The sequence below is a fragment of the Oryx dammah genome, unplaced genomic scaffold (genome assembly GCF_014754425.2).
Source record: "Oryx dammah isolate SB20612 unplaced genomic scaffold, SCBI_Odam_1.1 HiC_scaffold_17, whole genome shotgun sequence".
In the NCBI taxonomy this organism is placed as follows: Eukaryota; Metazoa; Chordata; class Mammalia; order Artiodactyla; family Bovidae; genus Oryx; species Oryx dammah.
This window is the reverse complement of record NW_024070201.1, coordinates 28949504-29010451: the sequence shown is the minus strand read 5'-3', so window position 1 is coordinate 29010451 and position 60948 is coordinate 28949504. Positions and strand designations below refer to the sequence as shown.

General features: G+C 50.6%; 4 protein-coding genes across 27 annotated transcripts; 1 reads left to right on the top strand and 3 right to left on the bottom strand.

Moving 5' to 3' along the window:
* The first annotated feature begins 5772 nt into the window (after positions 1-5772).
* On the top strand, positions 5773-10092 carry CCDC153 (coiled-coil domain containing 153). Of its 19 annotated transcripts, none has more exons than XR_005724154.1 (7): positions 5773-5863; positions 6166-6247; positions 6650-6715; positions 7105-7224; positions 7750-7999; positions 9493-9623; positions 9874-10092. XR_005724154.1 is itself a non-coding variant. In XM_040258207.1 (7 exons), the coding sequence occupies exons 2-7, from the start codon at positions 6178-6180 to the stop codon at positions 10029-10031; spliced, it is 612 nt and encodes a 203-aa protein (XP_040114141.1). In that variant the 5' UTR covers positions 5773-5863; positions 6166-6177; the 3' UTR covers positions 10032-10092. The 19 variants fall into 19 exon arrangements, 18 of the variants coding, with proteins under 18 accessions (XP_040114141.1, XP_040114142.1, XP_040114140.1 ...); XM_040258207.1 differs by having other exon boundaries at positions 7907-7999; positions 9900-10092; XM_040258208.1 differs by having other exon boundaries at positions 7907-7999; positions 9895-10092.
* A 1377-nt stretch (positions 10093-11469) lies between these two features.
* Positions 11470-16431, bottom strand: PDZD3 (PDZ domain containing 3). Of its 3 annotated transcripts, XM_040258154.1 has the most exons (9): positions 15377-16431; positions 14835-15046; positions 14352-14541; positions 14124-14260; positions 13674-13878; positions 13246-13442; positions 12922-13149; positions 12576-12776; positions 11470-12323 (listed from the first exon to the last, which is right to left on the bottom strand). In XM_040258154.1, exons 1-9 carry the CDS (start codon positions 15489-15491, stop codon positions 12294-12296), a joined length of 1515 nt encoding a protein of 504 aa, XP_040114088.1. In that variant the 5' UTR covers positions 15492-16431; the 3' UTR covers positions 11470-12293. The 3 variants fall into 3 exon arrangements, with proteins under 3 accessions (XP_040114088.1, XP_040114087.1, XP_040114089.1); XM_040258153.1 differs by having other exon boundaries at positions 14835-16431; XM_040258155.1 differs by lacking the exons at positions 11470-12323; positions 12576-12776; positions 13246-13442 and having other exon boundaries at positions 12999-13149; positions 14835-16431.
* Positions 16432-16521: 90 nt separating this feature from the next.
* Positions 16522-32825, bottom strand: NLRX1 (NLR family member X1). Of its 2 annotated transcripts, XM_040258131.1 has the most exons (10): positions 32720-32825; positions 30771-30898; positions 30143-30212; positions 29579-29667; positions 28436-29055; positions 27241-28056; positions 19270-19865; positions 18943-19029; positions 17928-18179; positions 16522-17599 (listed from the first exon to the last, which is right to left on the bottom strand). In XM_040258131.1, exons 2-10 carry the CDS (start codon positions 30838-30840, stop codon positions 17278-17280), a joined length of 2922 nt encoding a protein of 973 aa, XP_040114065.1. In that variant the 5' UTR covers positions 30841-30898; positions 32720-32825; the 3' UTR covers positions 16522-17277. The 2 variants fall into 2 exon arrangements, with proteins under 2 accessions (XP_040114065.1, XP_040114066.1); XM_040258132.1 differs by lacking the exons at positions 29579-29667; positions 30143-30212.
* A 6352-nt stretch (positions 32826-39177) lies between these two features.
* On the bottom strand, positions 39178-52599 carry ABCG4 (ATP binding cassette subfamily G member 4). Of its 3 annotated transcripts, none has more exons than XM_040258145.1 (14): positions 52353-52599; positions 47187-47304; positions 46952-47084; positions 46770-46820; positions 46245-46390; positions 44974-45097; positions 44732-44846; positions 44394-44536; positions 43338-43436; positions 42948-43116; positions 42761-42861; positions 41349-41507; positions 41053-41171; positions 39178-40918 (listed from the first exon to the last, which is right to left on the bottom strand). In XM_040258145.1, exons 1-14 carry the CDS (start codon positions 52588-52590, stop codon positions 40693-40695), a joined length of 1941 nt encoding a protein of 646 aa, XP_040114079.1. In that variant the 5' UTR covers positions 52591-52599; the 3' UTR covers positions 39178-40692. The 3 variants fall into 3 exon arrangements, with proteins under 3 accessions (XP_040114079.1, XP_040114080.1, XP_040114082.1); XM_040258146.1 differs by having other exon boundaries at positions 39178-40833; positions 52353-52590; XM_040258148.1 differs by lacking the exon at positions 52353-52599 and adding an exon at positions 48075-48226.
* Between the last annotated feature and the right edge of the window lie 8349 nt (positions 52600-60948).

Genomic DNA, 60948 nt, shown 5'->3' with positions numbered 1-60948 from the left:
TTATCCTGAGTCTTCTTAAAAGGGAGTCTACTGCACTATTTTACCTATCATGATTCTTGGAAAGGATTTTAGAAGAAAGGAGATTTGGGAATTTGATGAGAGTCAAATTTAGAATGACATCTGAGCTTAAACTTCTTTTTCTAAACTTCTGGCTTTGTAAAAGCTCCTTTCTACATTATGAAAAGAGTGTGTGTTTTGGGGGGGAGTGTGCGTGCTCAGTCATTCAGTTGTGTCTGACTCTTTGTGGCCCCATGGACTGTAGCCCATCAGGCTCCTCTGCCCATGGATTTTCCAAGCAAGAATACTGGACTGGGTTGCCATGCCCTCCTCCAGGGGATCTTCCCCATCCAGGGATCAAACCCACATCTCCTGCATTGGCAGGCAGATTCTTTACCACTAGCACCACCTGAGAATCCTTCTGGGAACATCTGCATGCGTGCTAAGTCGCTTCAGTCCTGATGCCCTCCTCCAGGGGATCTTCCCAACCGAGGACTGAACCCACATCTCTCATGTCTCCTGCATTGGCAGATGGGTTCTTTACCACTCGCACCACCTGGGAATCCCCAACTGTTAAAAAAAGAAAAAATTAAGACAAGTGCCATGGAAAGAATCTCGATGTTGTCTTTGTCCCACACCTGACAAATTAGGAAATTGAACTTTATTTGCTTCTCCTAACATTGTGGAAGAAGAAGGGAAGTTTTTCCCCCACTCCCTAGTGTTTTAAACTCCTAGTTAAGTCAGGGCCAGGAATGGGAACGCTGCAGATCATTGCATCCTAATTAGACCTCAGAAAGGCTAGCGCCAGCAGGCCATGGGTTCTTCTTCCAGGCCCTTTGACCTGAAAAAAAAAAAACACTTCCCCCTTTTTTTGCCTTAAGATCCCCTTGCTTAGCACCTTGTTCTGCAGGTGGGTAGGCCAGTTATCAGGCCCTGACCACAGAAACCTTGAGCTTTGAGCCCTGGCCTGAGGAGGCCATGCCCCTCCCAGGAACAGCAATGCAGTTCCCAGTCACTTCCACTTTTCTAGTCTCAAAGTTCCGTTGGAAGAACTTTGAAAAAACAGAACTTCCCTCCTGAAGAAGGAAGTGCCCTGCCCTAATTTGCTAATTCTGAGCCTCAGCTTTGGGAGTTTGCAGGCCCTGGTGTGTCAATAAGTACTCAGTTCCGCCTTAGATTCCCCCACCTGGCTCTTCTACAAAGTTCTTGACTGATTAGGGAATTAAGCTTATCAAATGATCCTAGAAGAGAGGGGTGAAAAAAGATCTCTGAACTCAAAGACTCTTCAGCCAGACATTCTTGTTTGTAACTCAGTGGCCTGTATCTACAGTTGATTGTGGAGTCAGAATTATCATTTCCTATCAGTAGAATTTCCATTAATCAGTACTTACCTAGAAAGAGTTAGAATGGCTAAAGAAAAAATACAGGCAAAGCTCTTAGATAATTGTCAAAACTTCCCACCCCTGATGCGTCCACCCTTAGTTGTAGGCCCTCCTTTCCTCCCACTGTGTCTATAGAAACCTTTTCCTTACTGATTTCCCTGCCACTTTAAATCCATTCTGTCACCAGACCAGTGTTCCTAAAGTATACTTCTGACAACAAAAAAACAATAACTTTCGGCACTCCCCATTGCCTCCTTAATGAAGTTAATAGTCATGATCTAACTCCAAACTACCTTGCAGTTTTATACTATTCTAGTACAAATATTCTATGCTGGGTGACTCACCAAGTCACAAAATACCACAATTCTTTTTTCATCACCATTACTCAGAGCATTCCCTCTGCCTAAAGAGTGCAATGAAGTCCAATCCATTTTTTATACTTAAATGTTGTCCTCCTCATCAGACACTCCAGCTAGAATAATTCTCTCCTCTAAATTTCCATAACCATCTATTTCTCACCTATCACACATTAATTTGAGGACTTCTCCGGTAGCTTAGCAGTAAAGAATCCATTTTCAACACAGGAGACTCAGGTTTGATCCCTGGGTCCGGAAGATCCCCTGGAGGAGGAAATCGCAACCCCCTCCAGTATTCTTGCTGGGAAAATCCCATAGACAGAGGAGCTTGGCTGGCTATAGTCCAAGGGGTCGCAGAGTCAGACACGATTGGAGCAGCAGAGCACACATGCGGGCATTAACTTATGCTATACTGTCCTATCAACTTTGGTCTTCCACAGTACCTAGCACACTGTAGACATGCAAGGGGACATTTTCCCCCTCATAGTCAAATCCTAGATTTAATAGAGTATAGTTCAGTTTAGTTCAGTCACTCAGTCGTGTCTGACTCTTTGCGACCCGATGGACTGCTGCACACCAGGCTTCCCTGTCCATCACCAACTTGCGGAGCTTACTCAAACTCATGTCCATTGAGTCAGTGATGTCATCCAACCATCTCATGCTCTGTCGTCCCCTTTTCCTATGGCCTTCAATCTTTCCCAGCATCAGGGTCTTTTCCAGTGAGTCAGTTCTTCACATCAGGTGGCCAAAGTATTGGAATTTCAGCTGCAGCATCAGTCCTTCCAATGAATATCAGGACTGATTTCCTTTAGGATGGATTGGTTGGATCTCCTTGCAGTCCAAGGGACTCTCAAGAGTCTTCTCCAGCACCACAGTTCACAAGTATCAATTCTTTAGTGCTCAGCTTTCTTTGTAGTCCACCTCTCACATCCATTCATGACTACTGGAAAAACCATAGCTTGGACTAGATGGACCTTTGTTGGCAAAATAATGTCTCTGCTTTTTAAAATACTGTCTAGGTTGGTCATAGCTTTTCTTCCAAGGAGCAAGAGTCTTTTAATTTCATGGCTGCAGTCACCATCTGCATTGATTTTGGAGCCCCAAAAAATAAAGTCTGTCACTGTTTCCATTGTTTCCCCATCTATTTGCCATGAACTGATGGGATGCTATGATCTTCGTTTTCTGAATGTTGAGCTTTAAGTCAACTTTTTCACTCTCCTCTTTCACTTTCATCAAAAGGCTCTTTAGTTCTTTTTCACTTTCTGCCATAAGGGTGGTATCATCTGCATATCTGAGGTTATTGATATTTCTCCTGGCAATCTTGATTCCAGCTTATGCTTCATCCAGCCCGGCATTTCGCATGGTATACTCTGCATAGAAGTTAAATAAGCTGGGTGACAATATACAACCTTGACGTACTCCTTTCCCAGTTTGGAACCAGTCTGTTGTTCCATGTCCAGTTCTGTTGCTTCTTGACCTGCATACAGATTTCTCAGGGTGAGAAATTAACCCTTGGAGTTGCATATGAGCTTGTGGCTCACCTACACCATCTCTGGCTTGGTTTAAGGCTTCCAATTTGTATTACGTTCAGTATGGTCTGTATATTTTAGAATGGGATGGTGTAATTTGCACTTTGTTCCTGCTGCAGCAAGCCATATTTCTTTTAATGCATGATGACCTATGTCTCTCATCTGAATAAAGTAGAGAGGGTGACCTTCTCTCTGTGTCTCTTTAAAACCCCAAAATGGGATCCTATTTAAAGGAAGGCAGAATTCTGCTGAAATGATCTTTCCTCTTTTCACTTCTGAACTGAGGTTAATGAAAAAAAAAAAAAAAAGAACAAAAGATTGACCTTTCTTTCCCAATTTTCACTTGGCTTGTTTTCAAAATGTACTAGAGATTGAATCGTGGAGCACAATGTCATTCTCATTCCTGGATGATTCTAGAGCTGGCTCAGTTTGTATCGCATCATGTGATCCGTGGCACTCTTCTTATTCCATTTCACCTTCACCCCAAACCACATCCTCATTCTGCACCTGAAAGTCAGTTGACTGAACGTATTTGAAAAGTAAATGCTCTTCTGAGACACGATATGTTGTTTATTCTCTGTAATCCCTTCCTCAATATGTGACTCCCTGCCTCAGCCTAGCAGAGACACTAATCATTCTATGGAAAAGTCCCCAGCACAGAATTCTGGATGAGGGGAAAGACAGGACAGAGAGGGTACTGCTTTCCTACGCGGGGAGAGAGGGTTGTCGGTGGGGTGGGGTGGTGTGGGGAGGGCAGGAGTAAATGAAAACATGCGTCAAGGTTAGAAGAAAACTCTTCTTCTGATTTGGGGCATGTGGGCAAGATTTTCTGACACTGAAATAGAGGAACAGTAAGCATCGTGAAGAACAAGGCTGGCTCTTCCCTTTACTCTGTAAAATGTCCCTGGGGTCAGAGAGGTATCCTGCAGCTGTGAAGGTGACAAATAAATATCCTCAGACTCTGCCTGAATCTGCTACCACCTAGAAGAAGGATTTCCAACCCCCACCGCACCCCCGGCCCCCAAGATCTCATGGCTGTTTCTTCAGATCTGATGGCTGTTTCTTCAGATCTGTTCCTGATAACAGGCAATTGACCAAAACTGTTGAGGAAGACAGAGAAATATCTAAAGAAAGAGTCTGCAGTTCCCTAAACCCACAAGGGGGAAAGCCCTGAAGTTTCTGCTGTTTTCATTTTAGCCACTTTGGTGTTCACAAATCTGGGTGGCAGACAGACAACAAAGGCTCCCAATAGCAAAAGGCTGGAGAGAGGGGTTTCGGGGAGGGAACAGCTAACCAGGGCAAGCCACTCAGCATTCTCCCTTCCCCAGATTTATTTTTCCAACTATTCGTGACTCCAGCAAGATGCTAAGCAGCACCCCTAAATGAGGGGTGCCCCCAACATTGCTCCATAAATAATTTAAATAGAAAAATTCAGGAGACTCAGTAGAAGGTCAAGAAAATCCACTAGAGGGAGCCCAAATCAACTCAGTGCCACAGGGAACCACGCTGGTTATTTTCTCAGCACCTGTCTGAAAATCAACCACAGACAGGAATAGGGAGAAAGAGGAAATATATTAAGTCACCATAAAAGAAGATAGTCCTATAAATACCTGGTGAAAATCCAAGCCTCTCAAGATTTACAAAATCAAAGATTTAAAGATTTAGGAAACCGAGGCTGAGCAAGGAAAATGACTTACCCAAATTTACATATCTGGAGAAGGGTAAGGATGAGAACTCAAAAGCTCCTGTCTCTAACCAGTACCCTTTCTTCTTGATTTGCATCTATGTCAGGATAGAAGGGCATGGCAACCCACTCCAGTATTCTTGTCTGGAGAATCCAATGGACAGAGGAGCCTGGAGGGCTACAGTCCATGGGGTCACAAGAGGTTGCAAGAGTCGAACACGACTGAAGTGACTTAGCACAGCACCTTGAGGTCCTAGGTCGAACTCTCCTCTGTGTCTCATTTATCTGAAATAGGAAACTCTCTCAACCACCGTCTCCTGAATTTCTTTCCCTCATTCACCATAGAATACCTTCCTGAAAGGGATCTTCAATTTTAAGCCTATTTAATAATGTCATTTTGTTGATGAGACTTTGGGAAATGCAAATCACCCCAAATGGCTACCGTCAGTTCTTTTCCTCTGTATCAGTGCAATAGCATTATTTCCAAATTGCAGGCAGTGCTACATAGAAGTGAATCATATTTAATCAGTTCCAAAGCCCTTTCTCCTCAAACTACACTTAGGATCTGGGGACAAGAAGAGTATTGGCCCTCTGAGACCTTGGTATTTTAAGCATTGTATTTAGCCCCTTCTACCAGACGCAATTATAACGACTGAGCAAGCGTGCATGTACCTTCCTATCAACTCCATGTTTCCCAGTTGCCTGGACAACGTGCAGCCTCCAGAAACCCAACCTTCCCGTTCTCAGTCCCACCCCCAAATGAAATTTGCCACTCTGGATTGGGTCCCAGAACACAATCTCCTCCTCCGGCTCCTAGCTGGTTGGGCCTTTTCTCTGCCCCTCCTGGAAAGTGGGTCACGCCACAGGGAGATACAACAGAGACAAGTGAGGGTCTTGGAGGAAGGAAGAGGCAGGGTAAGGATGATGGGAAGAGAGAAGGGGCCAGGTACTGAGCTTTATTTTCTCTGAAAGAGGGTTGAGAGGAATGATTTCTGTACTTAGAGCCTGACTGGTAGAGAGAAATGGATTCATCCTTCCCCCTGGCCCCAGCCTTGCCTAAGTTTCCAAGGAAACCAAGAACTGAAGCTTCTGGAAAGTGTAAGAGACAGACTTGAAGATGAGAGCACTAATTCTCCTGGGACTCCTGGTTCAGTCTAGGGAGTCAGGAGAGTGTCTCCATGTCCAGACCTAAATATGAGCCCCCTCCCTCCCTCCAGGACAGGAAGGAGATGCCACCTAAGACCAAAGAAAAAGGGACAAAAGCTGGGGCCCAGAAGAAGAAAAGAAATGCAAGTGCTGGTGAGTCAGACTGGGTGGAGGTGGGTGCCTCCCAGCCTCTCCTTGTTCTGGCTCAGAGACCTCCAGAGAGAATTCATCCCTCTGCGTGACAAGATGGAGCTGTCTTGGCCTTCCCCCTTTACATCATATTTGGGTGCCATGGAGCTGGGAACATGGGAAAATCAGTACCCATGAATCCCTTCTGGCTGTGTGCCTTCCTTGTATATTCATTACAATCTTTCAAATACCTACTGTGAGCTGGGTAGTGAACTCATTAGGCTTTGCTGTCAAAGATCCCTCATTTAATGGTCCTCGTATCTCCCACAAAAAAAAGAGAAGTCCAGGGTACGGGAGGAGGATGGGAGGCGGGCAGAGAAGCCTGAGATCCTGACAAGCTGAGGGTCTGCCATCTTGCCAGGGCAGATGTGGAGGCTGAATCCATGCACAGGCTGGCACTGCTGGAAAAGGAGGTGCTCCAAGACCACTTGGGTAAGAAGGGTGGAAGTTTGGCAACAGAGACAGTGGGCATTTGTCTATCCCTGGGAGCTTAAAGTTTTGGAACAATGGTGGAGGGCTGAGCTGATCTCTAACCATCCCCTAATGGGAAAAGATTGTCAAGAGCTGGGGTCATGAGGACAGGGTGGGCCGTGAGGGTTGATAAAGAAAGCTAACTTTTATAGCTGGAACACAGAGGGAGTTTTTCCCTCTTAGTAACAGAGTCTGTAGGATTCTGAGGCGGGGAAGGGAAACAGAATGACGATGAGAGACTGGCAGGCTGCCGCCAGGTTTCTGAAGGTGGACAGAGTCCATCAGGGCCACGGGGGCTGATTGAGTGGAGCCCCCAGCCAGTGCAGAGGGCTGCTCTGGACTGTTCACAGCTCTGCAGAGGGATGAAGCCCGCCGAGCCAAGGCTTCGGAAGACCAGCTGAAGCAGAGGATCAAAGACCTGGAGGCTGAACTGGAGGGGGCCCGGAGCGAAGGGAAGGCCATATATGCAGGTGTGAGGTTGATCGAGCAGGTGGGCGGGAGACAGGGGCCCGGAAGAGGACAACTGGGAGGGCCCGAGGATGCTAGAAAGGGAGACAAGGAGGACTTCGAACTGCCCATACCTAGCCTCAGCCCTTCCAGCACGCACAGGAATCCTGAGAGGGCCTTCTGTGGTCTTGGGCAGGAACCTTCCATGACATGCAGTGCTTTGTGCTTGATGTCCCATGGGCTATGAAACGCAGTCCCAGCCTTCATCTCACTCCTCCCGTGGGAGTGGGTGGGAAGGAGGGCCTGAATTCACATACTGAGCTGGCATAGCAGATGGGTATCTTGTTTCCTAGCTCTGTCCCCACCTTCTCAGATCACCACAAGAATCCAGAAGACTTTTTTTTTTTTTAATGTGGACCATTTTTAAAGTCTTTATTGGATTTGTTACAATATTGCTTCTGTTCTATGTTTTGGTTTTTTTGGCCCTGAGGAATATGGGATCTTAGCTTCCAGATCAGGGATCAAATCCACATCCCCTGCATTGGTAGGTGAAGTCTTAACCACTGGACTGCCAGGGAAGGCCCCCAACAGACCTTTATGCACCTGTCCACTGGACCAAGCAGAGCCCTCCCCACCCACAACTTTCTGGCCTTTCTCCACTGCTCTCTCCCTACCTGGGTCCCTGGCCACCCACCTCTCTGCCAGAGATGAATCGTCGGTGCCGGAGCCTGCAGGAGGCGATGCAGAGTCGCACCAGGCAGCTGGAGGAAGAAGTGAAGGGCCTGCGGGAGCAGTTAGGTAGGCTTCCCAGGTGGCCCTAGTAGTAAAGAACCCACCCGCTGATGCAGGAGACTTAAAAGACGTGGGTTCTGTCCCTGGGTCGGGAAGATCCCCTGGAGGAGGGCATGGCAACTCACTCCATAGTCTTGCCTGGAGAATCCCATGGGCAGAGGAGCCTGGACAGCCCCATTCCATGAGGTCACAAAAAGTCGAACACTAACCAATTTAGCACGCACACACAGCGCACCCTCCCCTCACAGCACTTTCTCTCAGAGGATCACACTGTTGTGGTCCAGCCTGAAGGGGTGGAGTTAGAACGGTCTTTCTTTAGAAAACTGCAGTTTAAGCTCTCATACTGTCTTCCCCACTGACTCTTCTACCACTTGCAACAGAAGGTTCAGGATAGCAAAAAATACCCAATCTTAAACTTTAAGTTATAAGTGAAGAAGACCTAACTTTCTCACTGCACCTCCCTCTCTCAATGGTCTCTGTAAAGGCAGTTCTTACTCCCCACTGCCCCCGTGTCTCTCACGAGCAAAACACATTCTCTCTTAGTTTGGCTGATTTTTAGAATGAAAGCAAGCTTGAATATAACTGTTTGAATTACTTACCTCTGTATCTTCAAGACCTAATATGTGGTAGGTCCTGAATAACTATTTGCTAATAAATAAATGAGCTTCTAAATAAGCAACAAAGCAAAACAAACAAACAAAAAAAAAAAAACAGGAAGCTTTTGCTCTCTTCCATCTTGGTAACAGGACAGAGTTGAAAAATTTTAGCACGGCACGGATTTTCCACAATTTTGGCCTCAAAGTTTTCTTATCCTAAAGTAGCTTTAGTTTAGCTTTAGATATCCAAGAGTTGCTTATCTTCCCACGCAGACCCTGAGTTCCTTTCCTAATCTTTGCCTTATCTCAAGTGCAATCAGTATTTTTAAGCACCTCCTACATACTAGGTGCTTTCCCACACATTATCACATTTTTTTAAAATGTATTTTTATTTATTTGTTTGGCTGCCCCCAGTCTTAATTGGGAGCATGTGGGATCTTTAGTTGGGGCATGTGAACTCTTAGTTGCCGCGTGTGGGATCTAGTTCCCCGACTAGGGATCAAACCTGAGCCCCCTGCACTGGGAGCGCAGAGTCCTAGCCACTGGCACTGGGGATGTCCTAACATGATCACATTTAACTCTCAGAGCACACCTGTGAAGCATGTGTCATTTTCTCTATAAAGATGAAGAAACTGAGTCTTAGAGATGTGTCAGATGTTACACAAGTAGTGAATGGCAACCTGATTTGGGAGCCAAATCTCTTGTCCCAAGCACCCCCACCCCTCTCCTGTACCTTAACGGTATATGTCAGCTCTTTATAGGCACTAGGGGACATTGACGGCTCTGGGGAAGTCTGGAACAGTCCTGCTCATGTTGTGCTCTTTGGGTGGGAGACTCTGTTCAGAGGCAGAGTGTCACAATCCTGTCCTCTTTCATCCTCCTCCCTGGCACCATCTCCCCCAGAATTGTGCCAGAGGGAGGCTGAGGCTGCCCAGAGGGAGGCCAAGCAGGCCCTCGGAGAGCGGGACCAGACTCTGGCTCAGCTTCGGGCCCACGTGGCAGACATGGAGGCCAAGTATGAGGAAATCTTACATGTAAGCCCTATCCTCTGAAGACCAGCCATCCCAGGGCCCAGCCCTTCCCCATCCCCACAAATCCCAGCGAGTATGACAATGACAGGCCAGGGGGAAGGGAAAGAAGCATCTTCGCAGGGGATCCTGCTCTGTCTTAAGGGGATACAACCATGCCTACCCACTAAGAATAAGAGCTTGAAGAAAACACTGGCTGGGAAAGCTTAGAGACCAGGCTGGGGGCACCCCTTACCCTACCCTCTCCCTTCCTGAGATTGAAGCTCGGTGTCCGCAGGACAGCCTGGACCAGCTCCTGGCCAAGCTGAGAGCTGTGAAGCCTCAGTGGGACGGGGCTGTGCTGAGACTCCACGCCAGGCTCAAGGAGCAGCTCCGCCAGTTTGGACTCAACCCCCTGGATCTTTGAAGCTGTGAGTCTCTAGTCTCTGGGGCCCTCTGAGGCCCCAGCAATAAAGCTGTCTTGATGTAGACCTCAGCAGGACTGTGAGCTGTGTTTTTTTGGCAGAGAGGCGTGCCTCTCATGGGAATATCTCAGTTCTGGACTGACCGATTACCCTGAAGATGGAATAAGAAGAGAGAGAAATTTGACAAGATCTCAACTTCTCTCCTAGGGAGTCTGGGTCCCACCCGTTGAGCCGTGAGCCCTTTTGGTCACCCTATCCCCACCAGCACCAACAAAGGCAGCCAGATTTGTGGATAAAGGCCATTTCTATAAAGGACCAACAATGACTAGGCACCAGCCCCCACAATCCTCAGGTGCCCACAGAGGGAAGGTGCAGCTAGTCTCCAAATTCTTATAATATACCCAACATCCTGGAGTCATGCTTAGGGAAAGTTCCAGATGGCTTCAATTCTAGTCAGCCCCACAGCCCACCTGAAAAGGGAATACTCTCTGCTTCTCCTTTATTTTACTACAACGTTCTCAGTTCTACTTCATTTCTGGTTAAATATGGAAGGGGGAGATTTTGAAAAGAATTCCCAGCATTGCCTTGTATTGAATTTATAATGTCGTTTAAAAAGTTTACTTAGTTTAATTAATTTTGTATAAGGTAGGAATAACCAAATATATTCTAACTGTTTTGCCATCTCTTGGGAATAACAGAATATATTCTCCATAATAGAAAAGCAGAAACAGTTCATTTTCACCCTCTGTAGATTCTTCCTTTCAGTAAGTTGTGTTTCATCCTCACAGACTGATCTTTCAGGTAGAACGGGTGGAGGTTTAGGTAGAAATGAGCATCAGGATTCTACTCACTATGCACAATTGTTTCCACTATGCACAACTGTGCACCTTTTAGCTATGGAGCTTAAAAACCTTCCTGGGTAGCTTAGTAAAGAATTCACCTGTGATGCAGGAGACCTGAGTTCAATCCCTGGATTAAGAAGATCCCCTGGAGAAGGAAATAGCAACCCACTCCAGTACTGTTGCCTGGAAAATCCCATGGACAGAGAGGAGACTGGCAGGGTACAGTCCGTGGAGTCACAAGAGCTGGACGCGAAGGAGCAGCTAAACCACCACACCTCCATGGTGCTTAAACTTTCTCCAGGAGAAATGAATATAACACATTTCAAAGGGGGGAGGGGGAGGTTTCCCACAACAAGTAATTCTCTGTAGACATAGTTTAACTTTTGGGTCACAATCTAACTCAACTGTGGCACTATCTACCTGGCCATAGCATCAGACCCAGGGGTTAAGGGTTCAGTCCCACGAGACTGCCCTCAACCTCAAATACCAATCTTAAGTCCAGGTTGTCACTTGTGCTTTTGACTAACTGGCTATCAATCAGTGATAGCCACAACCCCTTCCCTAGGGTTCAATCATTTGCTAGAGTGATTGAATTCAGGGAAATGGTTTACTTACTAGATCACCATTTTATTACAAAGGACACAACTCAAGAACAGCCAGATGCAAGAAATACACGGCGTGGGGTATGAGCATGGAAGCTCCATACTCTCTCCAGGTGTGCCAACCCCCTGCCCCTCCACGTGTTCATCAACAAAGAAAGCTCTCTGAACCTGTGCTTCTGGGTTTCTATGGAGACTTCATTATGTAGGCATGATTAATCAATCCATTGATCACTGGTGATTAATTCAACCTCCAGCCCCTGCCCCCTCCCAGGAGACTGAGGGTGGGGGTGGCACTGAAATTTCCAGCTTGCTAATCACATGGTCGGTTCCCCTGGAAACCAGTGCCCCATGCTTAGGTGCTTTCCAAACGGTACCTCATTAACAAGGATAGCTGTAATTGAACGAGCCTTATTATGAATAACAGAAGACACCTTTATCACTCTTATTACTTAGGAAATCCCAAGGATTTTAGAAGCTCTCTGCCAGGAAAGGATAGGAAGACCTAATATATATATTTCTTGTTATAAATCACAAAATCACACTGCTCATCTCAAGCAGATCTTCATCTCTGGGGCACAGCTCCCAAAGACCCCACATGACTTCCTCCGGAATCAAATGGGAGCCCCCACCTGAGGGCTCTGGCCACACCCTCTTCCAGGAGGTGGAGCCATGGGAAGGGAGAGAGACCTTGAACAATCTTCTGTGACTGGGTATCGGGAGTCCTAAAGCTGCAGCTTCTGGTTTAAAGAGAGCATCTCAGCTCCCACCACCTCAGGCTGGAGGGTGAAGACAGGGAAGCTTGAGCAGATCATTGCCAAGCATGGGGTGCTACAGCAGATCTGAGGCCAGAACCCCATCCTAAGCAAAGAAAGAAGGGAAGAAGTCATTCAGGGAACAGAAGCGCTCCTTTTCCCTGTGCCCACCTGCACTGGCATGCCCAGGAATAGGGCTTCTTCTCTGGGGTCTTTCTGTTCCCACCTACCCTGGCCTAAAGTCCCAACCAGGGTCCCCCAGACTGCTTCACCTTGTAGCCTCCCGCTCTGCCCTCCTCTCTGACCACGCCCTCTCCCCTTCTGGCTGCTCACAGTTCATCCATCTCCTCTTCCTCACCTCTCTGGACCCTGGGGGAATCCAGGCTTCCAATCCTTGCTGAGATCTGGCCGCTAACTTCAGGCACAGGGGTGGCTTCGCCTCAGCCAGCTGCTGAAGTCTTTCCTGGTCATTCTCTCCACCCATGGGATACCCATTCACCTCCAGAATCACGTCTCCTGTTTGCAGCCCTGCCTGAGCAGCAGAGCCTCCTAGGGTCACCTGGTGGAATAGGTGGGGTCTAGAGGAGCCTGGAACACCACAGAAAATTTTGCTGGGTATTCTGGGGCTCTGGGAGGGAAGCAGAAGAAGGCTCATCAAGAGGCAAAGGATTGAAAACATCCAAGGTGCCCGGGGAATCCGTCACCTGGGAGATGAAAAGACCAGGCCTGCTAGCCACACAGCTGAGTCGGAAGCCATAGCCACCGCCAGGCCCAGGGTACAGGAAGCACTGGTGGAAGTTGCACGGGACAGAAGCCACTGTTGTGTCGTCGACAAGTGGGCTGTTGGTCTCAATCACAGAGGCTGAGCCACTACCCCGGGGAAAGTCAGGAGCCTCTGTGCTCTCCAAGAAGAGGAGCGGAGACAAGCGAACCTGGGACAGAAGAACAGGACAAGTCCGTTGCTTCTCCCTAACCTGAGCCCTGCTCCATTCCGGCCCCATCTCTAGCCCCGGCCCCTCAGCTCGCACCATACTGAAGAAGCGGTCAGCCTTGGGGTCGACGACAATGAGGGAGACTCGGGAGCCCTGCGCCCGGATCTTGGACACTGTCTCCTCGTGGCCCAGCCCCTCCACGCTCTCCCCAGCCACAGCCACCAGCCGGTCCCCAGCCTGCATCCCGGCCTTCTCCGCTGGCAGTCCTGGGTCCACCTCCCAAAGGAACTGACCTGGGACGCAGACATCCTCATGGCTCCTTCCCCCCCTCATCCCCCAGTGCCAGCCCAGGCCACTGTGTGCACACTGGGAGACTGACCCAGGGGTACACAGGAGGAGGAGGAGGCCCTGGGCTGGGGTTCAGCCAGGGCCACCACTTGTGTGCACTGAGCGGTGGATGCAGACACTGGTGTGCCCACCCCAAGGCCCGCCCTCCCACCCCTATCCCCAGGGCTCCCACTCACCAAGGCGACCGTCAAGGCCCTTCTCCTCCCGGAGCACGAACCCGAAGCCCTGGGGCCCTTTCTCGAGATGCAGACAGCGGGGCTTGGTGGGCAGTGCCCACCCCTCTGCCAGAGGAGCAGCCAGGGGCATTCCCAGCTGGCGACACTGTTCCTCCACCTCTGGCCCTGCCACCAGCAGGGTCACCTGCTTGCCACTCTGCCAAAGCTGTGGGGACCCAGCAGGGCATCAGCATCAACCAACTGAGGAGGGAGGGCAGAAGCAGGTACCCCCTCCCAACCCTTCTTCCCAGGCCCTAGAATGAAGCCCTCGGGAGGGGAGGTGGGTGGCGAGCACAGAGTGGAAAGGGAAGGATGGTGATGGAGGTACAAGATCAGACTGGGAGATTGAGAGCCTGCTTCCCGAGACAGGGACAAGCCCAGAGGGGTGAGGACAAGAGGAAGCAGCCATACCTTCCTGCTGAGTTGGTTATGTGTGAGCTTTTCCACACTGACCCCATTCACTTCTAGCAGCCGGGCCCCAGGGGGCACTCCTGCTCGCTCAGCTGCTCCTCCAGTGCTCAGCACTAACCAGAAAGGACCCCGATGTCCTGGAAGCCCAAAGAGTGACTTTCTGCCTGCTGTCCACCCACAACAGGATTCAGAGCCCCCCTGCTGACCCCTCCCATGCTCTAAGCTCACCTTGGGTGACACTGAAGCCAAAGCCGCCTTCGTCTTTCACTACGTGGCACAGCCGAGGCCGGACCCCCTGGCCGAGACGGGGACAAAGGTGGGTGTTGTTCCCCCGCTGAGCTCGGGCCACCTCGTGCACGGGCTGCGCCAAAACTGTCAGCAGCACCCGAGGCCCGCTGGCCCGGATCCGGCGTATCACCTGAACAGCAGGCACGCGGGGTGGGCTTGGGCCGGCCCCTCTTATGAAAGTCCTCTCCCTGGAAGCCACACTCTTCACCATGGGAACCAGCTCTCTGGAGGCCTTCACCCAGCCATTCTGACCTGGGGCATCCCTAAATTCTGGGAGATGGGGGAGGTGACCCCCACCCTCCCACCTCCCATGTGGGAGATACGTACCCCCCACATACCCAGGGAGGTGACCAAGAGGCTTCTGTCTCCCCCAGGTGCTACAGAATGTTCCCTTGTACTACTGGGATTCCAGCCCAACCTCACCATCAAATAATCTTCATGTTCCACGACGTGGTTGTTCACCCCCAGGATCCAGTCTCCTTCTCGAAGACCCTGGCGCTGGGCGGAAGAGCCTGGCTCCACCCTGCACACCACATGCCCAGCCCTGCCCGGCTGCTGCTGCAGGTGGAAGCCAAAAGTCCTGCCCTCCTCTTTATTCAGCAGGTAGAAGCGAGGCCGTTCCAGGCTCCAGAGATCTGGATGGGGAGGTGGGCAGCAGAAAAGGTGGAGGAAAGGGGACATGACCCAAGTCACCTTGTGCCTGGTAGCCCCTGCCCATGTGATTGAACAGCGAACAGGCTTCTGCCCAGTTAGGTGTCGGGTAGTGGAGCTGAACACAGCCCAGGCAGAGTGGCTAGGACAGAAGGAAAAAGCCCAGACCCCTTCCTCCTCCAGGTAGTCATTCGCCACCAAGGCTGTCATCAGAGGGAGACAGTAAGTGGTTTCCAAGGAGACAGGATGCTTTGTGGTGCCCTGGTGGCTCTGGGGAAAGGAAGTGGTTGCCCCAAGGGGTTGGGGGAGGTTACCAGAAGGGTCGTAGTCTTCAGCCAGGGAGAGGACAGGATTATCAATGCCCAGCTTTGGGTTAAACTCAAACTTCCTGCAAGGAGGCAAGTCACGCAGGTAGGAGAAAGCTGACATCCAGACTTGGGTCCCAGGCTCGCCTTGAGGTGCCAAAGGCAGCTGATGAGCCTCCCCAACTTCAGTTCCCTCCTCTCCTTGCCCCAGTCTTTCACAGCACGGCACTTACAGGGCCAAGGAGGCTGTGTCCTGAAGATCTGCCAGGCAAAGAAGGGGTGAGGGGACGAGAGGCAGTCTCCACCCTGAGACTCCACTTCCATGGTCGTTAACTGAAAGGACTTAGGGGAACCCCCAAATTCAGGACTCGCCCTATGTTCTGCTCCCAAAGGGTCTTCCCTTCCCCTTCCTTCCCCTCCCTGGCCCAGACCTGATATACACATAAATCTGAGCATATCAGTACAGGGCGTGGACCAGGAAGACAGACACATCCACCCACTCACCTCTCACCTCCTAACTTCCAGTCTGTTTTCAGGGCTCCAAGCCCCAATACCAAGTGTGTCCTAGTCCCAAACCCTTCCAATCCACCCTCTGCCCTGAAGTCCCCTCCAGAGGGTTTCTCCCGGCCTCCTACCTGCAGCTGCCTCCATGGTTGGATCTGTGACCTAGCGCCCAGTGTAAGGACAAGGTCCATCGAAACCAGCTGATCCTCCCATCTACCCCCGCCCCCACGTCCCGCCTCCTTCAAGACACTGCCTTAGAAGCAGCTGGGTAATGGTTAAGGGGAGGAGAGTCTTGTCTTCTGGGGAAGTGTGTATGTCCTTCCCGCCCCATTCCTGAGCCTCGACTTTCTCAGGAGGCTCTGCTGCTGTCCCAGGTCCCCCTCTGCACAGAGAAAGGTCACTATAATTGCTGGTCACTGTAATTCCAAGCCTGGGATAAGTGTATGACATGGGGGACAGAAGCCCTATGGCCCAATAAGGACACCCACCCACCCCAACATCTAGTTCATCTAACACCCCCTCCCCAGCCCTCGCTGCCTCTGAACTTAGTGCCCAAGAAACATCTGCAATAGAAAGTGGCCAGTGGTTTAACCAGAATGACCAAGAACAGCACCCTTTCTTGAAAGCAACAGGCAAAATAGAGGCCACAGTAGTTGGAAGACACAGCTCTTTAATAGAAGCAAGTCAGTGCCCACGTCCCTAGGGGCCACCAAGCTTGGGTACCATTGGTGAAAGGGGGATGACGGTGAGGAGACAGCACCAGTGAGAGAGGAAAGTGGCTGCTGGCAACCTGGGTGTCCCCAGAAAACATAAAGGCAGGACACGGAAACCCTCCAACACATCTGGACAGCAAGTCCGACATGAGAAGAGTGCCCCCTGGTGGCACGATCAGAGAGGCGCTTGGTGGTGCTGCTACAGGACAGGGGTATTCCCTGAATAACTCAGCGGTAAAGAATCTGCCTGCAATGCAGGAGACACAGGAGACATGGGTCCAACCCCTGGGGTGGGAAGATCCCCTGGAGGAGGGCATGGCAACCTACTCCAGTATTCTTGCCTGGAGAATCCCATGGACAGAGGAGCCTGGTGGGCTACAGCCCAAAGGGTCACAAAGACTCAGACACAACTGAAGCGACTTAGCATGCACGTACACACGCTAAGGGACAATGTGGCCACCAAATGCCACATCTTTCAGTCCTTCTAGACGAAGGGAGGTGAGGCATGTTCCACGATCCTGGAAACTCCAGACTTGGAACACTGGTTGGACATGCCCTAGGAGAGCAACTGGCACACCTGTGTGCACATTTCATCCATCCTCGGAAGGGATCTTTCTAGAAGTAGTAGTGGAAGCTAGGGTGTTACAGACAGAAAGGACTTGGGGCCAGGGGACACACACTGCTGCCACGGTCTCAGCTTCCAGGGCCGCCCAGCTGCTCCAGGAGGGCCCTGACCTCGCCCTCCACCCGCAGCAGCTGGGCCTTACGCCAGGGATTAAGGGTGGCTCCCCGGTTATCTTCCAGATCCCTCAGCAGCAGCTCCAGGTGCCGCCGGACCCGGCTGCGATCCCAGCTGTTGAGGTTCCGCTGGACTTCACCCAGGATCACCGACCAGTACTCGGACACTGCTGTCCCCTCCGTCAGCGACACCACGACCCGGGCACCGCCCTCTGCAGCGCTCCCCAAGTCCCGCAGGGCCTGGCGGCACTCTGAGCTCAGCTCGTTGAAGTAGAGACTAGCGGGAGAGAGCAGAGTAGATGCCACTCAGTGGGGCTTCGAGAAGGAAGGCGGAGGGCGGGTGGACAGAAAGCGAAGGGTCTCATAACTCATCCCCTAGCTGTGGAATGCGATGGGGAAAGTGTCTGCAATATGCCAGAGACAGAGGGCGGTGGCCACTGGGAGGCAGGGATGGCACTAGAATTCACTGGGACCAGAGTCGATAGGAACCAGGCCACCAGGACTCTAAGAGAAACAGTGGTGGAGAATCAGGGCAGGGGAAGGGCCCATCACGGATGGGGGGGTGGGGCGATGGGACAGGGTGGGGCAGGGGCAGGAAAACTCACTGCAGCAGCTCCAAGGAAGGGTGCTTCCAGGCAGCCTTGGCTAAGGCCAGGGCTGCCGTGTCACCAGCGCCGTTGTAGGCCACGTTCAGCTCCTGGAGCTGTTGGTTTCGGTCCAGCTGGGCAGCCAGCAGCTCCAGGCCTTCATCCCCAAGGCCCGTGTGCAGTAGAGACAGGTGTTTCAGGGAGGTGTTTCCTGCCAGCCCCTCCAGCAGCAGGGCCACACCCGCCGCCATCAGTGGGTTATTGGACAGCCTAGGGCCACAAGCAGTCTAAGGTTATGAGAGCTCCTAGCAGATGCCCTGTGCTGAGCACCAGGACTTGGGCCTAAAGGGTGCATCTCCTGGGGCAGAGACCAGCCTGGATGCAGAGAAATGCAGGCCAGCAAATGAGAAATAGGGGTAAGCTCACTGCAGAGGAGGAAGAGTGAAACGGAAGCTGGCTTCTCCCTCCCTTCCTCCTGCCTTCCATTCTCCTTGTGACACCCCCCTTCCCTCTCCCCTCTCCCCCTCCCCTTCTTCCTCCTTTTTTCACTCCCTTCCAATCCCTGCTTTGCCCTCTGTTCCCAACTGCCCCTCCTTCTTCCCACCCCATTCATCTCCCCTTACTCCAACCTGAAATCAGGAACCCAGGCATCTCGGTTGCTAGTCAACCAGTCAACACTTTGGGAGCATCTACTGAGTGCCCAGCATCAGGGTCAAACTCGTGAGGCAACAGGGAAAATCCTGGGAGGGAATCAGTGGTGCTGTTACCAGGCAACTGGCCTGGGTGTTATTCCACTAGCCCCTCCCCAGGCTGATTTTAGCCACGTGAGAGGTGGCTACGACCCGTGGTGCTTTCCCCCTGCCTGGCTGCTTATACTAGACAGGGAGGATTGGGGAGAGCAGGGTGGGGGCAGTAAGGAGGGTGGGTCAGGCTCTGCTCCTGCCTTGTTTATTACACCAGGCATGTGGGAAGTGGGGAGCCCACCCTTGACCACAGCTGGCCAGCGGGATGGAGCCCCTGCAGAGGCACTCACCGCAGGGTGGTCACTTCACACTGGTCATGCAGCAGCAGGTCGCGGAGGTCCCTGCAGGCCTCGGGGCCCAGGCTGTTGAGTTGCAACCTAGAGCAGAAGGTGGCCAGAGGGGAGGCGAGAAACCAAGGAAGGAGTTCAGCCTGGAGCCTGCCCACCCACCAGGACCCTCCCTCATCGTGCACCTCTTGTAGTCCACAGCTGCGTCCCCTTCCGTGGCTCTTGTCACCTCCACCCGCACCAGACTCACCCCACCCCCTGGTCCTTCCTCGCTCCCTTGGGTCTCCGGAGAACCCTTTCCTCTGCCCATGCAGGAGGGCAGGGCCTCACCCCAGCTTCCGGGCACGCAGGAAGACAGGCGTGAGCGTGCGCAACCCAGCAGGGTCCAGCTGGCAGGAGGCCAAGTTCACCTCATCCAGGGCATGCTTTCCACTGCCCAGGACAGCTGCCACCACCGTGCACTTGAGGGGCGTCATGCGCACGCCTGCCAGGTTGAGCTGGCGCAGAGAGCCAAGCACCTCGGCAGAGAAGCGCTGATTCTGGAACTCATAGTGGAAGAAGAGGTGGTCCAGGAGCTCCGAGGGGGGAAGCACCTGCCGGCCCAGCTTGCCCAGCTTCTTCTTGATGGCCTGGGCGTTCTCCAGGGCATCCAGGGTCTTGATGGGGCAGCCAAGCTGAGCCAGCACTGCCCGGTTGTGGGCAGACAGAAGCCCACCCATGAACATGGGAAAAAGCTCAAAGACTTCATCGTCTGGAGGCTCGTCCGGGTGGCGCCGTGGACCTTCGACGCCCAGGATACTAGCACCTATCTGGTCTAGGACATCGTCGTTGTAGTAGTCCTCCTCTCGGAACATCTCCAGCACCATGGCCTGGGCCACTGCCTCGCGGCTCTTACCCACCACACGCCCAAATACTCGTGGAACCACCTGGAAGGGAAGCAGTGTGGAGGATTGGGGGGCGGCTGCAGCCTCCTGCTTGCCTTTCAGGCTTCCTGCCTAAGCCTCACAGTCTCCTTTAACCGGAGCGTGATTTGTCAGATCACATCACCCACCCCTCCTGCAGCACCTTCCGTGGCTCCCTGCTGCCCATGTGAAATAGAAAACTGCATAATTTGGCCCCAACTGGACCTTTCCAGAGTCATCTCTCAGCACTTGTCTCACTTACTCCAGACATAAGGAAATTCTTTCTTTTTCCCTAACCCCCCTTCTGTTTCCAAGTTCAGGGTTGATGGAAAAGAATTAGCATATATTATGCATTCAGCTTGAAGAAATTAGCATATACTATTCATCTAGCTTGGTCCCAGGCTGCTGCTGCTAAGTCACTTCAGTCGTATCCAACTCTGTGCGACCCCAGAGACGGCAGCCCACCAGGCTCCCCCGTCCCTGGGATTCTCCAGGAAAGAACACTGGAGTGGGTTGCTAGGTGGTATAAATATATCACCATCTTCAACATCATCACTGTCATCACAGCGGCGATGACTGATGTCACTCCTACTACTTCAGACCCTTCATGACTTGACCTGATGAAATAAAATTCATATTTTAAGGTAAGACAAGAAAACTTCAAACATAACATTTTTCTCTGCCTATTTTGGCCTCCTCCCTTCCTTCTGGTATGCACTGTTCATCTCCATTCTACATTTAACTAGACTTCCCCAATGGCAAAAATACCTGCCACAAAGATCAGTTTCTTTTTCTGGTGTCAGTTATGTGACTTCTTTGAAGATAACATTCCCTTTTCAGTCCTCTAAGGAGTCACGATGATCTACCCTTCACCTTGTATATGCAAACATCTTAGGTGAACTTTATGTAAAATGCCAATATATCATTTTCCTTAAAGATATCGATTGATGCAAAACAAGATTTCTCAGATGACCTGGGAGGATACTGGGCCTCACTTCATGGGAGACCTTAGCTTCAATACTTACTTATGATCTTATCAGTGCTATTAGGTCTATTACTTATTCTGTTCAGCTCAGTTCAGTCGCTCAGTCGTGTCCGACTCTCTGCGACCCCATGAATCGCAGCACACCAGGCCTCCCTGTCCATCACCAACTCCCGGAGTCCACTCAAACTCATGTCTGAGTTGGTGATGCCATCCAGCCATCTCATCCTCTGTCATCCACTTCTCCTCCTGCCCCCAATCCCTCCCAGCATCAGAGTCTTCTCCAATGAGTCAACTCTTTGCATGAGATGGCCAAAGTATTGGAGTTTCAGCTTTAGCATCAGTCCTTCCAATGAACACCCAAGACTGATCTCCTTTAGGATGGACTGGTTGGATCTCCTTGCAGTCCAAGGGACTCTCAAGAGTCTTCTCCAGCATCACAGTTCAAAAGCGTCAATTCTTCAGCACTCAGCTTTCTTCACAGTCCAACTCTCACATCCATACATGACCACTGGAAAAACCATAGCCTTGACTAGACGGACCTTAGTTGGCAAAGTAATGTCTATGCTTTTGAATATGCTATCTACGTTGGTCATAACTTTTCTTCCAAGGAGTAAGCGTCTTTTAATTTCATGGCTGCAATCACCATCTGCAGTGATTTTGGAGCCCCCCAAAATAAAGTCTGACACTGTTTCCACTGTTTCCCCATCTGTTTCCCATGAAGTGATGGGACCAGATGCCATGATCTTCGTTTTCTGAATGTTGAGCTTTAAGCCAACTTTTTCACTCTCCTCTTTCACTTTCATCAAGAGGCTCTTTAGTTCCTCTTCACTTTCTGCCATAAGGGTGGTGTCATCTGCATATCTGGGGTTATTGATATTTCTCCCGGCAATGTTGATTCCAGCCTGTGCTTCTTCCAGCCCAGCGTTTCTCATAATCTACTCTGCATAGAAGTTAAATAAGCAGGGTGACAATATACAGCCTTGATGTACTCCTTTTCCTATTTGGAACCAGTCTGTTGTTCCATGTCCAGTTCTAACTGTTGCTTCCTGACCTGCATATAGGTTTCTCAAGAGACAGGTCAGGTGCTCTGGTATTCCCATCTCTTTCAGAATTTTCCACAGTTTGTTGTGATCCACACAGTCAAAGGCTTTGGCATAGTCAATAAAGCAGAAATAGATGTTTTTCTGGAACTCTCTTGCTTTTTCCATGATCCAGCGGATGCTGGCAATTTGATCTCTGGTTCCTCTGCCTTTTCTAAAAGCAGCTTGAACATCTGAAAGTTCATGGTTCATGTATTGCTGAAGCCTGGCTTGGAGAATTTTGAGCATTACTTTACTAGCATGTGAGATGAGTGCAATTGTGTGGTAGTTTGAGCATTCTTTGGGATTGCCTTTCTTGGGATTGGAATGAAAATTGACCTTTTCCAGTCCTGTGGCCACTGCTGAGTTTTCCAAATTTGCTGGCATTTGCCTATTTTATAAGACTGTTGTTCCCTGAATTACCATGTGACTGAGCTTCAGATAAAATTCATGATTAGGCAACTTGAAAGTGAAAGTTAATCACACAGTCTCATCTGACTCTTTGCAATCCCATGGACTGCAGCCTACCCGGCTCCTCTGTCCATGGAATTCTCCAGGCAAGAGGGCTGGAGTGGGTTGCTCTTTCCTTCTCCAGGGGATCTTCCCTACCTGGCCGAGTCTCCTGCATTGCAGGCAGATTCATTACCAACTGAGCCACTAGGGAAGGCCAGGCAACTTGAAATACTGATCAAATATATAGTTCTATAAGATGAATGACTGTAAGTTGTAACTCTAGATATGGGATGAAGCAACAAGAGGGAATCATTTTCTGGATCATAACAGACTAGTAAGACAGGCAGGTCAGAGGATTTTGGCTACTGTTAACAAGGCCTAGTCCAGTAACAGCACACTGAGTGACCCATCAATGAAACCCTTGCCTGGCCTGGGAATGAGCAGTCCTAGTTCCCTGGAACAAATTGGTCACAAACTGCCTCCCAAACCTTGATCAAAATTAAAACTGAAAGGGAAGGGATTGTAAAATAAAGAATGTTGCCCACCACACAATTCTACAAATCAAGTCATAAGTCACTGCAGTTGCTGGCCTACAATAACCTTGAAAGGAATTCAGGGCAAAGATCAGGATGAGGCAATTTGTGCTCTGGTTAAACTGACAGTGAAAGTGAAAGAGGAGAGTGAAAATGCTGACTTAAAACTCAGCATTCAAAAAATGAAGATCATAGCATGCAGTCCCATCACTTCAGGCAAACAGAAGGGGAAACAGTGGAAACAGTGACAGAATTTATTTTCTTGGGCTCCAAAATTACTGCAGATGGTGACTGCAGCCATGAAATCAAAATTCACTTGCTCCTTGGAAGAAAAGCTATGACCAACTTAGCATATTAAAAAGCAGAGACATTCCTTTGCTGACAAAGGTCCGTCTAGTCAAAGCTATGGTTTTTCCAGTAGTCATGTATGGATGTGAAAGTTGGACTACAAAGAAAGCTGAGCATGGAAGAATTGATGGTTTTGAACTGTGGTGTTAGAAAAGACTCTTGAGAGTCCCTTGGACTGCAAGGAGATCCAACCAGTCCATCCTGAAGGAAATCAGTCCTGAATATTCATTGGAAGGACTGATGCTGAAGCTGAAGCTCCAATACTTTGGCCACCTGATGCGAAGAACTGACTCACTGGAAAAGACCTTGATGCTGGGTAACACTGAAGGCAGGAGGAAAAAGGGACGACAGAGGATGAGATGGTTGGATGGCATCACCTACTCGATGGACATGAGTTTGAGCAAGATCCAGGAATTGGTGATGGACAGGGAAGCCTAGTGTACCGCAGTCCACGGGGTCGCAAAGAGTCAGACACTACTGGGCGACTGAACTGGACTGAAACTGACAGAACTGGTCCTTAGGTATTTTCTGGAGAAGTTTTTATGAACCTGGATTCTTGCATCTTTCCATACTTAGGAAAGCACTAAAACCATTAACTAAGATGTCTGTTCCTCATGACTAGATGGGGCTTCCTAGTGGCTCAGTGGTAAAGAACCCATCTACCAAGGAGCAGATGTGGGTTCAATCCCTAGGTCAGAAAGATCCCCTGGAGAAGCAAATGGCAACCCCCTCCACTATTCTTGTCTGGAGAATACCATGGACAGAAAAGCCTGGTGGGCTACAGTCCATGAGGTCACGATACGACTGAGGCAACTAAACACACATAGACACACACACACACTCCCTTCAACAAAATAGTATATGTCTCCCTCGTTACCTCTGAAATAGTTCTTAGAACTCTCTGAGAGACTGTCTCCCAGGTTATAATACTCAGATTGGCTTGAATTAAAATTTCCATTTCTTTCTTAGATATGTTATGGAACCATTGACCGAAGCGGCCCTCCTTGACCAGAGCGATGATGACCACTTGCATGAGTTATCTCACAGTAGGAGGTCCCAAAGAGGAACATGGTGCTGCTGCCAAAAACTAACCTGGAAAATCTGGGAGGGGCCAAAAGGAGGGAGGAGATGCCAGCCCCATAATACTGTCCTACTAACCTCCCAGAATCCTGCACACTGGAATCCATCTTGGCTAAGAGAGGCACACGCCACTTGGAAGGACCCTGAGTCAGACTAAATATGGGCCAAGATGATTGACCAAAGACAACCCAGAAATTAATCTCATCACCATAACACCTGCGACTGTGAGTCACAGTGCAGAGCAGTTCTGCTTCTCTCCACCCCCTTTCCCACTGCTCTCTGCCTGGACCTCCCTTCCCAATAAAGCCTCTTGCTTTGTCAGTATGTGTCTCCCCAGACAATTCATTTCCAAGAGTTAGACAAGAGCCCACTCTCAGGCCCTGGAAAGGGTCCTCCCTCCTGCAACAGATGGACGATTGATTAATTTTTCATTGACAGGCCCCTGCCAACCACAGCGCCTTCATCACAGCCTCTCACTCACTCTGCTCTTGTCCTCTCTGCTTCTCTCTCTCTCTCTTTTCTGTCTTTTTGACAGTGCTAAGATTTTTCCTCCTTCAAAGCTACATCCTCTTCCTGGAGTGTTTTCCCCTGAGTGCTTCTCCTGGTTAATCCTCCAGGGATCAGATTAAATGCCCTTCCTACAGAGCTGCTTTCCTTATCCCCTTAAATCAGGTCCCCACCTTACACACTTCCACAGCACCTGGAACTTGGCTTTCCAGGCACTTCCCAAGATTTTTAATCATATGCTGACATGTTTGTATTGAGACTGCATGATCAAAAAAGACAAAAACCTGGGGTTCTGTTAGGTTTCTTCCTCGGAATCTAACACATTGTCTAGCACATGGCAGGCACTCAAATATCTGTTGAAAAAAAATGGATGTTTGGGAGGTTGGTGACATCACATCCCATGTTTGCAATGGTTCTGAGAAGAAAGGACCTCCAGCCAGAGCCACGAGGTTGTTCTGTGGCACCTCTTCTACTGATGTGCTGCAGTCCATGGGGTTGCAGAGAGTCAGGCACGACTGAACAACTGAACAATAACCTCTAATGCCTGCCTTTTTTTTTTTTTCACTTGTTACAGGCAGGGTTCTCACCATGGAGGTAGAGTGTCCCTCCCCCAACCATCATCTGGACACAAGATACGAAAGCAGTCACTCTGGGAAGCTGAATCAATAGGCTCATATAGACACAGATGGGACCCAACCTCTGCTAGGCAACCCTCCCTCCAAGAGGGGCTGGGGGTGTGGTGCCCCCTCAAGTAATTGAGCGGCTTTCTGAATCCCTTCAGGAGACCACAACCTCACTGCGATCCAGATGAAGCAAGTACATCCTCAAAGGGGTGGAGCAGCCTCAGCAATGGCCATTACCTTCCTGCCTGGGTTGATGCTGTGAGAAGGGATGGGCTGCCTGAGCCTGTTTATGTTTAACAGCAAAAAAAATTTTAAGCTTTTTATTTATTTTTATTATGCTGCATTGGGTCCTACTCTCGGCATGTAAAACCTCAGTTGCATCATGTAGGATCTAGTTCCCTGACTAAGGATCCAACCTGGACCCCCTGAATTGGGAGGGTGGAGTCTTAGCCGCTGGACCACCAGGGAAGTCCCTAACAAACAATTAAATAGCACTTACTATGTGCCAGGATCTGCAGATGAAGACATTTAATCCTCATATTGGGCCAATGATACAGATACTTTATTTTTCCAGTTTGGAGTAGGAAATGGCAACCCACTCCATTATTCTTGACTGAAAAATTCTATGGACAGGGGAGCCTGAGCGGACTACAGTCCATGGGGTTGTAAAGAGTTGGATATGACCGAGTGAATGAACACACACATTATTCCCATTTTAACAGATAAGGACCTTGAGACACAGGGAGATTAAGTAACTTGTACAAAGTCACACAGCTACTTAAGTGGCAGAGCCTAGATTTGAACCCAGGTAGCTGTGTTATAGAATCCCTATTCTTAACCCTGATGTTTTGCTGCCTATAAAAAGGAAAACTTGTTAAAATTTTGTCCACTTACCAAGGCCCTGCTTCTTCAAGATAGGTAACTGAAACATTTCTACAGAGGACCGGGGTTACCAGCAAAGAACCACAGCTTCACAGAAATATCCATAGTACATCAGTAAAGTTTAGCAGAAAAAGCACAGGATTCGGAACTATAAAACCTGCACTCAGATCCAAGTTATTCTATTTACTGAGTGACCTTGGTCAAGTTACTTAGCCTCTGCAAGCCCCAGTTTCTTCGTCTATAAAAAGGATTATAATAGTGTTTCATTTACAAGGCATCCGGCAGACATCAGCTGAGAGTGGATATTTCTTCCCATCAAAAACTTAGTGCATCTGCACTGCTCACAGCACAGTCCTCAGGCCCGTTATTTGGTTTCTGGAGCGGACCTGCACCCTGGACGGATTGTCCTAAATCAATTACCAATGCCATTTATCCTCCTGATATAAATGAATAAAACAGCATCTGCTTTATAAACCTGTCTCTGGTGATTAAGTTAGGATGAGACGTCACTCCCAGAGTCTAATCACCTCTGAGGAATAGATACAGTTGGGTTTCTGGACCTGCAAAGCACAGGATAAACCCTGGACTGTAGTGACCCCTGCCGCCAAGCAACGAAGACTAGAAGGAGAGATATTAAACCACCCCCCAAAACCTATCATCAGAGTTATGGGATTGTTATTAATAAAGTCCCTGCACCCTCAGATCCCCCTCCAAGCGTTCCCCAGCCTATGGCTTCTCTCTCCCTCTTCCTTATACCCCAATCCCATTAAAAGCCAGACTGCCCAGATCTGAAACAGAGCCAAGAAGGAGATTCACAGTTACGCAGGGAAAACAGGTTCCTTCTGGGAGAGGAGCAGGGGTTGAACACGGAGGATGGGGACCGGCAGCCGGGGGTCCTGGGGCTGTTACCTTGAGCAGGTTGAAGAGCAGCGGCAGGGCCCGCAAGGGCAGCAGCTTGGCCATGATGCCCAGGACCAGGCTGACGTCCTCCCCGACGCGGCCCACGAGCTCGGCCACTTCCTTGCCCACCCGCTGCAGAGTCGTCTTCCGCAAACCCAGCACGATGTAGAGGGCAGCCAGGTATTCCTGCATGGCGGGCACGGTGAACACGAAGGTACCCGCGTGTCCTGGCTCCACACATGGGGCCAGAAAAAACCGCAGGGCGTCTCGGCGGAAAACGCGCAGCAGCTGAAACTCCTCTTCTGTCTGGACGCCGGCTTCTAGGCAGCCACGCACGTCCTCTTCAGAAAAGTAGGTCTTGCGGGAGGACACGCCCTCGTAGGCCAGCTTGCCCATAGTTCGGGCCGCATAGGCCATCAGGGACAACTTGGAGGGGTCAGTGCTGTCCAGCATCTCCCCACTGAAGTTAAGACGCAGGAAGCTGGTGTAGATGCTCGTGAGGGTCTGGCCGGCCAGCGTGGGAGCATGCAGGAAGTGCAGGGTGGCACAGACGAGCCAGCAGTAGGAGGGCAGGAAGCAGGCAGCAGCGATCTGATGGTGCCCTTCCAGGTTCCGGGTCAGCATCTGCACCAGGTGGTCGCGCTGAGCCGGCGTGACCGACACCGCCCCGGCTCCGGGCCCACAGTCTGGCTGGTTGAGGCGGAGCTGGAAGTAGAGCTTCTGGAGGTTGGTATCGGAGAAGCCACAGATCTCGCCATAGCGGCCCACGTACTTGCTGGGGATGCGGCCGATGGCAGAGGGCCGGGTGGTCACCAGAATGCTGGCCTGGGAAGGGCATGGTGGAGGGTTAAGAAAGACCCTGGTGTCCTCACTGCCTCACTTGCCAGGGACGAGAGTCCAAGGGTGAAGATGATGATGACCTCAGTAATAATAACTCAGACTTATTGTGGACCCACTATGATCCAGGGCACCGTGCTAAGCACTTCATATGCAGCATCTCATTTGATCAACGCAACTCAAGGAGAGAAGGAAGTGGAAGCCTGGAGAAGCTACTGACCAGCTCAGTCCCATAGCTCAGAAGCGGAGGGAAAGGATTTGAACTAACCCAAAGCCTACGCTCCTATGTATTAAATATGTGGACCCAGAACATAAAAATCCTTAGGAGGCAAGTTAGGGACAGCAAATCGGGGCAGGGCACACTCACCTCAGGCAACATGTATTTGCGCAGCAGGTTGGTGATGATGGCAGCTGGCGCCTCTGGCTTCTCGGGGTCACTGCAAAGCCCTGTGCTGGCCAATGAGAAATTGAGGTTGAGATGCTCCAAGCCGTGGAGCACAAAGAGCAGGCGGGAGCCGGCAGCAGCCATCAGAGGCAGAATCTCCTTCAGGGCAGTGTAGCGCTGGGCTACAAGTTGGCACAAGGAGGCAGGAGCAGGGCCCAGGGATGACAGGTCCTCACAGGAGAAGGGGATGAGCAGCTCAAAGGCTGGCAGCCGTCCATAACACCAGTCCAAGACCATCTTGCGCACCAGCGTGCTCTTGCCTGTGCCCACGGTCCCGTAAAGCACCACCGTCTGCACCCGGCGCCCACAGGCATCTGGGTCAAAGAGCTGAGACAGGGCTAGCGGGGGGAGCCCAGCAGAGGGTGGCTGACGCTCCAGGGCCAGTTCAGCCAGTGGGCGCAGCAGCTCATCAGGGGTGCTCTCACGGATCACAGGGTCTACATGGACTGTGTCTAGTGCAAAGGTCGGGCCGAACTGGCGCTCTTCCCTGGGCAGCCGACTGAACCACTCGGCCAGATTGTGGCGGTGCCGGTGGAGAGCTTCTGAACGGGAAGGCAAGAGGAGAGAGAGGCATCAGGGAGAGGGGCGGGGAAACGCAAGAACTTAGGGAGATGGTAGGGTCAAGCTGCCGAGTAGACAGATGCTGGAGTCCAAAATGGTGCTGGACACACAAGACTCGCTCAGAATGTCCAGGAAGTTCAGACCCCTGTGACAGGAAGTGGGGAGCCATGGGATGAGTGACGGTGAGTCTGGGCTGACTGGTTGCACGATTATCTGTGCATGATCACCCTGACAGCTAGAGGCAGCGTGTTGAAGAGAGGGATGATGCGTCCCTCCCAGTGCTTTGTACACCGTGAGTGTGCACTGCATGAGTGTCGCAGGAAAGGGTAGACAGATAGATGGATAATAAGGCCAGGGAGAGTGGGTCCACAGATGGCCGATGGTAACGGGTGCTCTATACCACCTTCCTGCTTGCTTCTCTGCCCACCCTCCCCGACCTCATCACACCCCCTGGGATCCCAGCAGCCCCTCTCCTCAGGCTGACTGAGGAGCCAGTCCCTTTACCAGATGCAGCAATGCCCCGGAACAACTGTCCGTGCCTCCCGCATGAAGGACCATTGCCCACTGAGCTTCCGTTGTGGCGTATAAAGGCCCTGTGAGCAAAGAGAGGGAGTGAGTTGGGGCTTGGCTCTTGGGCTCAGGCTCCATAGAGGCTCAGAGTCCAGTCCTGCCTCAGCTGATAGACTTCTGGCTTCATGAGATCCAGCCCTGACCCTGGACATCCAAGTCCAGAGCCTCGTCTGACTCTCTCACACCCTTCCCAGGGCCTGAGGTCTCGCCCCTAGCCCTCCAGCTCCCCAGTGCTCCCTGCCTGCCGGGAACTCAGGCTGCCCTCTGCCGGACTCCGCCCACCTTCCACCAGTTCTTCCTCTGGCTGACCACTGTGACTTGCACCATGGATGATATAAGCCAACTTCCCCTTTAGGTCTAGTAGCTGACTCTCTAAGCTCTCTACCCACCGGAAGACCAACCTCTCCCCAGGGCATCAAGCTCTCTGCAAGTCCTGACCCTTCCCAGGCTACTCTTCTGTGTCCAGATGTGTCCTAAAGTATGACACCAAGGCCTCACCTCGGAGACCCAAGAGGGCGCTCCCCTTTAAGGGGCCAACTCCAGTGAATCAGGAAGGGGATATGTTCATCTACAGAGAGAAAGAAGAAGGAAGAAATAGCATCAAGAACTCACCTACATTAGCTCAACAATACACAGACCCCCACATCTACATCAACTCCCGTCATCATTTGCTCTCATAGCATCACGAACTGCCCCTTTGCAGCAGTTACTATATTTCATTATGTAATTATTTCATTAACATTCATTCACACACCCATTCTTCCATGAGAGCGGGGATTACATCTGTTTTGTTCATAATTATCTACTTAGAACTAAGCACAGGGTCCATCTGGCACACAGCAGGCACTCAATAAATATCTATTTAACACAAAATGAAGTCAGACAAGTGTTCCTCGGCTTATGTAGCTACAGGGACCCTCAAAGATCTTCCAGTTCAACTCCCTTAGTTTAGGATGGGAGAAAGGAAGCTGGGGAGGTGCAGTGACTTGTTCAAGGTCAACAGCTAGTGAATCACAGAGCTGGAACCAGCACACCTGGTGTCTGGATCCCTGTTCTCCTAGGGGTGCTGTCTGGACTCTGAAGATGAAGGGAGAGTTGGAAGCAGAAACCCCTGCTTCCTGCTCACCTGCTGGCTGGAGTACTCTTCCTAGACCAGGGCTCCAAGAGGCCCTGGGCAAACGGCAGCCCCACCTCATGGCAGGAGAAAAGATCAGAGCCTGCAAGACTGAGCACACCGCCTTCTAGCCTGTTCTCCTGCAGGAAAAAATGGTATGAATGGACCTCACACACCCCAACTTTCCCACCCCACCTCCCCGAGCAGGCCAAAGGGTGGCCTTCCTCCTCAAGAGAACATTAGCTTTTCCTTAAGCGTCAGTGTTGCCAAAGCCCTGGCCTGGCCTTCAAACCTGCCTCCTCCACATCCCCCACCTGAGTGATCTCATTTTATCTCCTACTACCCACTGCCTCTACCCTATGGCTTCATGATCGCCTTTCTCCTGAGTTCCAGCCTAATGAACTATTTAGTTGTCCTTTAAAAAAAAAAAGTTATTTATTTTGGCCGCACTGCAAAGCATGTGGGTGGGATCTTAGTTCCTTGACTAGGGATGGAACCTGGACCCCCTGCAATGCAAGCACGGAGTCTTAACCACTGGACTACCAGGGAAGTCCCCCTTGTTGTCCTTTTCTTCTTTTGCTTGGCTTCCAGCAAACTCATAGGAGTTCTGTGTTCATATTCAGAAGCTTTTCTGAGCCAACAATTCCCAGTAAACAATCATCCACTCTCCTCTAAAGTTTTTCTGTAGCTATCGGGTCCTTTTAGCTGAGTTTTAATAGTTTGACCGTTTTATCTTCTCTGTGACTTTTATCTAACTTGCTTTTCAGGCTGGCATACATAACAGATAAATGAATGAAGGACTTCCTACTTGGTGTCTCCATATGGTCATCCTGCCTGGGCTTCACGACGCATGCTCGCAGAACTGAACTCAGCATCCCTCCTCCCTGTTCAGGTACTTTACCGCACATCTTCCCAATCACATGGTTTCTTCTTGAAATCTGACCACTTTGTCTTCAAATTCTTCCCTCCTCCTTCAACCACTCGAAACAGCCCGGCCGTTCCTCCTCCCCATTCTTTGCCAGCCTGTTCCTGTTGCATCATCCCTCCCACCCCTGTGCTAACTCAGACCCTCCCCAGACTTCCGGGGACCCCTCTTCTCTTTACCTTCTCTCTGCCTTCAGTGCCATTCCATTCCCATCCCTCATCCCAGCCACCAATCACCTCCCTAAAATCCTAGATTGTTGGAGTCCAAATACCTGACCTACAACTGCTATTTTTCTGATAATGCCCCTGACCGGTGCCTTATCCACCAGGCTTTCCAAATCTTGCTTGCACTTTACTAATTTTGTTCATACTCTTCCGTCAGCTTGGAATGACCTTTCTCTCCTGCCAGACTCCTACCCAAGCTTTTAAAAACTGCTTAAAGTCCCTCTCTCCTGGGCAGTCTTTCCCCATCCCTGAGTTCCCTTAAATGAAGCACACAGCTATTTGGCAGCCGGTCTCCACTGGGATGTGTCTCCTTAAGGGCAGGACACACTTAGGGAGAAGTGGGTGCACTGGGCCCTCTTCCCAGCAGGGCCAACCAGTGGAGGTGCAGGCTGGGGCTCAGACCTGGAGTCCCGGTTGCAGAAGCAGCGTTAGGAGGCGGCCCTGGCAAGCTGGAAAAGCTCGGGGAAACTAGCTCAGTGGGAAAAAATCAGACGCAGGGCCTCTGATTCAAGATGGGACTCGTGGTGGAGGCGGGGGTGGGGAGGGTAACTTTCGGAGGATCACCCCGGGTCTCCAGAGCAATGAGAAAAGAAGAGGGCACCGCAGGAAAGGTACCAGGTCTGTGCTCGCACAAATCCAGAGCCTTAATCCGGGACCCCAGCTTTCCTTGTTCAAGTTGGTTTCAGACCAAAGGGGAGAGCCCGCCACAACGGCCACCATTCAGCGCACCGCTACGTCCTACGCAACCCCGGCAGCCAGCTCCTTGCGGCTCCAGCCCAGCCCCGCCCCGCCCCCGCTGCTTAGACCTTTACCCGCCGCGGTCCAGGCCGGGAGCGGTAGCCGCCGGAGTCTCTCGCTTACTCGCAGAGGCCCCGGCTCAGCGCCGCGCTTCCTGCCCGCCCCGCCCGCCTGCGCGGAGCCCTGCCCTTTCTGGCTACCCGCCCGGCAGCGGGCATGCGCGAGAACGCGCCTCAGCGTTCCGGGCCTCCGGGTCCTGGGACGAGGGCGATAGCGAGAGAGGCTGGGGTCCCGGGAGCAGGCCCGGGGCGGGGACTTCTTCCGCATTCGTCCGGCCATCTCCCCGCGCCTCCCATGCTACACCTCTCCATCCGGCTGGAACTGTCTTCTGCAGGTCACCGAGCGACAATCTCATCCCATTAGTCACCATCTTTCAGGCAGGGCTTGTTGCAACGCCCAGTGTACAGATGAAGGCACTGCCGCTCAGAAAGGTGAAATGACTTGCACCGCCGGTTGACCCAACTTGGAAGAACCAGATCAAGAATCTGGGGCCTGGGTCTTCCTGACCCCTGGACCTTCCCAAGGCGATCTCACTCCCTCATCCCCAGAACATTCTTCCCTCTGTGCCTCTTCAACTGCTTCAGCCTACCTCCTGGCAGAGATCTTGGGATCTTGGGTCTTCCCTCTGTACCTGGCTCTCTTCACCTCTGCCCAGAACCTCTGTCTGTGGCTACTGGTCACTTGCCTCAAGGAAGAGAGAAGAATGGGGCGAGGGACTGCTCCCACCTCTAACTGCCCTTCTTGTCTGGCACCCAGTCATAGCCTAGCTCTGGGGCTTCCTGGTCCTCAAAACCCCCACTCTCATCCCTGTGCTTCCATACCTGGCATGCTCAGGACCCTTGAAGCTGAGGGAGGCGTCACCCGCCACCCACAGCCAGGGCATGCCTCCGCAAGCAAACACAGGTGTGCACTGAACAGAGGTGTGCAGTAGGGAACTGGTAGAGAAGCAGCGGGGCAGGGCTGGGAAGAGGGCTTTGTGATCTTGATTTCAGCAAGGCAGCAGTGAGCAGTGGCTTGAAGCAAGATCTTTATTCCCTCTCCAGGAACTGAACCTGGGTAGCCTGGATGATAAACAGAAGCCCTAGCCACCAGACCAACAAGGGCTAGAGGCTAGAAAACATTTTTCCCTGGATCTTTGCCCCCAGTGAAAAATACATGTGTCACAGAGGCAGAAATTGTAAATGTTGGTACAAAGTATCATAAGAGACAACAGGTGGGAGAGCATATAGAGAAATGGTTTGTTTAGTTAAGGCAGAAGCAAGGCAGAGATGTACACCCGGAAAGAAGGGGCGTACCCCTTAGAGAGGAAGAGTGCAGTAAAATAGCAGTGAAGTCATTTATATAGGTCAGTTCTTCTGGGTCTTTGTCTTCCTTCAGCCAATTACCTGGTTTCTTTTCCTGTACCTGACCTACTCTGGGACCCTCCCCTGGTTGCACAGGCATCCCTCAGTCAAGATTTATCTCAAAGTGAAGGCTTCTGGGAGGCACAAGACTCATTCATTATTGCCTGGAATTATCCCCTGACTTTTGACCCTCAAGGAGCCTTTCTGCGCATGTGTAGTGTCTCCTTTTTCCCAAAAAGGGGGGAATGGAGATCCCTTAATCCTTTACTCGAACAGTTTTGCACATCTTTGTCCTTGCCATGACTATTACCTTGACAAAGACTAGGGGGAGGCTGATTATAAATTCCTCAACTGGAGCCTACCTATCTCTTATATCAGGAATTGCAAACAGTTGTAAACTATCCAGGCTGAAGCCTGCTTCTTCCAGCCCCATGAAATGCAAACAGGAGCCCAGTTGTAAATGTCTAGCCTGGAGCCCATCTATCTCCTGACTCAATCTCTACCCTCCATCCTTGTTTACTTTTTTTTCCCCTTGTTTACTTATACATGTAAACATCTGTTCTTTCACCAAACATGTGGTATTGGGCTAAGACTGAACATCAAGACCAAGAAGAACTGTTGTAGCCACGCGTTCCGGGAAACAAACTCACTCAGAAGGACAATGCAGATAGTGGAGTGCAGTTTATTACACCGCCCGGCCCAAGGCAGAGTCTCCTCTTAGCCAAGGACCCCAACCAGCATTTGTGAAAATCTTTTATACCCCATGTGTACGTGTCTGAACCCACCACTCCAAATTCCTTGAGACTTACATAAACCAAGGAAAATACAATCCCAATAACCCATCATTCACGTGCTATGTGCTCATGTGCTCAAACAGTCAAACAGTTAGCCAATAATCAATAAACCCAAGGTTACACTCCGATAGACACAGAAAAACTTATGGCCTGTCTGGAGGAAGGGGTAATTAGTGTGTGTTTTCTCTTAGGTGATGAGTCACCTAGATATGATCTTCAAGGTTCCCCTGTCTGGAGGGGGTCTTATCCTTCTGTTGTTTTCAAGGGCACTAAACACAGAGTTCAGAGCCCATTGGAAAGGTGGCTGAGCATGATCAGCATGAACAGGCCTAAGATGGAGTCCAGACCCTATGAATTTCTTCTTCAGAACAAGGACCAGACCAGAGCAGCTCCACTCTAGGGGACCCAAAGGTCCGTACTTCAGAGGCGGATAAAAGCCTTAGGAAAGTCTGGGAGAGGAAGTTACTAACTGACTGTGACCTGGAAGTGACATTTAAACTGTATCTTAAAAAATAAGATGGTACTCAGCCCCAAAAAACAAGGAAATAATGATATTTGCAGCAACATGGATAGAACTAGAGATGATCATACTAGGTGAAGTAAGTCAGACAGAGAAAGACAAATATCATATGATATCACTTATATGCAGAATCTAAAAAAAAAAAAAAAAGAAACAGAGGGAGGTTCAAGAGGGAGGGAACATATATATATCTATGGCTGATTCATGCTGATGTATGGCAGGAACCAACACAATATTGTAAGGCAATTACCCTCCAATTAAAAATAAATTAATTTTTTAAATGAACTTATTTACAAAACAGAAATAAACAGACATAAAAAGCAAACTTTGGTTACCAAAGGGGAAAGGGAAGGGAGGGATAGATTTGGACTTTGGTATTAACAGATATACATTACTACATATAAAACAGGGACTTATCCGCAGGGACTTCCCTGATCCAGTGGCTAAGACTCCGTGCTCCCACTGCAGGGGGCCCAGGTTCAATCCCTGGTCAGGGAACTAGATCCAACATGCCACAACTAAAAAGGTGCCACGTGCTTCAATGAAGATGGAAGATCCCACTTGCCACAACTAAGACCCAGCACAGCCAAATAAATAAATAAATACTTTTTAAAAATAAAAAGTAAAAATAAAATAGATAAACAGCAAATAGCACAGGGAATTATATTCAATATCTTGTAATAACCTATAATGGAAAAGAATCTGAAAAAGAATATATATATAATTTATAAAAAACTGAATCACATTGCTATACACCTGAGACATTGTAAATCAATAATACGTCAATTAAATTTTTTCTTAAAAAACCAAGGAATGAAAGGGCATTCCAGACAGCAGGAAAACAACACATTTGATTTCAACAGAGTTCTGAACAGGGAGTGGGAGGGGTAAGGGGTGAGGGGAGAGGAGGCAGAGTGACCCTGCGAATGCGGTTTTAGGGCCTGGGAGGCTCCTCTAGCTTCACTCCACTTCCCTAGCCACGTGAGGCAGACAGGCCTCTGGCTGCGTTACTGGACCCAGTACAGAACAAACCATTTCCCTCCCCCGCCCCCTTAGCAGAGATGGCAACCATGTAAGCTCTATTAATGACATATGCTTTGACTGGCCTCTTGCAGACAGAAGCACTGTGAGTCATGCTGCGGGCACGTGCTCTGTCGTCTGACCTCAGGATGGGGCAGCAGGTGCCACAGAGCCACAGCACGGAGACAAGACTTGGTCATCGCTGTCCTGCACCTTGCACAGACCCTGGCACAGAAGGTGGCACTGTGTTGAAGGAAACGATCTCTGGGTCCAGGAAGGTTGGCATTCAGGGAGAGTGGGTCCATTTCAAATCATGCTTGAAAGCCTCCCCGCACCTCCACAGGGTGCTGGGCCTGGGAGTAGAAATTGAGAAAGCTCTCGGTGACAAGAGCATTGCAACTTGAGAGCTTGCTCAAAGCACTTCTCCATGCCTTGGTTTCCTTCTCTGTAAATGGAGGAAATGATCATACTCCTTCTCTCAGCCACAGGGGGTTGCTGCAAGAAACAAAAGTGCTTTCCTTCGCAATTAGTTGAGCCACTCTACGAACGTTCTCTGTGCCTGAAGGGCCCTTGTTGGCTCTGGAATGGCTGTTCATTTCCTTTAGCTCCTAAGGGAATGTACAAATGTGTGAACTTATAAGTGTTACTCTTTTGAAAGTATTTTAAATTTCATCTTAAAAGAGAAAGAAGGGACTTCTCTGATTGTCCAGTGGCTAAGATTCTGCGCTCCCAATGCAGGGCCCCTGGGTTCAATTCCTGGTCAGGGAGCTAGATCCCACGTGCTGCAACTAAGACTCAGTACAGCCAGATAAATAAATATTAAGAGAGAGAGAAAGTAAAAATGAAGTATCTTAAGACTATGTAGTGGTGGGATTTTGTGCCTTCTGACTTACAGGAGCCATCTATAGGCATTATGCCAGGGAGAAGGTGGCACCCAGAGTGGCCCTTAAAGCTAACTAGAATGCCAGGAGCTAGGACTCAGACTTCCCACTTCCCAACCCCCATGCCCACCCCCATGAGAAACTCAGTTTGTCCATCTCCAGCCAAGCACCCAGCCAGTTATAGATTGGGCCCTACTCTAGCCCAGGGCACTTAGCTCTGCCCGTGGCACTACTAGGGTACTCTGGGCAACCAGCAGGACTGATGCTGCCCTTTCCTTCAGTCGCCAAGCTCAGGATGAGGAGAGAAGAGGGTGAGACAATGTATTCCTTCTTGGGTAATCCTGCTACCAGCCCTTAAGGCCTTCCAGACAATTGCCTACTTCAAATCTCAGGCCAATTGCCTACTTCAAATTTCAGGCCACAGTGATAGAGATGGAGTACGGGGACAAAGTAGGTGATTAAATAGATAATCCCACTAGGCAATTGTAAGTAAAGAAATATGGGAGACCCCTGTAAGTTAATGGGTACTCAAGAAAGCAGGTTTGCTTAACCACAAAACCACACAGGCTTGTTTAGTAGTGAAACCATTCAACAGAAGCACAAGACATGCTCCAAAACAAAAAAACAATGGTTAATGATTCCTAGGACATGCCCTCTGCACACATAAGCAAAATTTGGTCCATAATTTGTGGACCCAGCTTGACCTAGCAGAAAACTCCCCTGCTCAACCTGGAGAAGGAGCTGATGATAGAAGCACGATGTCAAAGACCAAGAAGTTCTTCTCCACTTTCTCATTTTTCTTTTGATTATAAAACTGTAGCCCAGTAAGTTCTGGGTGAAGCATCCCTTGCCTGCCTGCTTGTAAGTCTCACGAGCCTCCTATTCTAATGAATCATTTCTCTCTATCTTCTCTGTGCTGAGACATAAAAAATTATGGTACCAGAAGTCTTCGGAGCCCCCAGACAACACCAAATGGTTGCAACCAGAGCAGTCCTCGTGGCTGATGGGTTGGCCCTGGAAGTGTGGCTCAGTAGGAAAGAAGTGAAAAGGAAATGGGGAAAGCTGTGCTGAGCTCAGTGGGGTCCCTGCCACTCTTATCCTGGGGCTTAGGCCCCTGGAGCTTTCTGCTTCTCACTGCCTTCGTGACTCCTAACCCTCCCCTCTCTCCCATAGGCACAATCGGGGAACCAGGGCTCAGTGAGTTCTGAAAAGAGAGCCATCTATCAGTCAGGCAAGAACACACCCATGCACCAGACACAGAACCCGTGCACAGAGCTTGCATGTGTGTGTATGTATGTGTGTGCTCAGCTGTGTCTGACTCTGCAGCCCCATGGACGGTAGCCCTCCAGGCTCCTCTGCCCATGGAATTTTCCAGGCAACAATACTGGAGTGGGTTGCCTTTTCTCCTCCAGGGGATCTTTCCCACCCAGGAATTGAACCCACATCTCTGGAGTCTCCTGCATTGGCAGGCAGATTCTTTACCACTAGTGCCACCTGGGAAGCCCACAGCTTGCAGATCCACCATAAATAAGCATCATCAGCTGATGCCAAGGATGAGGCAGGAGGCAGAAGACCTGGTTGCCAGAGCTGATTCCCACTTCCATTAACTCAGGGCCCTTTGGCAAGTTACTTAACCCAAGTCTCAGCTCTCTTATCTGCAAAATGGGTTGTCACGAGGGATAATGCAGGTTTGATCTGAGATTCCCTTGAGGTAATGAACATAAGCATTTGTAAGATGTGGAGCATAATACAGATATCTCATAAGTTACACACTCACCAGCTTGATTTCCATCTAGGACTTCCCATCCATTGCCACAGCTCCCTAAAGCGCATAGACTTCTTGCCAAGAGCTTTGAAGACCGCCTCATAGCCCATGGTACCGAGTGCCAGAGCCACACACATTTCCACACAGCATACTGTATAAATATAGGTTTTATTAATAATGAGTGAAATCCCACAAATACAATGGGCATCTCTGTGTGACGGGGAGAATCCATTGCAGGGTAAGGAAGGTAGAGAGGTATGTGCACAGGAAGAAGGGGTGACAAGTGCCCTAAGGGAAGAGGGAATCAGCAGTAGAATGAGCCTGGACCCCAGCCATCCCAGGAAAGTCAGACATGTTCTAGGTGCATCTGTCACTCTGGTGCTCCGGCCATGCTGCTCTATCCAGGGCCCACCTTGGCTGATAGGAAGCAGGTAGCAGGACAGGGACAGGAGTTTGAATGAGCAGCAAGTGGCCGTGGAAGGGGTGGAGGAGTGACATTGCCAGCTTGACACACAAAAGAAGAGCCGAGGGGTGGCAGTGACCATGTCCAACTTATGCTCGTGCTTTGTGCTTGTGTGGGGTCCTGACGCCAGGGAGCTGGTGCCCTGTGCCACCCCAGGCTTGGGAAGGAGGGAAGACGGGGGGGTAGACACCTGCAGCTTCTGGAGACAGCCTGGGCAGCATCAGCCTCATCCTTAGAGTCAAAGTGGGAGCCCCAGGAAGAGGTTGGCATTGCCCTCCCCACAGCACCTGCCACCACCATGCCACCATCACCCTTCCTCTGAGCCACCAGGGGGGACAGCAAGTGTGTGTAGGGTTGAGACTGCCTCTTTGTGTAGTGTATATGTGCCTGTAACTCAGGAGAGGGGAGGGACCACTGTGGGACCACATGAAGAGCAAGAAAGGAGGCTTGGGTCTTTGCCCACTCACCACCACCGCCTCCACCCCACCCTCACCCCCACCCCAGAATAAAGTGCATTCTCCACTTCCAGCAACAGATGGGAAAGAAACAGAGACGTTATTACAGGGGAGCCACAGGCCCAGCCCCGACCAGAGGGGTCCGGGGGACAGCCCAAGGCGCCAGGCCTCTCCAACCCGTAGGATTGGGAGGGATGGTCCAGACAGATCCAGACACCTGTCCCAACAGATTGTCCAGACCAGCCAGGGTCTAGGGGTGGAGAGAGGTGAGGAGAAGGAAGAAGAGACTTCCAGAGCCTGTCCCTGCCGCATTCCAACAGGACATCCAGGGGACCTCACTGGGACCCAGCCCTAGAAGCCCAACCTTATAACAGCCAGTTTACAAACACTTGTGTGGTGGGACCCAAAAGGGGGCCACTTTAGTCAATTTTAAGAGGGGGCCTGGAGAGCCAGGGGCTCCCAGGCAGACAACAGAGGAGGGTGTGGGGGCGGGGCAGGAAGGAGGGTGGCAGCCTGCTAGTGGTCTTCGCATGCAGGTGTTGGAGAGAGGAAGAAGGAAGCTACAGACTGCATCAACTTGGAAAGACTCCTGGTCATGGCAGAGAGGCCTGGCACCCCCACCCCTAGGGCCAAGGCTGGGAGCGCAGTCTGCCAGCCAGCCTGCAAAGGAGCTGAGAGAGGGGAGGGCCCGAGTCTACAAGGTTAAAACAGTCCCGAAGGGCTGGGGCCCAGGCCAGAGCAGAGCTCTATCTCTCAGACTTGATTCGGTAGCGGAGCACAAGGTACGCCAGCAGCCGCAGGAACAGGAAGAAGATGCCCAAGGCCAGGAAGTCCATGTAGAGCTTGCCATCTTCGACGTCCATGGCTCGGAGAATGTTCTCTGGCTTCTGGAAAGGGCAGTGTTCCGTCAGGCAGCTCAGGTCTTCTCGCCCCATGCCATATATGCTCAGTAACACACCCTCGAAGCCATACCTAGGCAATCATAGGCATCAGAGCAGGATGCAGAGCACAGGGCCCCTGCCACCTGGGCAAACTGCCAGAGGCCAGGTGCAGTCTCTCACTCCTGCAAGGAGGAGCAGGGCGGATGGCAAGGGAGGGGCACTGACCTGACATAGGAGAGGTACGAGCTCCATTGCAGGTAACTGGGGATGGTTTTGAAGCTGACGAAAAAGCCGGAGAACAAGAGGACGGGGATAGCAGTGACAGGACCCAAAAAGGTGGCCACCTGTAGGGGAGGGAGGGGACTGGGCCATCACAGGGGTGACCAGGACAGGCTCAGGACCGAGGCTGGGGGGGGGTGCCCAGGCTTCCCAGAGATCCATCCCATTCCTTAGGCCAGCCCCTGCTTCCTCCCACCGACTCCGACCCCTCTCTTGGGGGTCCCCACATGCCAGCCGCTCACCTGTAGGGAGCTGGAGGCACCTCCAATCAGCATCCCCAAAGACTGGGCCACCAAGGCCATGGAGGCACCCAAGGCTAAGAAGAGCAGGAAGCGGCTGGTCTCAGCCGGCTGGCTTGTCATCCAGTACACGATACTGCAGTACACAGCTGGGCATATCACCTGGGGAGCAGGCACGGGGCTGGGCAGTGGCCAAGACCCTCCACTCCACCCAGGCAGGAGCCTTTAGGACAGCGATTGCTAGAGTGTCCACGCCTGGTCCTCTGTACTCCTGCTCATGCTGTCACATGAACCTGGCATGGGTCCCCTTCCCTGGCTCTAAGAACCTCATGCATCTTCCATCAGGCCCACTCAGACCCATGCAGGCCTGGTGACTTCTTTGAAGATCCATCCCATCTGGACCAGTGTGTTCTTTATATTGTTAATTCCTTCACATATGAGAGCCTTTTGTCCCGCTGTACGTGCTAAGTCACTTCAGTTGTGTCCAACTCTTTGCAACCCTATGGACCATAGCCCACCAGGCTCCCCTGTCCATGGGATTCTCCAGGCAAGAATATCGGAGTGGGTTGCCATACCCTCCTTCAGGAGCTCTTCCCAACCCAGGGACTGAACCTGTGTCTCTCACGTCTCCTGCATTGGCAAGCGGGTTCTTTACCACTAGCGCCACCTTGGGAGCCCTTTGTCCCCATCAGTTCCCGGGCAACAGGGACCAAGACTATCAAGTGCAGGAGTGAGGGCTGTTCCCTGTAGGAGGCCCTCAACCAAGAGGCAACCAGAAACCAAGCCCCAGCTTGTATTCTTCTCACCCTGGCACAATGGGGAAGGAACACCTCTTCTAATTTGCTCAAAGGGTGACCCTGGTGCTTGGAAGAGGGTGGTGGTGGCCATAACAATCAAACCCAGCTAACATTATTGGGTACTTCAGTATGTGCCAAGCACTATTCTAAGTACTTTGCCTGTATTAACTCATTTCATTCTCATAAACAATCCCAAGGTAGATATTATCATCATTCTATGTTACAAATGGAGACAGTGAAGCCAAGAGAGATTAGGTGACTTGCCCAGTGTCTCGCAGCTAACAAGGAGAGCAAGGCTCCAGAGCCCATGCTGCTCTCTGTTGCCTTGAGTAAGAGTTATCTGTAGGGCTGTTATTTTCATCATGTGTTGTTTGCCCTCTCTTATTCCCACTGGAACATGAATTCCATTCGGTCAAGACTACTTCCGTCATTATCGTTGCTGCATCCCCAGTGCCTGACAAAGAGCCTGGTGAATGGTTGGTACTCACCACCTCTTGCTAAGCGAGTAGAAGTGAAGGAAAGGATGGCATGTAACAAGGTTGAGACAGGGGCAGAAAGCAAGGATGGAAGGAGCAAGATAGGAGGGAGGCAGCAGGGAGGTAGGAGGAAGAAGCTCACTTGGAAGGGCACATCAGCCATGGTCTTGGCCAGGAAATACATTTTGAGGCTGTACCAGTAGTTGAGATGCTCCCTCAGGAAGACTGCCATCTCTAAGGGGACTGAAGACACAGGCTGATGAGGCATAGCACCCTGACCCTACCCCATACTCCCCACGCCCACCCATGCCCAGGGCATCTCAGCTCACAGGTGAGCACAGTTGGCATCATGGCGGCAAACATGAGGAAAAGAATGGAGAAGAAGAGGCAGCCGGTGTTGTTTAAGACCTTGTTGGCATCGTTGCCAGTTTGCAGGTAGAGGAGACCAATGAGCACGCCAATCACCACATGGGATATGAGCCGCAGGTGGGTCAGGACCTGTGTGAGGGGCGATCATGAGGAGAGAGGATGGACCACAGGCTAGGGATGGGTGAATCACACTTGCATAGGAATGTGGGTGGGCCCTCATGGGCAGAGACCCACGGGAGCACTGGGGGGCTGCTGGGAGGGCGACCCTTCACCATCTCCACTGCTGGGATCCTACACCACACAAGACCAGGCCAACACCAGCCTCCCCCTCCTCCAACTTGATGTCTCACCATGTCCCTGAGGATGGACAAGAAGTTCCTTTTGAAGAGGATGCAGAACTGCGTGAGAGTGCTGGTGGCAAAGGTGTGGCTTTCGATGGCATCCACTTCCTGGGGAGAGGAAACTGGATCAGCTGAGAGGCTGCCCCACCCACCCACCACGCAGCCAGCTCAGTCGGTGGGAAAACCCCTGAGCCTGTCCCCAGGGACAAGGGTCCTCCAGAATTCTCCACCATTGAGCTGGGTACCTGGAAGCTGGCCTTAGAGGTGTGAATCAGAGTGAGATTCAGAGAGACACAAACAGGGAGTAAACAGAAGTGGGGAGGGAGGAGACAGAAGGGGAGTCAAGGACACCTGTGGTGGCTACAAATAGATCAGTTGTTTATTCTTAAACTTTATTTTATTTGACTGAGCTGCATGGCTTGCGGGATCTTAGTTCCCTGACCAGGGATCCCACATCCTAGGCAGTGAAAGCAGAGTCCTAACCACTGAACTGCCGGGGAATTCCCAGTCATTCTGGGGAAATTTTAATCCAGTGAATACATTTATCCTAAGGGCATAATACCTTTATGCAACCAGTTTCACAATACTATTTTTAACAGTGGTAATGATGACAACAGCAACAATAACCCTCCTGGGCCCCTGGGGTCACAGTATCTCATTTAAGGAAAAGAGCCAGCTAGAGCAGGAAGACCTTTGTGTGACTAATCTAATTAGTCCTCCCAATAAGCCTGTGAAATAAGTATCATCACCCCCAAGTTAAAGATGACAGTAAACCACACTGGCCACAAGGCCAGAGACAGATTCAACCTCGCTTACCAGGTGGCACTATAGTTGTTTGGTAAGAATTTGTTGAACAAATAAATGAACGAGAAAGCCGAAGCTCAGAGAGGTTAAGTAATGTGCCCAAGGTCACACAGCTAATAGTAGGTCTATTCCAAGTCCTGGGTTCTTCCTAGTACCCAGTGGTTGGCATGCCTCTGGGGCACAGCCTCTCTGGCTGGGCCATGTCCACGGTCCTGTCTCCCCTCCCCAACTCTGCATCCTGCTCCCTCCACCCCTACTCACCAGAGGGCAAGGGGGACAGAGGGTGGGCACCTCATTCTTCTCAGGGCCACTGTTCTTCTCTGCCATGGCACAGAGCCCATTCTGCACAGCCCTGAACAGCAGGGGGTTCAGGTCTCCATACTCGCCAGAGGCCACCTCGATGACTGGGGGACACAGAGGGGGTGCACTCAGCTAAGGTATCTCCTTGCTTCCCAAGGGCAAGCCAGCCCTTCCTTGAGTGTGTGTGGAAGGCAGGTGACAGTGAGATCTCTGCCCCCAAGAGGTCCAAGTACATGATCTGGACCCCTGGGTTTGGCCCGCCACCATATCCCAGCCAGGACCACCAGGCCTCTACTCACTGAAGTCAGCCGGGTTGTGGTAGGTGGGGCAGTGCAAACCGAGCCCCTTCAGATAGGGGATCAGGTTGGTGACCATGCCCTTGAAGATGCACTGACCCTGGCTCAGGATGTAGAGCTGAGGTGGAAAAAGAAGGGCAAGGAAAATAGCACAAGTGGGTCAGGCAGGTCCCACCACACCCTGACCGACCCCCGGCCCTCTCCCCATCGCTGGTCAGTCACCTTTGAGTCCCAGAGACCCTCACCTTGTCAAACATCTCAAAGAGCCTAGCACTGGGCTGGTGGATGGTGCAGATGATGGTTCGGCCCCCCTGGGCCAGGGACTTCATGAGGGACGCCACTTGGAAAGAGGAAGCACTGTCCAGGCCACTGTCCAGAGAGAGGCCACCAGGGGGCAGGGTGAGGTGTGTATGGCCAAGGCAGTGTCTGGATGGGTCAGCTGCTATGAGGGCGAGGGAGATGGCAGGAAGGGGGTCACTCTGGCCACCCCTATATCCCATCCACATTGTATGATTCAGGTGTTTAGAGGTACCAAGAAGCCCAGACTACAGTTAGGTGCAACAAGCAATTATTAAGCACTCGTTGAATGCCAGCCACTGGGATTACAAGGGCAAATAAATAAGACATAGACTCTGGTTGGAAGGGAGAGAGAGAGAAATGCACAATCATTTGAGACAATGTGGACCATGCTGTAGAAACAGGGGGTGAAAAGTAGGGGAGAATTCACCTCCGCTGTACAAAGGTTTGGGAGAGGAGTCAGAGGAGGTTCCTGAGTGAGTCTGGCAGAAGAAAGAGCTAAGTCAAGTGAGGGGGCAAGGACAGGTGCAGTGGTGAAGGGCATTCCAGGCAGAAGACACAGCATGTGCAAGGCTCAAAGGCATGGAACACATGGCTTGACGAAGAGAATAATAAGCGATTCAATCTTATTAGAGCATAAAATACAAGACAGTGTGAAGCAAGATGTGAGGCCAGAGAAGTAGGTTCAGCCCCAGACCTTGTAAGTCCTCTGCCTTTATTTTGAGGGCAGATGTGAATCGTTGCATGTTTTTAAGCAGAGGAGTAAGTATTGCCAGACTTGTCTTTTAGAAAGTTCACTCGGGTTGCAGTTTGGGGGAAGGATGGGCTGGGAGAGACTGGAGACAAGGAGAGAGGAGTCTGTTGCAGAAATGCAGGCAAGAGTTGATGATGTCCTGAATTGAAGCACTGGCACTAAGAATGGGGGTGGGGTGAATCTGAGAGATGGAGAAAGAAGGTAGACTCGGCAGGACTCTGTGATTGATTGGCTGTGGGGGAGAGAAGGAGGGGGTGGCATCAGCCACGGAGGACATGGGGATTTCTGCGAGGGTGAAGGATAGGGCTGCTAGGCAACAGGCTTGGCAGGGGTGGAGCCCTTCTCTGGCCCCAGGAGGCTGCAAACACATGCTCTGATCTCCAGCAGTGGAGCAGATGCAGCCTCCAGTTCTGGCTCTGGGCTGAGAGGAGGGGGCAGCCCAGTAGGAGAGGAGGGGAGAAATACCTGGTGGGCTCATCAAAGAACATGACAGGTGGGTTGTTGACCAGCTCCAGGGCAATGGCCAGGCGCTTCTTCTGCCCGCCGGAGAGCAGGGCTGTTCTCGTGTGGGAGCAGGACAGCAGGCCGAGCGCCGTCAGGATCTCTGTCACCTGGCCCAGCCCCCGATCCAGCCCAGGTCAGCTTCAGAATCTCTGCTTCCCCCCAGCACGACCCCAATGTATTTATTTATTCAAAATATTTTTTAATTGTTTTATTTTTTTGGCCACCCAGCACGGCATGTGGGATTTTAGTTCCCTGACCAGGGATGGAACCTGGGACCCCTCCAAGGGATGTGTGGAGTCTTAACCACTTGGCCACCAGGCAAGCCCCACCACCCCAATTTAAATAAGCATCTCCCTTAAATCCAGCATCCCAGCCTTGGCCTCCCCTCTCCTCCCACCCAAATCCCTCGATCTGGCACCCCAGATCTCAGGGCCTGGAAAGGGCAGCCACCTTGTTTCCCCTCCCCCCAACCCCACCCTGACTCACCAGCTCCTTCTTCACCTCCTGCTTCTCATTCAGTTTCAGGTTAGCAGAGACCTGAAGCCCAGAGAGAGGGCGGATCAGATATGTGTAGGGGCAGCAGGGCCTTGACCCCTTGGCCAATGGAAAGGGTGGGGACGGCAGGCTCCTGGGGGACTGGGAGGAGGCAGGGGCTGCCCAGCTCTCACCATCATGGCTTCCAGCACCGTGAGGTGCGGCAGTAGGATGTCTTCCTGCATGATGTAACAGGACATCTTGCGGAAGGTCCTCAGTTCCCGCGGCTTCCCGTTGACCAGGATCTGCCCCTTCATTCCAGAACCCCTGCAGGAACGCCGTCAGTTAGGGATGGAGGTCAGGGAACCTCTACCGTGCTCCCATCTCTTCCTGGGCCCTGCCCCCACTCTACCCCAGCCTTGCCCTTACCTGTATCCTGCCAAGAGGTTCATGAGCGTGGACTTGCCAGACCCTGAGGGGCCCATGATGCCAATCATCTCCCGGCAGCAGAATTTACCTGATAGGCACTTAAGGAGGGTCTTATAGCCTGCAATGTGGGAGGGAGGGAGGAACTTTTGATCAGCGCGTCAATGAACAGAGACACCTCAAACTCTTAGGAGCCATGGCTATCAGTGAACTAGGCAGTCTCTACTCACCGCGACTTGGTTAGGATGGCAGAGTGACCCTCAGAGCCCCAATGATGACCTGTACCCTCTCATTCTGTACCCCAAGAAGCAACCACCACTAACGTCAACGTACCCAGAGTGACAGGGCTCTTCTGAAAGCCGTGGGAAAACCCCCACATCTGATGGATGGGTATGGAGAGGGGACCCAACAGAAGACCCTACTTCTCTTCTACAAACCCAGCGGTCACTCTCTTACCGGCTCCAGGAAGGCTTTTCCAATTTCCAGGCTGAGCTAGCTAACTGTCCTCTATTCCCACAGCACTTCTCATATGCCAGCATGTTTGTTACTTGAGGTGCCTGCCCCTCAGCCCCCTCCCCCAGCCTCTTAGTCAGTGAGCTCCTTGGGGACAGGGTCTGTGTGTGACTCATCTTTGTAACCTTAGCAGATTGGCTGGCATGTACTAGATGCTCAATAAGTGTTTGTTCTGAATGTGTGTTCTCAGAGCCTTGGCCTCCTTCTAAAAGTCTTTCATCAGTGTGCTCTGTCTCCCCACCAGGCTTATCTCTGCAGCCCCTAATGTGGCCCAGTAAAATCTCACCTTTCACTCACTGGGAGGCAGCATATGCATTAAGAGTACACATTTGGAGTCAGTTGGATCTGTATTCAAATTCTGACTCCACACTCACCAGCTAGCTGTGTGACCTGCGGTAAGTTGCTTAACCTCTCTGAGCTCCAGGTGCCTCATTTGTAAGGTGCCTCCTTGTAAGATAGATAGTATCTGTCTCATTGGGTTGCTATGAAGGTTCAATGAGATAATATATGTAAAGTAGGGCTTCCCTAGTGGCTTAGTGGTAAAGAATCCTCCAGTGCAGGAGAAATGGGTTCGATGCCTGTACTGGGAGGATCCCACATGCCACGGAACAACTAAGCCTGTGCACCACAACTACTGAGCCTGTGTGCCACAGTTACTGAAGCTGCACGCCCTGGAGCTTGTGCTCTGCAACAGGAGAGGCTTCCGCAATGAGAGGCCCTCGCACGGCAACTGGAGAGCGGCCCCTGCTCACCACAGCTAGAGAAAAGCCCGCACAGCAACCAAGACCCAGTGCAGCCATAAATAAATAAAGAAATATATATATATATGTAGGTATGTAAAGTCTATGACACAGTGCTTGGTACATAGAGCGCATTAAACGCAAGTGACATTTTAATGTTAATTCCATGTGACAATGCTTATTGATATACACTACATTCCAAACTCTGTATCAGACACTCAATCAAAAAAAAAAAAAAGAAAGAAAGAAAAAAGAGGGAGACACAGTTCCTGCACTCAAGACAGTGATAGTCTAGGTAAAAGAGATGGACAAGAAAACATCTATGGGGACTTCCCTGGTGATCCTGTGGCCAAGATTCCGCACTCCCAATACAGGGGGCCCAGTTTCAATCCCTGGTCAGGGAACTAGATCCCCCATGTCCCAACCAAGAGTTTGCATGCCACAACTAAAGATCCCACATGCCACAATGGAGACTGCAGATAGTACGTGTGGCAACTGAGACCCAGTACAGTCACAAAAATAACAAGTAATTTTTTAAAAAAGAAATCATCTATAGATCTGAAGAAAGATAAAGTAAGGGTTATTATAGAAGCATAAGTCTTGTGCAATCAGAATTTAGAAAATAGAACTGATGAGGGCAGAGGGGCAAGGGGAAAATCAGGAATGGCTTCATGGAAGAGGTGGCATTTGAGCTTAAGTGTTGAAGAATGAGCAGCATTTCAAAATGGAAAAGGAAGGCACAGGCTCTCCAGGCTTTGGGAGGAAAATGCTGCTATGTAACAACATATATGTAATACAATCCAGGGAGCAGAGGGCAGAGATTCCACAGAGTCAACTGGTGAGACAAGGAGGTGGAGAGGAGAGATGAAGTCAAGGAGGCTGGCCTTGCCTGCCCTGCTTACAGGCCTGCCTCAGTGAGGTTGAAACACCAATCCCTACCAGCCAACACTCACTACCACTCTCTTCCATCCCCTATGGAGCCCAATTCCCTTCATTTTACCTCCTTAGCAGAGGCAGTGAAGGGATGTGATCTTTCACCCTCTCTCTACAGCACCCAGCTATCCTTCTGAACACATTCCATCAGACAGGGGATCCTCTGGTGCCCACTGTGGGATCCTGATCATACTAACTGCCTGGATCGTGCTTTCTGGTTTACAAAGCTCATTGCCTCAGTCACTGCTATTGCAACACGGATGAGGCAGCTAGGGCCCAGAGACATCCAGTGACACCCAAGGTCACACAGCAAGTTCTTTACTTGGAGAAGGGACGTCATGAATTCCAACCCTCTGTTTCAGTCATTGTCACCATCAATCAGAGAGACGTGTGGCTGTGCACACGAGCTCCTCACAAGAAGTGATTTCTTTTGCAGGGGAAAAAATTGGCAATGATAAACCTTTCCCTAATTTAATCACCACTAAGCATTTGATTGAACTCTGATGTCGAATTCAAATATTATCTTAATGCTTGCCTTTCACAAAGCATTTTCATGGCTAACGTCTCAGCTGAGCTGCACAAGCTCATGCAGTGAGTATTCTTGTCATCCCTGTTTATCGGTGAGGAAAGTGACAGCAAAAGAGGGGTGGCAGTCTGCCCAAGGTCACGCAGCTTAAGTGGCTAAGAACCCATGTCTTGGGACTCCTGCTGGACCCCCGCTGCTCCACCTGGGAAGAGCCTGCCTCCCAGGCTTTCAGGATGGAGACCCACCAGAGTTCTAGTTCTGCCTCCGTCAGTAACTTTCTTTGCAATTTTATGAAGTCACTTACTCTTTCAGGGCCTCCATTTCCTCATCTGTAATATAAGGATAGAAGTATCTCCTCCCAAGGACAAAAAAAAGTTATTATGACTATTACGTGAGATAGTAATAATTAACAGAAAAGTGTTTTGAATATCAAGAAATGTCATATATAATTAGGAGAGGCAGGTGACAAATTCTGACCTGGGAAAGTCAGAATCCCCCTTTCTCCATGCCCCTTATTCTTTTTCCTCTTGAAATGAGTGAATGTGCCTGCATGCTCGGTCATGTCCAACTCTTTGTGACCCCATGGACTGTGGCCCACCAGGCTCCTCTGTCCATGGGGATTCTCTAGGCAAGAATACTAGAGTGGGTTGCCATTTCCTTCTCCAGGGGATCTTTCCGACTCAGGGATCAAACCCGTGTCTCCTGTGTCTCCTGCATCGAGAGGCAGACTCTTTACCACTGCCTCTAATTGCTCTCTGTCCTCCAAAGAAAGGGACAGGGATTCACATGAGAAAAGCAGGCAGAGAGAGGAGTACAGAGGGCAGAGAGAGGGACAAGGGATGCAAAAGATGGCAGAATGGCCAGTAGAACAGAATGGGGCTGGCAAGGGCAAAGGAGGTCAGGACCTGGTCGGGGTGCCCATCTGTGGCTAGTGAGTTGAGTTAAAGCCACCAGAGAGTTGGCCCATCTAGACACTTCTTTTGCGTTTTCATTTCTCCTAAAACTGAAAGTGTTAGTTGCTCAGTCATGTCCAACTCTTTGGGGTCCCATGGACTGTACCACTCACATTCCTCTGTCCATGGAATTCTCCAGTCCAGAATACTGAAGTAGGTAGCCGTTCCCTTCTCCAGGGGATCTTCCCAACCCAGGGATCGAACCCCGGTCTCCCGCATAGCAGGCAGATTCTTTACTGTCTGAGCCACCAGGGAAGTCCTAAAAGCTGAGGGTTAAGGAAATAACAGGTACCTCCTGATTGTGCCCTAAACTGGCTTCAGGACCAAGGGCACTAAGCAGAGAGCCCAGATATCTCATATTCTAGTGACTCAGACCCTGTGATCTTTTGGTCGATCATGGGAGTGAGGGTAGGGAGTATGGAGAGAATACAGGCTCAGCTCTGCCCTGAAGCACCCCAAACATTTCTTAAACCTCAGAGAAGAATGTCCCAGCTCCACCCCTGATCCACACCCAGGCTCTGGGGAAACCCCAGCTTCTCTATTCCCAGCTCAACCTGCCCAGGGAAGGGGGAAGGGGTGAGGAGCAAAGGAGGGGAGATGGTGAGGATTCAGAGAATTTGAAGCCTCAGGCTATCCCATTACCCACTTGTCCTAAAGAGAGAAGCAGTGAAGATGGGAATGCTTAACAGGGAAGATAAGAGAGAGAAAAGAGCACTGCAAGGAGAGCTGGGGAACCTGGCTTCTGGTCCTCACACTGCCACTTACTAGCTGTGTGACATCGGTCGAGTTACTCCACTTCTTTGGGCCTCAGTTTTCATATTAGCAACATAGAAAGGGCTTCCCAGGTGGCTCAGAATCCACCTGCAAAGCAGGAGACCCAGGTTCTATTCTTGAGTCGGGCAACAAATCTGGAGAAAGAAATTGCAACCCAGTCCAATTTGCCTGGGAAATACCATGGACAGAGGAACCTGGACGGCTACAGTCCATGAGGTCTCAGAAGAGTCGAACAAGACTTAGCAACTAAACAACAAGATGTCACCTATCCTACCAACCCTTCACCCTCCCTGCTTTGGAGAACTTTGGCAAGAATGAAGTAAGAAGACAGGAATGAGAACATCTTTTAAAATTAGCAGTGCTCCACAGGGCCAAGGATTTTTGCTAACCACTGAGGACAACCGCTGCCATACAGCCCAGACTTTCTTATATCCACCCTAGAAGGTAGGAGCTCTACCTGAAACAAAGAAGAACAACTCCTCAAGGACCAGAAGCAATAGCATCAACTTAGAAGAGGAAATAACCATTGAACCTAGTGTCCCCTGGTGCTTACAGGTGTGAAGGGAGCTCGGACCCTGGCACCTCAGCTGTCCGCAGAGTAAGTGAGAGGCTGAGATTTTAGTGGACTGGCTCCTGCAGGATTTGTAGAACAGGGGACAAACCCAGGCCTCCTGTTCCAGAAGAGGCAAATCGTGGGGGCCCGCAGTTCCCCACCAGACTGCTCCCTTACCCCGTTTGCGCCAGCAGGGCCCCTCCCTCACGGAATAGGACAGCTCCACGAACTCAATGTCCACCGCTGAGCGCTTGGGTAGGTGGGAGAAGCGCTGGGCTTCGGTGATGTGGTTCTCCACCTTCTTCAGGTGCGTGGTCAGCATAGGGGGCTCCGCCCCATCTTCCAGCGCCACGGCCATGGCCACAGCTCCAGGTCGTAGTCCACAGACCACGGCCTCCAGAGTCTTCTCTGCCATCACTCCAAGTCCGGCCTGAAGGGAGAGGTCCTGCTCAGTTTGGGGCAGACCTCCATCCCTGGCTCGGAGCTCCCTTGCTTTCTCGGGGGCCCTCGCCTCCCCGCCTCCTTCTCAGGGTAGATCGGCTACCAGAAGCTCCCACGTCCCACCTCCAGAGCATCTGCCCTCCACCGACCACCACTCTCAGCGCAGCTACGTTCAATCCCCACCTCTCCTCGGTCCCAAGCAGCCCCAGCCCCAGCCGGGCCCCTCGAAGCCCGCACCCGCTCCCTCCTCCCCGCGGAGGCTCTAATCTCCTTACCCTGCAGGCCAGCAGTCTCTGGGGACTGGATGGGGCGCGGCGGGGATGGGGGTGGGGGTGAGGACCGGGGGTGCAGCAGCCTCTGCCTGCTAGGAAATCAGGGTAGCAGGGTGACCGCAGGATGGACCAGGCAAAGGCGGAGGAAGAGGAGGCTCTGGGCCTCCCGCTGCGCCTCCCTCCCCATCTCTAGGCGAGGTGCCCTGGCCAGTCCCTCCTGCCGGCGGCCCTGGGTCCGCGCGCCTTGGACTCTCGCCTCGAATGGGCTTACCACCCGGACTCAAAGCCCACACTGCCAACTAAACGCCGCATTGGGGGTCATTCCCCTCCCATCTTCCGCAAGCCTGGTCACCTTGAGCCGCCCTGGGCTGGTGCAGAGCTGAGATGATGAGCGCTGCCACGGGCTGAGGATGGAGACTCTAGGTCCTCCTTACCTGCCTCTGGCTGCGGCACTGGGCCGGGTGTCCCGGCTCCCGAACCCGGCGGCCGGGCCGGGGCGGGGCCGGGGCGGGGCAGGCGACAGGGGAGGGCTCGAGCCTCAGGTCAGAAAAGAGATGACAAGTCTGCGGAGGGGCGACTGGGGCGTGCCCCTACCCTTCTCGGCCGTGCACACGCGGTTCCCTAAGCCCGATCTTTGGTGCCTTGTCCCTTCAGAACCCGCCGGCTCTCGGCCGAACCTTTATGCGCTCTTGCCCAAGCTGCTGCCAGCCGGTCCTGCGGTTCTTAAAGGGCCCACGCAGCCCCGCAGCCCGCGGGAAGCGAGGATGGCGAAGGGGAGAGAAGCGCCGGCTACGCGGGGTGCGGGAGAGAGTGCAAGTGTGGACCCAGGACTGGAGATTGGTGGCAAAAGGCCGACTCCGACGCGGTGAAGAGAGCTGAAGTCGCTCAGTGGAGACAGGTCCCTGAATTTCAGACTGTACAATGGTTGTGGGGGAGGGGTTGGAGGGTGCAGATTCCATCACTCTCAAGGGATTGTGGAGCTGCCAGGCTGTCTGCACCACCACCCCACCCCCCATCAGTTTCCCTCAGTTCTGGCGCTGGAGCTCAGCATCCCCTAGGAATTCCCAAGCAAGAGTCTTGGGACATCCTCTCCATCTCCCCTTTCCCTCTCTGAGGACCAGGAGACCAGTCAAAAAGGGACAGAACTGCTTTTGGAGAATTCAGAGGCAGCTCCAAGGTTAAACCGGTACCCCCCAGCCTGCTCCAGCTGATTGCCATTTAGTCACTAAATCATCCAGTCTTTGCAACCCGGTGGACTGCAGCCAGTCAGGCTCCTCTGTCCATGGGACACCCTCACCCCCACCCCAAGCAAGAATCCTGGAGTGGGTTGCCATTTCCTTCTCCATCTCCGACTGTAGAAATCTCGGTTCTCCCAGGCAAATTCGGGCCTTTAAGACAGACAACGCCTGATGCTGGAGGTACGTGTGTGCCAGGGCATAGAGCAGAACACTGTGTTTGGCATCTTCTCACACACGTGTGCATTCTCACCCTCACCCTACAAGCCTTTAAGACCCCAGAGCACCCAGGGGCTTCCCCCTGCCCTGTGCCTTTCTCAGGCATCTCCTCCTGGCCCCAGCCTGCCCCAGCCCCAGGCTTCAAGGGGTAAGTAGGCTAGCCAGCTGAGACACGTGACCTGACCTTTTAAGTTCCCACCTGTCACGTAGCAAAGATGGATGGCTGGGGAGGCTGTTGTCACTGCTGAGGCTTTTCCTTACCGCAGCAGAGGTTACTAGCAGTCAAACCTCTGCTCCGCAGGTCGCACCCCCGTCCCCCAGCCTCTCTGCAGCCTGGCGTCTGGCGGCCTCTGCAGGACATCTCCAGGCCCTGCCCTGTGACTTAGAGTGCCGGAGTCCAGCTCCGGAAGCCAGGGATTCAACCTGAAGAGACGAACGGTGTCAGCGAGTAATGAGACAGCCTCTCAGTTTTCTTAGACTGCCTATTTATTTCAAGTTTAAGATTTTCTTTTATACTTTTACAAAAGCATTAGGTCAGAGGTTTGACATTTTCAGTTCCCCCTCATCCAGATTTATTATGTCCATAAATTATTGTTGCTCTTCAGAGTTCCTGCTTCAGTGATTCTCTCAGAATCCCCCTTCTCTCATCTATTATCTACCTCCTCTAATGTGTCCTATAGTTAACTTGTGATTACATTGTAACTCATGCTACATTCCTCAGTTTACTACTTATCTTCCTAAGTCTTGTTTGCCCCTAACTTCCTGAGCTCACTATCTCTTAAAAAGGCTTCTAGCTATAGTGTCTCTAAAAATTCCTAACTTCTATAAGCTATAGTAAAATATGCTAACTTTACAACATTCCTTAAATCTTTAATTTCTAACTGTTTTAATTATTTCTAAGCCCTAAATTCAGTAAACTCCTTTGCCATAAGCATTCTCTTCACAAATAGGCTTCAGATAGCAATCCTTCCCATGGCCTCAAGCTACAGCCTATGTGCTCATCCTGGAACACTCTTTTGTAAAAGTCCATGAACAAATGTCAATGATTAACTTTATGAATTATTTTCTGCGCACAGCTGCAGAAGGCTTTGTGCCTTCTCCTGCTCCTCTCAAGAACAATAAGCACCTTAACATTCCTTTTCAGTCAACCCAGCCGAGGAGAGGAAACAACAAGTTAGAATTAGAAGGCCTAACTCCATCCCAGGTCCATGCCTGCGGAATGAGGGGAGGGGTCTGGGGCCGTGCCTCCATTTGGTCAGTAATGCCTAACGTGGCTCCCGACATTAGAGTTGCAAACAGATTTCAGGTCCAGTCCTCTCTACCTTCCTCTGATCCCATGCCCCACATCACCGCTGTTCCTCAGGACCCTCTATTCTCCAAGGTAACCTTCAGTCCTCCCCATAGTTGCATTATCTCATTTAAATCTCACAGTATCCCTACAAGCAGGTGTTACAACAACTCTTTACAGATAAAGAAGCTGAGGCATAAGTTTCTGAGGTTTCTGAGGTTAAGCCATGTGCCAAGAAGACTTATCTAATCGGCAGCAGAAAAGGGCTTTAACCCTAAAGCCCTCACTTCTACCCACTCTGCTGTGAAGCCCCTGGAAACTCTGTTCCAGGACTGTCTCCCTCCACTCTCTGGACAGGCTGTTCATAACCTTCACAGCTTAAGGACATTCTCCTCCGTTCCATGGCATATAACCTGACAATTTTCAGGAAAATTTCCTCCCCTTCTTAGGAATGTTATGTCCCCATTCCTCAGGTCAGACATCCCTGTCCTCAGAGATCAACATTCCTAAGTCTTCTACCAGCTTTCTACCCTGTGTGATTCACATCCCCAGCCCCAGAGCAGTGGTCCCCAGTTTTGGTTGAGACTAGGCATCACTTGGGGATTTTCAAAAGATGCTTAGATAACATTCTAAAGCAGTTCATGCTGATCCCTAAGGTTGGATCCAGGTATTCGTATTTTTAAATGCTCCCCAACTGATCCCACTGAGCAGGCCAAGTTGAGAGCCACTACCCTAGATGAAGCTTCCAATTCCCTGGGTTAGAACACCTGTCATGTGCCTACAGAGGGTAAAGCGTCTGCCTGCAATGCAGGAGACCTGCATTCAATCCTTGGGTAGGGAAGATCCCCTGGAGAAGGAAAAGGCACTCTGCTCCAGTACTCTTGCCTGGAAAATCCCATAGACTGGGAAGCCTGGTAGGCTACAGTCCATCGGATCGAAAAGAGTCGGACACGGCTGAGCGACTTCACTCTCACTTTCATGTGCCTACTATAGGCAGTCTCTTCCCTGGGACATTCTCTAGGACACAGGACACCCTCTCCCCATTTTGTGAACACTTCTTTCATGTCCTGAATTTGGAGTTGGAAGATGTGCATTCTACCCTTGGTGCTCTCGCTAATTCTGTACTGAAGCAAATTTCTCTCCCTCTCTGAGCGTCATGCAAGTTGTGGGGATGATAAAAATCCTGCATATCTACCTCAGAAGGTTCTTATGAGATTCAAGTGTTCATGTGCCTAGATTGGTGATTTTTCATTCTCAAAAACAGACCATGCATCCTTACTCTCTAAGTCTTACTTTCTAAGTCAGACTTACCATGGTTCAAAGTCATTTCATTTTCCCCAGAAGAATCTCTCATTTCCTTGGCAAAGGAAAGGGAACTACATTTTTTTAACGTCTCCTATGTGCTCGGCTCTCATCTTAGGGATATGAGCTCTGAAGAAGGAGCTAGGTCTCTCTCCTTCTCCCCTGAATTCCCAGAACTTGTACACAGAAAACCCACTCTATAGCTATCTGTTGACTAAATAGTCTAACCAGTCCTCACAACTTAAGAGGTCAGTATTTGTTACTGTGATTGTTTTATTTGGCTCCACCAGGTTTTAGCTCTGACCGGCAGGATCTTCAATCTTCATGGTGACATGCAGGGTATTTAGTTGCTGCCTGCAGGATGTATGGTTCTTTTTTTGTTTGTTTGTTTGTTTTGCAGCACACGAACTCTTAGTTGTGGCATGTGGGATCTAGCTCCCTGACCAGGGATTGAACCTGGGACTCATGCACTGGGAATGTGGAGTCTTAGTCACTGGACCACTAAGGCCAGTTATTATCCTCTCATGTTTCAGATGAGGAAACTGAAGCTAAGAAATAGTGTGAGGTCATACAACTCATGTGGTGGATCCAGGGATCCAAATCCAAGACTACACATTCTAAACCATGACTTGATCTACAATGCCAAGCTTCCTCAGTCCCTGGTAGTGTCAGCTTCCCATTTTATGAAGCAGATCCATCTCCACTCTCCTAAACAGGCTTTTTCCCCTTCTAGGATACAGAAGTTTTCCAACCTTCTAGAAGCCACTAGGGTAGACCCTTCTCATTTTGGGAGATACCTCCAACTCCCTCCATATACCTTCCCAGACAGGACTTTTGATTCCATAGTATGCACACCTCTAACTCCTAGAAGAGGCCTTGTAACTCAAGAATAGTGGTTCTCAAGCTTAGCACACATGAGTATCCCCTGGAGGGGTCCTTACAACACAGATCACAGTCCCCGACCCCCCAGAGTTTCTGATTCAACATCTGGGGTGGGGGCAGAGAATCTGCATCTCTAATAAGTCCCCAGGTGATGCTGATGTTGCTAGTGTACATTTTGATTTCTCATCCCCCAAATAAACTTCCAATCTCCTACCCTGGACTTTTCCTCAATGAACTCTTCCCCCTTTCCTCAAATAGACCTCCTCTGTCCCCTGTCATTGATCTTCTTCTGTCTCTAGGATCCTCCCCAGTTCCCATTCCAGAACCTCCCCTCCCATCACCACCAAGACAGCCTCCATCGAGGACAGGCTCCCTAGACCCAGATAGGTAAGTGTTGATGGTAATTGGCTTACGAGGAGCAAGGCAGAAGCAGAAAATTCCTGTCTCAGCTTAGTGCCAGAAAGTAATCAAGCAGACACAGGGTGCTCTGGGCACGGATTTGTGGGAGAAGCAGTTGATAAGGAGATTTATGGACCTATTGGGAAAAGGGAAGGGTATCAGGATCCTATGGGAGCTGGGCAGAAATTGGACTGAGGACTTTGAAACTGACTCAGTTTTGCTTCCACCACCCCAGGTTTCTTGTCCACCAGGACAGCCTCTCATCTTTGGATAGATTATTATCAAGTGTATTTGTCAATGGAAGGACCCTCTGCTGTCTACTTGGGGAAATGGAAGAGAGTGGTGGATGAAAAGGGAGGTGTTGAAAGTGGATAGTAAAGACAGGTATAGGCACCTGAGTCCAGGCAGTGGAGTGGTATCTACAAAGAGTCCCTGATGTTACTTAAAAAAAAAACAAAAAACCCTTCATTGTTAGGACTTCCCTGGTGGTGCAGTGGACAAGAATCTGCCTGCCAATGCAGGGGATATGGGTTCGATCCCTGGTCCATAAAGATTCCACACACCATAGAACAACTAAGCTCATGCACCGCAACTACTGAGCCCAGAGCCGAAACTATCGAGCCCCAGTGAGGCAACTACTGAAGTCCGCATGCTCCGCGACACGTGACCGCAACTCCCGAGCCTACGTGCCTCGCCCCAGCACCTTGGAGCCCACAAGGCACAACTACTGAGCCTGAGTGCTGCAGTACTGAAGCCCACCTGCCTAGAGTCCATGCTCTGCAAGAAGACAAGCCACTGCAATGAGAAGCCCACACGCAGCAACAAAGACCCAGTGCAGCCAAAACTCAACCAAAACTTTGTGTAAAAAATCAGAATACAACATATATAACAAAATCAAGCAATATTGAAGTATGTTTTTAAAGTGGTGGAGAAGGAAATGGCAACCCACTCCAGTACGCTTGCCTGGGAAATCCCATGGACAGAGGAGCCTGGTAGGCTACAGTAGGATTGCAAAGAGTCAGACGCACCTGAGCGACTTCAGTTTCAGTTTACTGCCAGACATACTGTGTAATAGAGAGTAATGCAGTTGTGAATAGCTTAAGTGTGCTTAAGGGTCAGAGGCATGAAATCCAAACAGCTTTTCCTACATCATAACAGTTGCTTATATGTAAGTCCCATTAGAAGAACCTAAAACCAAGATACTGGGCTTCGACGTAAGAAAATAAATAAATAAATAAAGGGTGATATTTCTCTCTCCATCTCTTACCTGTGATGTACTGCCATTTCCTTTTTTTGTGTGTGTGTGTGTGTCCTTTATTTATTTTTTTTAATATTTAATTATTTATTTGGCTGCACCAGATCTTAGTTGCAGCATGTGGGATCTAGTTCCCTGACCAGGGACTGAACTTGGGGCCCTCTGCTTTGGGAGCACAGAGTCTTAGCCACTGGGCCACCAGGGAAGTCCCCTGCCATTTCCTCTTGATAAGAAGAAAATGAGGGATTCTTCAAAGGTGCAGAATGCCAAGGTTCTCTGCCCAAGTCATTGTCTCTCGTTCCTTGAGAATCCACACACCTCTGCCTCCCAGTCTCAGCTTGCCATCTTTCTTTTCCTAGAACCTGAACTCCCACCACACCCCTTTGTACCCTTTGCATGGAACCAGCCTGAGACCAGGTGTCTGCCCAGATTTTCTCTGTGACCTTTTCTTCTGCTCCTAACATGGATTACTCACTGGAGGGTGAGAAGAAAGGCTACAGCTAGTAGGTGTTCAAAATGCTTTATTTCCCTTGGTCTCCGCTACTCCAATGACCTCTGTTTCCACTCAGCAGCCTGCTTCCTTGTGGACATATTCCGGACTCTTAATAGCTCCATTTAAAAATGTCCCTTTTCACACACATACACACAGAACCGAATCAAAAAATGGAAAGAAGACCAAATAGACATTTCTCCAAGGAAGAAATACAGATGGCTGATAGGCACAAGAAAGACGCTCGCCACTGCTAACTATTAGAGAAATGTAAATCAAAACTAATGCCACTATGAGGTACCACCTCAGCCAGTCAAAATGGCCATGATTTTAAAAGTCTACAAATAACAAATGCTGGAGAGGGTGTGGAGTAAAGGGAACCCTCCTAGAGTGTTGGTGGGAATGTAAATTGGTGCAGCCACTATGGAAAATAGTATGGAGGTTCCTTAGAAAACTAAAAATAGAGCTACCACACAATCCTGCAATCCTACTCCTGGGCATATATCTGGAGAAAACTATAATTCAAAAAGGTATTTGTACCCCAATGTTCATAAAAGCACTATTCACAATAGTCAAGACACGGAAACACCCTAAATGTCCACTGATAGATGAGTGGATGAAGACGATACGGTACCTACATACAATGTAATGCTACTTAGTCATTCCAAAAAAAAAAAAAAAAGCCATTTGCAGCAACATGGATGGACTTAGAGATTATCACAGTAAGTGACATGAGTCAGAAAGAGAAAGACAAATTCCATATGATACTACATGTATGTGGACACATATATGACACAGATGAACTTATCCACAAAACAGAAACAGACTCAAAGCAATAGAGAACAGACCTGTGGTTGCCAAAGGAAAGGGAGGTTGAGGGAGGGATAGAGTGGTATAGGATGGAAAACTATTATATATAAAGCGGATGAACAATAAGGTCCTACTGTATAACACAGGAAACTATTAAAATATTCAATAGCTTGTGATAAA

What these genes read in the sequence shown, in the direction of transcription:
- CCDC153 (XM_040258201.1), top strand. Translation starts at nt 6,178, where the DNA reads ATGCCACCTAAGACCAAAGAAAAAGGGACAAAAGCTGGGGCCCAGAAG. An exon ending in GAAAAGAAATGCAAGTGCTG is followed by an intron (nt 6,248 to 6,649) that starts GTGAGTCAGACT and finishes TTGCCAGGGCAG; the next exon opens with ATGTGGAGGCTGAATCCATG. An exon ending in AGTATGAGGAAATCTTACAT is followed by an intron (nt 9,624 to 9,873) that starts GTAAGCCCTATC and finishes TCCCTTCCTGAG; the next exon opens with ATTGAAGCTCGGTGTCCGCA.
- PDZD3 (XM_040258153.1), bottom strand. Translation starts at nt 15,491, where the DNA reads ATGTCAGCTTTCTCCTACCTGCGTGACTTGCCTCCTTGCAGGAAGTTT. An exon ending in TGGCTTCAGTGTCACCCAAG is followed by an intron (nt 14,261 to 14,351) that starts GTGAGCTTAGAG and finishes TTGGGCTTCCAG; the next exon opens with GACATCGGGGTCCTTTCTGG. An exon ending in GGGCCTTGACGGTCGCCTTG is followed by an intron (nt 13,443 to 13,673) that starts GTGAGTGGGAGC and finishes TCTGCGTCCCAG; the next exon opens with GTCAGTTCCTTTGGGAGGTG.
- NLRX1 (XM_040258131.1), bottom strand. Translation starts at nt 30,840, where the DNA reads ATGAGGTGGGGCTGCCGTTTGCCCAGGGCCTCTTGGAGCCCTGGTCTA. An exon ending in CCGGGGCATTGCTGCATCTG is followed by an intron (nt 29,056 to 29,578) that starts GTAAAGGGACTG and finishes CTTCCCGTTCAG; the next exon opens with AAGCTCTCCACCGGCACCGC. An exon ending in TGCTCTTCAACCTGCTCAAG is followed by an intron (nt 19,866 to 27,240) that starts GTAACAGCCCCA and finishes CTTCCCTTCCAG; the next exon opens with GTGGTTCCACGAGTATTTGG.
- ABCG4 (XM_040258145.1), bottom strand. Translation starts at nt 52,590, where the DNA reads ATGGCAGAGAAGACTCTGGAGGCCGTGGTCTGTGGACTACGACCTGGA. An exon ending in CCACAACCCGGCTGACTTCA is followed by an intron (nt 44,537 to 44,731) that starts GTGAGTAGAGGC and finishes TGTGTCCCCCAG; the next exon opens with TCATCGAGGTGGCCTCTGGC. An exon ending in TCGTACCTCTCCTATGTCAG is followed by an intron (nt 40,919 to 41,052) that starts GTCAGTGCCCCT and finishes ATGATTGCCTAG; the next exon opens with GTATGGCTTCGAGGGTGTGT.